Below are 72,089 nucleotides of genomic sequence, written 5' to 3' on the forward strand. Positions count from 1 at the left end.
ACTTGGGCAGAGAATGCTATGACGCAATTATGACAGTATTTGGACGCTTTCTACCCAAAGGCCATGTAATGCCTGCAAACCTGTACCAGTCGGACAAAATCCTCCGTGCACTGAAGATGCCCTATGAGAAGATACATGCCTGTGAGAAAGGATGTGCCTTATTTAGGCTTGACTATGCGGACTTGAACTATTGTCCCATTTGCAAGTGTTCCAGGTATATTGTGGTAGACAACGGTATGGGTGAGAAGACACAAACCAAAATCCCTGTTAGTGTTCTTCGGTATATGCCAATCGTACCAAGACTTCAACGTCTTTTCATGGTCGAAGAGACGGCCAGACAGATGACATGGCACAAAACAGGCAAAAGAACCGAACTAGATGCAGATGGTAATCTGATGATGGTACACACATCGGATGGTGTTGCGTGGAAAAAGTTTGATGAATTACATGCTGACAAAGCGGCAGATCCGAGGCATCCTCGAGTCGGCATCAGCACCGATGGGTTCAGTGTGTTTGGTATGACGGCAGCCCAATACAGTTGTTGGCCCGTATTTGTCTTTCCACTCAATCTCCCCCCCGGACAGATTATGCAAAGAAAGAACATTTTCCTGACGTTGATAATTCCAGGGCCCAACTATCCGGGGAAAAATATGAATGTGTACATGCAGCCGCTTAAGGACGAATTGCAAGAAGCCTGGGATAATGGGTTCAAGACATACGACGCCTATAGCAAACGAAACTTCATAATGCGTGTCTGGTACATGTACTCGACGCATGACTTGCCGGCGTATGCGCTATTCGTTGGCTGGTGTGTGCATGGAAGGTTCCCGTGCCCCACATGCAAGGGAGCTCTTGAGTTTCGTTGGCTTCAGGCCGGTCGCAAGTTTTCTTGCTTCGACATGCATAGACAGTTCCTGGATCCTCGCCATAAGTTCAGGAAAGACAAGAAGAACTTCATCAGAGGTAGAGTTGTAAAAAACTCTGCACCACCTGCGTTGACAGGCCAACAGACCCTGGATCAGTTAAACGCTCTCGAGCCAGATCCAGAGCGTCCAGGGTACTTCAAGGGGTATAATTCTGAGCACGCCTGGACTCACAAAACATGCTTATGGGATCTGCCTTACTTCAAAGACCTCCTTTGCCCACACAACATCGACGTGATGCACACTGAGAAGAATATCGCCGAGGCACTTTTTGGTACATTGTTCGGCATAGATGGGAAGTCAAAGGATAATACTAAGGCTAGAGTCGATCTGGAGGCGCTATGTGATAGGCCGTTACAAAACATGAAAGAACCGAAAGGAAAGCAGAACTGGACGAAGCCAAAGGCATGGTTCAATCTTGGAAGGCCAGCTATGAGGGAAATTATCTTGTGGGTGAAAATGCAGTTGATGTTCCCCGATGGGTATGCAGCGAATCTAAAGAGGGGAGCGAGTCTTGATAAATTGAAGATATTTGGTCTCAAGAGTCATGATTGGCACATATGGATTGAGCGGGTAATGCCGGTGATGTTGCGTGGCTTCATCCCTGAGGATGAATGGCTAATACTGGCAGAACTCAGCTATTTCTTCCGTGTTCTTTGTGCGAAAGAACTATCGCCTGGCGTGCTAGAAGAAATGGAAGAGTTGGCGCCAGAGTTGATCTGCAAGTTAGAGAAGATCTTTCCACGGGCTTCTTTAATCCAATGCAGCATTTGATTTTGCATCTCCCGACCGAGGCAAGATTGGGGGGGCCCGTGCAAAATCGTTGGTGCTACCCAACTGAGAGGATGCAGAAGACGCTTCGAGAAAAATGTAAAAATAAACGTAGAATTGAAGCGTCTATGGCTGAGGCATTCATCACTGAGGAGGCGGCAAACTTCGTGACAGCACACTACGAAACCAAAAATCGTCATTTGCATAATCCGAAGCCTCGGTACAATGCTGACGAGCCTAAAAAGGGTGGATCCAACCTCAGCCTATTCAAAGGCAATCTCGCACCAGCCAGTGTTTCAAATCCAGTATCTTTGGATAACGAAGAATGGCGGACCATTTCGTTGTATATCTTCAACAACCTGATAGAAGTGCGGCCGTACATCGAGTAAGTTCTCGGTACATTGTTTCGCAACTTCTATTTCCTTTGAACTGCTCTTATTCCTGGATATTTCATACAGTCGATACGTCGCCCTATTCTCGTATGGAGCGGTGATCCAAAAGGATTCCGTCGAAGAGTATGAGCTTCTCGCAAAGCAAGGAGGCGGCTATCCCGGTTTCATCTCTTGGTTCAAACAAACGGTAAATTCTATTAGACAATTTCATTTCATTCGCTAATTTGTGCGTAATGCAACAATCCTTTCATATTAAACTTGTAGGCTAATTCAGAGTCTATGGACGCCGAATTGAGACAAGTCGCTAATGGTTTTGACTATAAGGTCCGTTCATTTGACAAATACGACATCAACGGGTATCGTTTTCGTACCTATGGCAAAGAGCTATCTATGGCCGACCGAAAGTCTACAAATTGTTGTGTATCTGCTATCGGCGAAGGAGGTACCGAGTATTATGGGAGAGTTGAAGCAATTTATGAACTTCTATTCTATGGTGAAAACCCACCGAATGTCGTAGTCTTCAAATGTTATTGGTTTCAGCCGAAGGAGACTAGAAGGACTCATGAACATATAGGGCTAGTTGAAATCAACCAAAGCACCCATTTAGATGTTCCTGATGTCTATATTATGGCTCAACAGGCGACCCAAGTATTCTATCTACCCTGGGCCTGCCAAACTAATCCAAATCTGAAAGGTTGGGATGTCGTTTATGAAGTGCCGCCACGTGCTAGACTATCTCCCCCAAAGGAAGAGGATTATGAACCTCACATTAACCCAGACACATATGAAGGAGAATTCTTCCAAGAGACACGTCTTTCCAAAAAGCGTTTCAAGAACCGGTATACTTCACCCCAAAACATTGAAGTAGACAGCGACAGTGAATCCCACATCACCCCAGAGGAGGAACAAGAAGAGCCGGAACAAGAAGAGGTTACTGCTGCGGACGACCTCTCAATGCTTGACCGATTACGTAAAGGTGGCCTTCCACATGTTGATGCCACTGAACCCTATGAGCCCGTCATTGATTATAGTGATGATGATGATTATGCATTTATTGATGATACTGATCGAGATTATTAGTAGTGTCAGGTATTCAATTTTTTATGTTGTACTTGATGATGATACACTTAAGTGATATACATATTATTATTCATGTCGGTATTTTTTTATGTTGTACTAATTTCGTTTACTCTTTGTCATGGCAGGTGTTGAAAGATGGAAGGGGAGCCGACTGAGGCCAAGGACAAACGTGCCCAAATTGAAGGTGTGCCACACCATCAAGGTAGCTCCAGCTTATATCAGTTCGGGCGGAATTGGGTAATGTGGTTTGCTTCATTATTAATGCAATTCATTCATCATGCTAGCTTGAGCCCTTTAATTACTAATTTACTTTGTTTCTCTCTTTCAGGCATGCTACAATAAGACGGATAAGGTGCCAGAGGGGTACGACCTGTATGCCATGGCCCACACTGCCTCTTACAAGCAAGTCAAGGGGAAGGCGAGGAAAGGGGAGGAGTTTAACCCGAGCCAGATCCCCTACAATCCAGAGCAGGTGATGATATCTAGTGGCGGGAGGTCCCGTGGCTCCATAGCCATTGATCCAGAGATTGCTCCTGAGACCACGGTGAGTTTAATTTGAATGGACGTTACTTGCTAGTCTTAACATTTGAGTGTCATCATGCTAACGAAACATTGGAAATGATCTTTGGTGCAGCGTTACTCCACACAAGCATCACACGATCCTTCTCCAGCTACTGGCCTGAGCCAGCCCGCTCCCACACCTCCATGATCAAGGTAAGTTTCTCTAGTTTTTTGCTTAACAAATGCATAAAGACCTAGACTTAGCTTTATTTCATCCAATATGCTTACCTTAATGACCTAGACGTAGCTTCTTTTCCTGCAAAATGACTTAATAAGCTTACTGACCTCCAAAACCAGCCATTTTACCTAAGTTAGCTCTAAAACGATCTATACTTAGCTTTGTTTCCTCCAAAATGACCTAAGTTAGTTATAATATGCTTAGTTAACTAGGTTTGCTCAATAATGACATGTACTTACCTTACTTATGTAAAAAACGGCATAATTAGCTTAGTTAGCTCATAAACGATCCATTTTACCTTCATTAGCTCTAAAATGATGCATTTTACCTAAGTTAGCTCATAAACGATCCATTTCACCTAAGTTACCTCACAAATGATGGCGTGCTTCTTCTTCTAGTCTTCTTCTTCTAGTCACCTTTTCCTAACTTTCTTATTTGCCATTTTGCAGATTTCATTCACTTCTCGGAAGCTAGCTTGCTATGATGGAGTGCTTGTTTTTAATTTCATTCTCTTCTAGTATTCTTCTAGCTTGCTACGATGGAACTTGCTATCTTGATGAAACTTTGCATTGTAATGTGTATGTGCAACTTTGCTATCTTGATGGAACTTGCTATGTATGAGTGGATGGAACTATATATGTATGTAAGATGAAACTTATGTGCTGTTAAATAGCTCTGTGAAATATATCTATATATGTCATATATATTTGCTGTGAAAATTGTTGGATTTAAAAAAAACAGAAAAAAGAGCCAATATGCAGGCTCTTTGCCGTCAGCCACCGACGGCAAAGGTCTCTTTGCCATCAATAGCGGACGGCAAAGAGGCCACGTGGCAGGCAACTGTGCTTCCTGGGAGGCTAACCTATTAGGTCAGTTTGCCAATAGTGGTTGACGGCAAAGAAAAAAAAACTTTGCCTACAGCGGCGGACGGCAAAGGCCTTCCGATGTTTGCCGTCAGCGGCTGATGGCAAAGGCTTGCCGTTAACCACCTAAAGGAGTAACAACACAATTATTGCCATCAGTATTCTTTGCCGTCGGCAGCTGATGGCAAAGGACCCTTTGCCATCAGCCGCCCGAAGCGGACGGCAATGTAGCTCTTTGCCGTCCCGTACGTTGCCGTCCACTTTTGCCGTCCGCGGCGGACGGCAGAGACCTTTGTCGTCCGCCATCCGTGCCTTTGCCGTCCGCCGTGGCTGATGGCAAAATAGCTGATTCCTGTAGTGTGGCGGCGGCTCGGATTCGGGGAGTCCTGCTCGGGCACGCGCAAGGGAGACAACGGCGCTGTTGGGCCGGCTGGGCTTCGACCCAGTCGGTCTGAGGAGAAGTTTAAAAAAAACATTTTTCTAGACAAAGAAAAAACAATAAAAAAATAAACAAAAATATTATATAGGCATATAATATGTCAAATTTTTCAGAAAAGATTTCCTACAACCTGAACATTTTTTTGCATCTAATAAAATCCTCACAAACTTAAATAATTCAAACAGTGCTCCTACTCTACTAAAATCCAATAAAAACATTTTAAAAATACCAAAATTAATTCAAATCTATCTTTCTCCATTTTTTGATGTAGGGAATCATGTTACCCTATTTTCCATATATTTTATTTTTGGAGAAAAATAATTTATATAAAATCCAAATAACTCCAGATTTGAAAATAATTTCAAAGGGACTTTGAATTTGATCCCTTTAAACTTCCAACTCATATTTCATATGTTTTGAAGAAGTCATTTTATCTTCTCTCATGAAAATCATTGAGTTGCTTAAAGTTTTCTGAATTTGAAATATTTTCAAATGAAATTCAAATCTTTTCAAAACCCTTTTTCATTTAATTAAATGGAAGAAGTCATGTCATCTTCTCTCTAGAGTTTTGTGATGAAAAGAATTTGAATTCCCGAAGATCATAAAGCCAGATGAAAGTTTGGGAAAGTCCTTTTATTCCCTCTCATTTAACTTTCAAAAGTTTCAAATTTCACTCAGTTTCACACAATCAATCAAATAATCATTCATAACTATCTATTTAAATATAACATTCCAGAATTTAGAATTTTGGGACATTACATTAACGACCTTCTCACAGAGAAGGTCGTAGACGTTTACGACCAAAACAGAAGGTCGTTGAACCTATGACCTTTTGTTTTTGTCACTGGCTGTCTGCCCAGGCCACATCGGATCTGACGTGGCAAGCTGACGTGGCAAAATTGCGACCAATTCAAAAGGTCACTGACAAGATTCAGCCCGGTCCAGTTTGCTATTCTACATGGGCCTAGCCCAACAAATTCGATATTTTTTTCAAGTCAATTATCATGGGTTGCATGGGCCAAGCCCAATATTCCAGCTTTATTTTTGGGCCTTAGCCTTCTTAGAATTAATTGAGTTTCCATTTTTTGTGATTATATTTTCAAGTTGGCCCCACTAGTTAGATGGGTCCCACTAGTCATAATGCCATACATTGGTCCCACATATCTGAAATTTCAAAATTGCTCAAATTATATTCTGGCTTCACGACTTCAAACTCCAAACAAATTAGGCCTGGAGCTCCTATAAAAGAGTGAACATAAAGGCCTGGAGCTCCTGTAAGAGAGTATATCTAAAACACAGGTAGGTATCCAGCAGACAAAAATAACTATGTTAGTAAATAAGGGTTACATCACAAGACTTCTCTTGTCATACTTAAAACAATAGAGGAATGCATTTCAACTTGGGAAAAAACATTTATATCCCTTTGACGTTCTCTTTGATGTTCTCCACAACATTTCAACTTTATATTCAGCAAGCTTGCATCAGGCAGGCTACTGATTGCATGATAATTACCAAGCAGGCAGACAAAAGAACTACAAAAAACAAACAACAGCATCATCATGCAAGGATGGACTGTACCAGCCTAACGATGGCCATGAACACAGAGTGACCACCATAGTCGTGGCTCCGTGACCATGACAAGCTCAAACCAACCACTAGAGGCGGGGAGCCGAGGAAGGAAAGGAGCTTACCGTGGTTTTTTTTGTAGTCGATGCCGAACAACACAGCCGCCACCACTGTCGCATGGAAGCAGCAGAAATGAGGAGCCTGGTACGATGAACCCCTTGTACCGAATCAAATCCTGTTGCACAAGAAGGACAAGAGAAATAAGAAGATAATCTTGAGGTCAAATAAAAATCAGAACAATAAATCATGGACTCGAGCACATTCATACATATATTGAAGTTGTTAAACAGAATCATAGAATGCCATCACGTAATCCAGCATGCTTGTCAAAGTTTAAATCCAGAGAATTAAAGTGCTTCCGATAGTAACCAAATTGTTTTAATACCCAGCCATCCAGTACCACACAGGAAGCAAATCCTAAAATAAAAATGCACTTCTGAACAGAGCGACACACTACAAGAACTTACAAACAGGTTTGAACAATGGATGACATACAATACAAGAAAAAGAGTAGGAGAATGGATTCTGATAGAATGTTGCATTCAAAATGAAGATGATTTGCTTTTTGAGCTAGCTAGCACTTGGAAGAATCTGGAATCAACTGAGATTAAGAATCCATAATGCAAAAAACCATAACCATTGAATATTGAAAGAATCTGTGAAGTGAGTTCACTCTCTTTCTAGATATTTTGACAGTTTTGAGCCAACACACATATTAAAGTAAGCAACCATATCATTTATATATGCTGGCCCAAACACTACCCTTGAGTAACATCTCAATTTAGCACAAGTAACAAAGTAGAGGAGATGGATCAATCATAGCATGGTTTTAGGATAATGCCCTCAAACTTGTATGTGTCAAGTATTTAGAAACAAAACAGTGTCACATTTATGGAAATAGAGGGACTAGAAAGATATATGACTCAAAGGCACATGACATCACATAGAAGATAAAAGCACAAGATGACTGCAGTGACTAGGCTACAAGTTAATACAAGCCTGATGTACTACTCTGGGTAAGAAGAAGGAGGAACTTTAGTAGTTTTAGCTCACTAATACATGTGTTAAAATGGAAGTGTCGCTGCTGGGTTATATTAATAAACAATCCAAGTGTTGCAACTTGCAACACCCAACAAGATTTGAATGAACAGGTAAAACCTAGCAAGTACTTGTACTGGGATGCTGTCCATCCAACAGAGACAACATGACAACAGTACACAAAAACATAACCATGTATTCAGGCTAAGCAAATCTTGACAGCAAACAACGACAACTTCAACTCAATAACTTGGTGAGCATGGAGTAATATCAAAAATATGGCATCATAATAATTTCAGTTGTAGCTGTCCAAATCAAGCAAACAATAAGCCAATAACAAAAAGGAAGCATCGACAATTTACAACACTAACCAAATAAAATGAATTCCTACTTCTAGTTTAGTTCAAAAAAGAAAAAGAACAACAGACACTTCCAGTTTGTATAATCTGAAACTGAACACTAAAATTTAAGAATGAAAAGATGATTGAACACTAAAAAAGGTTAGCAAGTTGCTTGTTGGTTTCATCACAAGTACCAAGAGTAATTTTAAACCTACGCAAGTCATTTTTAAACCTATGCAAGTACCGGGAGTATTTCACTCCTTTCCAGTGCAAGTACTCAAAATTTGTTTGAGTAGCAAATCTAGGAGTACTGGAGAACTCCAAGTTAAATGTACTCAAAGCAACCACCAAAATCTCTCAATACCGGTCCCTACAAGTAATCAGAATACATCAGCAACAAGTACCAGGAATAAATCACATAAGTAACTAGAATGGAGAAAGAAAATGTAGAAGTGGTAGCGAGGCATGAATGGTGTCCTGAGTTACTGCTGCATCAGCCGTAACAGAGGCCGAGGAACTCGCTGTGATGGGTTGCAGCATCTGTGCGGATGTAGTCTCAGCCACAAGCTCCTCCCCACACCTGAAGTTAAACACGCAGGTTGGTCAGCAGAACTACAACAGTTTAGCTTTTGGAGATGACGAATAACTCAAATTACCCTTGATATCTGTTTCAAAAAAATTAAACTTCAAGCATGGCCATGTTAATAGCTAAAATTAACCTTTTCCCTTTTACTTTCTATGAAAAAGGTAAGTGGCTAGAATTCTACATGCAGCTTCTGTAGACATAAATCCAAGAGAAATACATCTTTGTACGAGAATCACCCCAAATATGAACAGAACAATTCGGTATCGCCTAGACGAGGAATTGAAAATGCATGAGCCGATGCTATTGTATGATACAAGTATATACTCCCATAAAAGAAGTGTTGTTTAAGTACACTCTCTTCTCTTTATTCTGTCTATTAAGTATACCTTCAAATGGAGGATCCTGTGTGGATCAAGCCAAAGTGTTAAGCCTACCTTTTACATCAGTGTCATGTGCTATATTCGAACTGTGCTGCAGTTTAGTTGAGTTGCAAGTAGGACTACAATGAAGATGCTATTCTAACTTCTGTGAATGAAGAAAAAGACACACCGTATGTACACCATCTGTGCTAAACATTAGCACACAGTGCTGATGCTACTATACAACCACAAATTAAATCACTGGACACCGAGGCCGGAATGGCGCTAGAGTGGACCAAGCAGCCAATCTGGGGGAGGTTGGATGATTTTACCCTTGAGTAATCTAAGCAGCTGGAACAAATGTACTCCCCCTCTGCACGCTACATATTGTCATAGTACTAGCTGTCGACATTTGTCGGGGACGTTGATGAAGTGGAGCAGCGCCGACCAGTGGTGGCGGCAGTGGTGGTGGAGTTCTTCTCTAGCGGAGGCGGGGATCGGACGAGCCCCGCCTCCGGGAGCCAGCTCATGTGAGCTTCTTATTGGCTGAGTAGCTTGGAGTCGCAGGCCACGATCTTCACCTTGCCGACCTACTCGGTAGTCTCCTCGTTCTTGAACTGCACGTCCGTCAGGATGAATGTCCACACGTTGTCGCAGAACCTGTAGGTGTGCAGATTACCCTGCATATACACACAGAAAAAGGGAACATGAATGAGTATTATTCTGACGATGATTATCACTCTAAGCTAGTAGATGAAGTGAGAATCATGGCAGTCAGAAGAAGAAAGCCTGAACTAGAGCTGAATTTGTAGCGAAAACATTAACCGGATGAATTGAATTAAATTATCAGCACACGGCCTGAACTACAGCTGAAACAAAGAATAGGATGTGCAGATGGATTGTACCCAGACACACACAGATATGAGGAATGCAGATGCAGTGAGACCATGTCAATGAGAAGCATCCACAAGTCTGAACCACAGCTGAATTTGTGGTGACAGTGTTAAAAAGATGGAAATATCTCCTCCTGAATCAGTCCAGGGGTTGACTAAAAGAGATCCATTAAACAAAAAAGAGCTTTCCTAGAACGGCAAAGAGCATTTGGGTTTTCTGAACCAATGCACATTTTTTTGCATTTTCAACAAAGAAGTTTTTGCAGGAGCAGTTTCAGCAAGTTAACAGGAGATTGATCGATGGCAGGTTCCATCCCTAAAGTTGCAACCAAGAATCCAGGTCCACGCCAGATTATATACGCATTGTCAACCCTCTAGAAGAACTCCACACAAATAGCAACAGGAAGCCAGGAACCAGTCCTGCTTGTGCCCTCTTTTCTCTATCAACTAGGCCCAGCAACGTAGAAAAAAATGGTAATTATATGCTTTACATGTTTCCGAGTACAAAAAGCAGGATATAGGCAGCATTTCTGAGCACACAAAGGCACAAGATTGAGTTAGTGATGACGGTGGATCGTTGTATAGCCTCCAGTAACAAAGATATAAATGCATTCACAATGTTTGTTGTAGCATTAGCATGCTGGTCCAAGTGGCGGTACTTAAAGATATCATTGATCTGGTTCACTACTAACATCGTCGCCACGACATTAGGATCGATCGCTAGTTCACTACTAAAATCCTCTGGGCTATGAACTTCATCTGGGACAGTTGATCTCTTGGCTAACAGCTAACAACAAAGAAGTGTCCATACAACCAATTTACTTCCCTATATCATCCAACCCTAAGCAGCCTGATTCCATAGAGAAAAGTTTTAGCGAGGCCGGTTGTTGCATGACTGCGAGCAAACAGGGCACAGAAGCGAAGTAAAAACGGGAGCCAACGAGGGAGCACACACGGAACACGCACGCATCAGTCAGATTGACGAGATCAACGAGACCAGAAGAGGAGGAAGAAGAAGGGGATCCACCCATCATCATCACCGGAAGAAAGAAAGGAAGCAAGGAGGAAGTATCCTATCTTTCTCGAGGTTGACGCTCTTGGAGGAGAGGGTGATGCGGATGCGGTGCTGCGCCTCCTGCGGGCCCTCGAAGCCGGCCTTGCCAGACTTCATCAGAGGCGGGCCCTTGGAGGGGAGGGGACCTCTAGCCAGGGAGGGGAGGGGAGGGGAGGTGGTGCCGGCGGCGGAGTGCATGCGGTCGCCAGCCGGAGGAGGTGGCCATGGGCACGGTGGCCATGGAGGAGGTGTTCGCCGCGGTGGAATGGATCTGGGATGGGAGAGGGGAGAAGGAGAGGGTAGGGGTGCCGGCTGTGGAGTAGAGGGCGACGGGGGTGGTGGGGATGGTGGGTCGTCGATGGTGGTGGTGGGGGCGGCAGCAGATCGAGATCGGTGAGGGTTAGGCGAGAGGAAGGAGAAGAGAGCGAGGCAAGAAAAAAAGGAGGCGAGGGTGGACGGAAATGTGCACGAGGACTCAGGAGAGCTAGGGTTTTGGCTTAGGTGGGCTTCGGGTGAGGACAACCGTTGGATCCGGGAGCATCCGACGGGGATCCATCCATGATCCGCGTGAAACGCCCACAGACCAATCAAAATGCAGCACACGTGTATGATGTCATGACCATCTAAATTGGCCGTAGTTAACTAAAAATTTGGTCATGGTTGATTAAAAATTCATTTTTCATTTTTCGAGTGCCCAAAATGAGTTTTTTGTAAAGGACCTACCATATATTTATTTCAAAATTGTACCAAATCAATTTTTTAAAATACTAGGACATATTTAATGCATAATTGACCAAATTGTTGGGTGTAAAAAGTTTGTATACACCTCTAGTGAAAAAGACAAATTTCGGTCGATTCAGTTGGAAGCGGGTCAAATTTGAACTGCAGTTGCCTCATAGTTCGCTCTTTATTTTTTTCCAAAAATCATTTCTAGGTACATAAGTATCTATTTAATCACACAAACAATAAAAGTTTTCCAAGATTCAACCACTAGCTAGGAACGATCATGCCCGCCGTTTTGACCGCATTTTGAAACGGGCCGAAAAAATTCAAAAAAATCAAAAAATTGGAAAACCTTTGCATTGTGTGATTATATGTGGCCAAGTTACCAGCAATAATTATAAACTTGTAATATGGCAATTATTTTTAAAAAGTGTTCTTAGAAACAAGCTATCAAGAGTGAAGATGCATGGCTTTCAAGCCAAATGATCAATCTTATGGCCACATTCATGACATAGTTTGTTCAAATCATCTCATATTGTGCACAAGGGTGCATCTTGGAATGGCGGACAATGTTGCCTAAGGAAGTTTTCATTTTCTTTGGACGAAAAATTCATTTTGCATTTTTCGAGTGCCCAAAATGAGTTTTTTTTTGTGAAGGACCTATAATATATTTGTTGTAAAATTGTACCAAATCAATTTTCTAAAATACTAGGACATATTTAATGAACAATTGACCAAATGATTAGGTGTAAAAAGTTTTTGATCCACCTCTGGTGAAAAAGACAAATTTCTACTAATTCAGCTGGAAACGGGTCAAATTTAAACTGCAGCTGCCTTATAGTTTGCTCTTTATTTTTTTTCCTAAAATCATTTCTAGGTACATAAGTATCTGTTTAATCAGAGAAACACCAAAAGAATTCCAAGATTCAACCACTAGCTAGGAACGATCAAGCCCGCTGTTTTGACCGCATTTTGAAACGGGCATTAAAAATTAAAAAAAATCAAAAAATTAGAAAACCTTCGCATTGTGTCATTATATGTGACCAAGTTTCCAGGAAAAATAATAAACTTGTAATACGGAAATTACTTTAAAAAAGTGTTCTCAGAAATGAGCTATCATACATGAAGATTCATGGCTTTCAAGCCAAATTATCAATCTTATGGCCACATTCATGGCATAGTTTGTTCAAATGATTTCATATTGTGCTCAAGGGTGCATCTTGGAATTCCAAACAATGTTGCCTAAGGGAGTTTTCATTTTCTTTGGACGAAAAAATCATTTTCCATTTTTCGAGTGCCCAAAATTAGTTTTTTTGTGAAGGACCTATAATATATTTGTTGCAAAATTGTACCAAAACAGTTTTATAAAATACTAGGACATATTTAATTCACAATTGACCAAATGGTTAGGTGTAAAAAGTTTTGGTCCACCTCTGGTGAAAAAGACAAATTTCCGCCGATTCTGTTGGAAACGGGTCAAATTTGAACTGCAGCTACCTTATAGTTTGCTCTTTATTTTTCCAAAAATCATTTCTAGGTACATAAGTATCTATTCAATTAGAGAAACACCAAAAAATTCCAAGATTCAACCACTAGCTAGGAATGGCCAAGCCCGCCGTTTTGACCACATTTTGAAACGGGCATAAACAGTTCAAAAAAAATCAAAAAATTGGAAAACCTTCGCATTGTGTCATTATACATGACCAAGTTTCCAGGAAAAATAATAAACTTGTAATACGGCAATTATTTTAAAAAAGTGTTCTTAGAAATGAGCTATCATGCATGAAGATTCATGGCTTTCAAGCCAAATGATCAATCTTATGGCCACATTCATGGCATAGTTTGTTCAAATGATTTCATATTGTGAACAAGGGTGCATCTTGGAATTCCAAACAATGTTGCCTAAGGGACTTTTCATTTTCTTTGCACGGAAAATTCATTTTCCATTTTCCGAGTGCCTGAAATGAGTTTTTTTGTGAAGGACCTACCATATATTTAATGCAAAATTGGACCAAATCAATTTTCTAAAATACTAGGCCATATTTAATGCACAATTGACAAAATGGTTGGGTGTCAAAAGTCTTGATCCACCTCTGGTGAAAAAGACAAATTCCCGCCGATTCAGCAGGAAGCGGGTCAAAGTTGAACTGCAGCTGCCTCATAGTTTGCTATTTATTTTTTCCAAAAATCATTTCTAGGTACATAAGTACCTATTTAATCATAAATACATGGTTTGGTGGCGATACGTCGAGGTTTGGATGGTGGTCGAGGGCCCCAACTTTAGAGCGTGTAAACTCGCATGCCTGCCGCGTGGTCACCGCGTGACCGTGGCGTTGCCATGTGTTCTGGGTGACCTAGGCATGTCTAGTGGGTTGGGCACTCCCCAGGTAGGTGCGAGGAAGAAAATCACAACATAAGATTCTCACGAGGAGACCGATCGATGCTCAAATATGAATAAGCAGCCAAGTGTTTGATTAGCGGTACGGGAAATGCACATGGCTAATGGGTGTGAGTTTTGGCTGAGGATGACAAGTTACTAAGAAGACCGTCTTCACAAATTTTCATCTCAAAAGGAGGAGCCTAGGTGGTACTTGCTTTGCAAAGTCCAACACTGGACATAAATACCAATGTTGAAGATGGGCTCAAAATAATGAATGGATTAAGCTGGCATTTGGTGGAGGATGGTTATTTGGGCATAGGAAAGCAACGTAGAAAATGGATACCATTTGGACATGCCAAAGTGGTACTTCCTTCACAAAGTGTTTTTTTGAACAGAATAGGAAAATGAATATTTTTGAATTATTTTTGAACTAGGCAAGGAAGGTTTTTTACATATTTGACGAAGATATGACCCAAAGAATTTATGAGATTTTTTTGGGAATTTTGGGAATGACAGAAATATAGGTTGCTTCAAAACCTAGGGCAAAAACTTCCACATGGACATGACACATAGGCAAAACTGATGAGGTGGCGCCGAGTCATAGCAACCCACAAAAATTTACAAGGTTATGACCATCTATATTGGTCATGATCAGCTAGAAATAAGGCAGCGGACCAGTGCTATCTGCTTTATGACCATTTCATGTAAGGAAATTACGACCTTTCTGACCAAAATGGTCGTTATAGTTTAGGGTTTGGAGCCCCCTGAACAGCTTTTGACCAATTAGTCTGAAATGGTCATAGTTCTATGACCAATTCTTCCAGGGTCACTAACAGAAGGTCACTAGTTGACATATTTCTTGTAGTGTGCCTGTGCGTAGAGAACGGGCCAAGGGCCCATGTATCCCCCTCTCACTTACCCCTTCGTGGGCTAGCATTATATATACTCTCCCACCTCCTCCTAGTTAGGGTTAGCATTGGTTTAGCTCATTTGAGATAGAGCTTTGCTCATCCATACGGATCTCCTCCTCGTGAGATACCGCGGTCTCTTAGAAGAAGGTCCATCTGGATTCAAGACCCCTTTACGAGAAGATCCCTCGTGGATTCAAGACCTCCTCTTGGAGATGAACTACCGTCGCTTGTATCGTCCTTTGTTGGATTTGGACCGTGTATCTCTTTGTGTTTATCGGATCTAGCACATGTGTGATCATATTCTCGTGGGTTGAGTGTTTTCTCTTGTGTTTCCCCATGATTTCCTTCATTCCCCTCCTCGTGTTCTTCATGTTCTTCGTAGGGATCCTCTCCAAACGTGAAAGATCGGCCCCTAGGGTTCCGCCCTACATCACTTTGCAATGATGCGTGAGTAGTTTACCATAGACCTACGGGCCCATAGGTAGTAGCTAGATGGCTTCTTCTCTCTATTTGATCTTAATACAATGTTCTCCTCAATGTTCTTGGAGTTCTATCCGATGTAATCAATTTTTGCGGTGTGTTTGTTGGGATCCGGTGACTTGTGAGCTTATGATCAGATTATCCATGAATACTATTTGAGTTTTCTTTGAACTCTTTTATGCATGATTGTTATAGCTTCGTATTTCTCTCTAATCTATTGATTTGGTTTGGCCAACTAGATTGATTTATCTTGCAATGTGAGAGGTGCTTTGTAATGGGTTTGATCTTGCGGTGCTCAGTCCCAGTGACAGAATGGGAAATGACACATACTGTAGCATTGCTATTAAGAATAAAAATATGGGCTTTATTCATACGTGAGTTTAGTTGTTCTACATCATGTAATCTTGCTTAAGGCGTTACTCCATTCTTTATGAACTTAATATTCTAGATGCATGTTGGATAGAGGTCAATGTGTGGAGTAATAGTAGTAGATGCAGAACCGTTTCGGTCTACTTGTCTCGCACGCGATGCCTATATACATGATCATTGCCTTGGATATTGTCATGATTATTTGCTTTTCTATCAATTGCCCAACAGTAATGTGTTTACACACCATATGCTATTTTCAAGAGAGAAGCCTCTAGTGAAAACTATGGCCCCTGGGTCTACCTTTATCAAATATTAAAAATCCTAAAAATACCTTGCTTCAATTCTCTATTATTTATTTTATTTTGTATTTTTCTTCGACTTATCTATCTATCACCATACAATTTAATCTTGTAATTAACCATCAAGGGAATGACAACCCCTTGTTCGCGTTGGGTGCAAGGATTTGTTATTTTGTGTGTAGGTGTTGTTAACGTGTTGCTGCGTGATTCTCCTACTAGATTGATAATCTTTGTTTCATAACTGAGGAAATACTTATTTCTATTGTACTGCATCATCCCCTCCTCTTCAGGGAAATCCAAACTAAGCTCACAAGTCACAGGAAGAATTTCTGGTGCCGTTGTCGTGGAGACATCATCAACATCTATCAACTACCTACACATAAAATTTCACCACCTTTCATTTATTTTATTTGCCTTTGCCTCTCATTTTTATCTCCCCCACTTCTAAAATGTTTTACAAGAATACAGAAATATTTTCCATTTGCTTTTTTTCTTGGTTGCATAGCCACGAAGTGTGACGCCCCCGATTCAATCGTACACTAATCATGCACGCAAACGTGTACGATCAAGATCAGGGACTCACGGGAAGATATCACAACACAACTCTAAAAACATAAATAAGTCATACAAGCATCATAATACAAGCCAGGGGCCTCGAGGGCTCGAATACAAGTGCTCGATCATAGACGAGTCAGCGGAAGCAACAATATCTGAGCACAGACATAAGTAAACAAGTTTGCCTTAAGAAGGCTAGCACAAACTGGGATACAGATCGAAACAGGCGCATGCCTCCTGCCTGGGATCCGCCTAAACTACTCCTGGTCGTCGTCAGCAGCCTGCACGTAGTAGTAAGCACCTCCAGTGTAGTAGTTGTCGTCGACGGTGGCGTCTGGCTCCTGGGCTCCAACGTCTGGTTGCGGCATCCGGGAAGAAGAGGGAAAAGGGGAAAAAGAGGGAGCAAAGCAACCGTGAGTACTCATCCAAAGTACTCGCAAGCAAGGAGCTACACTACATATGCATGGGTATATGTTTAAGGAGGCCATATCAGTGGACTGAACTGCAGAATGCCAGAATAAGAGGGGGATAGCTAGTCCTATCGAAGACTACGCTTCTGGTAGCCTCCGTCTTGCAGCATGTAGAAGAGAGTAGATTGAAGTCCTCCAAGTAGAAACGCATAGCATAATCCTACTCGGCGATCCTCTCCTCGTCGCCCTGTTAGAGAGCGATCACCGGGTTGTATCTGACACTTGGAAGGGTGTGTTTTATTAAGTATCCGGTTCTAGTTATCATAAGGTCAAGGTACAACTCTGGGTCGTCCTTTTACCGAGGGACACGGCTATTCGAATAGATCAACTTCCCTGCAGGGGTGCACCACATTTCCCAATACGCTCGATCCCGTTTGGCCGGACACACTTTCCTGAGTCATGCCCGGCCTCGGAAGATCAACACGTCGCAGCCCCACCTAGGCACAACAGAGAGGTCAGCACGCCGGTCTAAATCCTACGCGCGCAGGGGTCTGGGCCTATCGCCCATTGCACACCTGCACGTTGCGTACGCGGCCGGAAGCAGATCTAGCCCCCTTAATACAAGAGAAGGCTTACGGTCCAATCTGGCGCGCGCCGCTCAGTCGCTGACGTCACGAAGGCTTCGGCTGATACCACGACGTCGAGTGCCCATATCTTCCCCACGTAGTTGGTTAGTGCGTATAGGTCAGTGGCCAGACTCAGATCAGATACCAAGATCTCGTTAAGCGTGTTATTATGAAGCAACCGCGAACGCCGACCAGGGCAGGCCCACCTCTCGCCTAGGTGGTCTCAACCTGCCCTGTCGCTCCGCCACAAAGATCCACATAGAGGGCCGTCGGGACAAAGGTCCTTTCAGCCCCTAATCCATGAATCACTCGCGGGCACTCAACGAGCCGACCCGACTTTAGTCACCATCTGTATAGTATGTATATATGTATAGTATATACCCGTGATCACCTCCCAAGTGATCACGGCCCAATAGTATAGCAAGGCAGACTGACAAGAATGTAGGGCCAATGATGATAAACTAGCATCCTATACTAAGCATTTAGGATTGCGGGTAAGGTATCAATGACTATAGCAACAATGACAGGCTATGCAACAGAATAGGAGTAACCGAACAGTAACATGCTACACTACTCTAATGCAAGCAGTATAGAGAAGAATAGGCAATATCTGGTGATCAAGGGGGGGGGCTTGCCTGGTTGCTCTGGCAAGAAGGTGGGGCCGTCAACTCCGTAGTCGAACTGGGCAGCAGCAGCGTCGATCTCGTAGTCTACCGGAGATAAGAGGGGGAAGAAACAATGAATACCATGCAAACAGATGCATATCGATGCATGACATGAAAAGTAACCATGCTAGGTGTGCCCAATCGCGGTAGTAGGTGATACCGATAATGGGGGAAAACATCCGGGAAAGTATTCCTAGTGTTTCGCGTTTTCGGACAATTGAACCAGAGGGGGAAAGTTGCGTGTTTTCAATGCTAGGGATGTGTGGCGGACGAACGGCTGCGTATCCGGATTCGTCTCGTCGTTCTGAGCAACTTTCATGTAGAAAGTATTTTCATCCGAGCTATGGTTTAATTTATATGATTTTCTAAAGTTTTAATCATTTTCTAATTTTAATTATTTATTTAAATCCAACATTATCTAGAACAGTGTTTGATGACGCAAGCATGACATCAGAGTGATGTCAGCAGGTCAACTGGTCGGTTGACCAGTCAAACCAGACAGGTGGGTCCAGTGGGGACCCACATGTCATTGTCAGGGGCATTAACAGAGTTTTAAGACTAAATAAATGGGTTAGTTAGCAGGTGGGGCCCAGCAGTCAGTGAGAGATTAGGTTTTAATTAATTAATTTAATTAATTAGCAATTTATCTATTTGTTTTTATTTGTTTTATGGCATGGGCCCCGCATGTCAGTGGCAGTAGCTGCCACGTCAGCGTAGTTGACTTCGGTCAACATGGCCAGTTGGGGCCCCCAGGCCGATAGGCAGTGACCCAGGGGTGGACCCCCGGGGTGCCAGCTCAGCGGAGCCGCCGGAGTAGCGGCGAGCTTGCGCGCAGCGGCAGAACACCGACGAGCGTCGGGATTCGCCTACGGGGCACCAAATCGGGCGCGGCCAAGCTCTCTGGAACGGCCTCTTCGCGCCGCATTCGACAAAGGGGAGCACGACGGCAGGGGTGGCCGGAATGGTCGCCGACGAGGCAAAACGCGGCGGCGCACGGGAGGTCGCGGGATTGGTGTACACGGGGTCTGCTGCGCTGTGGCCGGGCGCGTTCGACGCGGCTCGGCGTCGCGCGTCGAGCGGTGGTGGCCAGAGGGATTGGAACGGACGGAGGCGAGCGCTTCGAGCTCGCCGGCGGCGAGGTGCTCCGGGCGAGCGACAACAACGATGATACGGGGCTGTTTCGGGCAAACCGGAGAGTGGGGCGAGGCCTACGTGGTGTGGGGAGTGCAATGGGGTTGAGCCCGTGACCAAAAGGTCACCTGAGACTCATCGGCGACGAGCTCCGCGGCGCGGCATTCGGGTGTTCGGCGACAACTAGGTAGGGCGCGAAAGAGAGAGAGGAGGGCTCACCGAGCGGCACACACGGTGGCCCTTGGTGGGTTTAGTAGCTGCAGGGGCGATCGGCGGAGTTCGTGAAGAGCGACGATGTAGCTTGTCGGAGCAGAGGAGGAAGACGGCGGCGTCGGGGGCGTTCCTGTGGCTCCGGTCTCCAACGTGTTGCACCAGTCAAAGCAGCGGATGACGGCGACCCTTGGAGACACCGTGGGGCGGCGAGGTGTGTACGGTGGTCGTGGCTAGGCCGGAGCCATGGCGGCGGTGGCGCTCGGATGCGGAGAGGAAGGAGAGGGCGAGGTGGATCTGGAGGGGAGCGGGAGAGGCGCAGGAACCGAGGCGAGAGTGGGGGCGAGTGGGAGGCGGGATCGAGGAGGCGGGGCGTGGCGACCTTATCCCCTCCTCGACACCGGCGAAGGGGTCCAGTGGCGACGCGCCCCTGTTCCGACTCTGGTCGGGGGAACACGGAAGGAGAGGGAGCGACCGAGGGAGGCGGGCCAGGCCAGCTGGGCTGGTCGGGCTGGCTGTTGGCTAGTTGGGCCCTTTGGCCCAGGGGGGAGGGGTTTTCTTCTTTTCCTTTTCTTTTCTCTTTTTGTTTTGTTTTGTTTTCTGTTCTATTTATTTAGGGCAATTAAGTATTTTATAAAATTGTTTCTTCTACACCATAATTACCAATGCCATATTTGGCACTGCCCGAACATTTTTGTTTTGATGTTTGAAAACTTTGGGTGTTTGTCACTAATTCATTTTTGAATTTGAAATGTTTTGAACTAACATTTGATTAGCAACAGTAGCAGAGATGACATGGCATCATTAGGAGAGTTTTACTGTAGCCTAATTATCCGGGCGTTACAAATCTCCTCCACTAAAAGAAATCTTGTCCCGAGATTTAGGAGGTAGATGGAAACAGTGCGGGTTATTCTTCGTGCAGACGATCCTCCATTCCCATGTGGCTTCATCTTCAGAATGGTGCGACCACTGGACCTTGAGGAACTTGATCGCCTTTTGACGTGTGTGGCATTCAGCTTGGTCGAGAATGCGGACCGGATGCTCTTTATAGGAGAGGTCCTGTTGTAATTCGAGCACTTCATGATCCACTCCTCGGATTTGGTCCTTGAAGCAACGACGGAGCTGTGACACGTGGAACACATCGTGAACCTGAGAAAGGTTCGGCAGAAGCTCCAGTTGGTATGCCACTTTTCCATGCCTTTCCAGAATAGTGAAAGGACCAATATAGCGAGGAGCTAGCTTGCCCTTGATCCCGAAGCGGTGAGCACCCTTCATTGGTGTGACTCGAAGATAAGCCTTTTCGCCAGGTTGATAGACCATGTCCTTATGATGACGGTCATACTGACTCTTCTGACGTGACTGAGTAGTCTTGAGATTCTCGCGAATAATGCGGACTTGTTCTTCGGCATGTTGGATAATATCCAGACCAAAGAGTGGACGTTCCCCAGTTTCTGACCAGTTCAGAGGGGTTCGGCACTTTCATCCATATAACACTTCGAAGGGGGCCATCTTCAGACTAGCTTGATAGCTATTATTATAAGAGAACTCGGCATACGGGAGAGATTCCTCCCATTTCTTGCCGAAGGAAATAACACAAGCTCAAAGCATCTCTTCGAGAACTTGGTTGACACGTTTAACTTGCCCTTGCGACTGAGGATGAAATGCAGTACTGAATGACAGATGAGTTCGCATAGCTTCTTGGAAACTTGCCCAGAATCTTGAGGTGAATAAACTGCCTCGGTTTGAACTGATTACCAATGGAATACCATGAAGTGAGACAATTATGGACATGTAGAGGTTTGCCAGCTGACTAGCAGTGATCGTTTCCTTGACAGCCAAAAAATGTGCAACTTTAGAAAGCCGGACAATGACGACAAGAATAGCATCATTACCTTTCTGCGATTTGGGGTATCCCATGACGAAGTCCATTTCAACATGGTCCCATTTCCATTCAGGAATAGAGATAGGTTGCAGAGTTCTAGTAGGCCTTTGATGCTCTGCTTTGATACGACGACAAATGTCACACTCAGCAACATAACGAGCAATATCTTGCTTCATATTAGACCACCAGAATCTCTGATGAATGTCTTGGTACATCTTGGTACTACCGAGATGAATATACAAAGGTGTATCATGAGCTTCTTTATAACCCTTGGAGTCAGATTCAAGTTTTCCCTCTTACTCGGTACCACTAGGCGACCTTTAAAGAATAAGGTGCCTGCGTCATCAACAGTGACGAATGAGGGCTTTCCTTCTACGAGATAACGTTTAATCCTCTCGACTTCGTCGTCACATTTCTTTATCCATTTGATGGTGTCCACAAGATCTGGTCTAGCAACTATGGTATTGAGAGAACCCCGGGAAACAACGTGGAGGTTCATCTTGCGAAACTCCGGAGGAGGGGGAGCGAGTGCACCAGGAGGAACAATATGGAGGTTCAGCTTTCTGAATTCTTCAACAAGCGAGGGCTAAACTTTGTGAACCTGGAGGTGGTTGCAGTAAGACTTGTGGCTCAAGGCATTAGCCATCACTTTAGCCTTCCCTGGGGTATACGAAATACCCAGGTTAAAATCTGCAACAATCTCCATCCATCTCTGCTGACAGAGGTTCAGATCTGGTTGAGTAAACAGATACTTCAGACTTTGGTGGTCGGTGAAGATCTCGCAATGATTACAGAGAAGGTAATGTCGCCACTGTTTCAGTGCATGGATAACAGCAGCAAGCTCGAGGTCATGAACTGGATAGTTCTCTTCGTGAGGGCGCAATTGACGAGAGGCATAAGCAATCACTTTGCACTCTTGCATTAGTACAGCGCCTAGGCCTTGACCTGAACCATCACAATAAATGACGAAGTCCTTCTTAGTATCTGGAGGAGCAAGCACCGGGGCAGAAGTCAACTTGTCTTTGAGCGCCTGGAAACTTTCCTGACACTTTTCTGTCCACTCAAACTTGATGCCCTTATGAAGCAGGTTAGTCAGAGGTCTAGCGATCTTGGAGAAGTTCTCGACGAATCGAGGGCAATAGCTGGCAAGTCCGAGAAAACTTCTGAACTGCTTCACATTCTTCGGAGGAGTCCAATCTAGAATAGCCTGAACTCGTTTAGGGTTGACGGCAATACCATCCTTAGAGATGACATACCCAAGATAGGTTACTTCGGGTAGCCAGAATTCACATTTGGAGAACTTGGCATATAGTTGATGCTCTCTAAGCTTTTCCAGAACAAGACGAAGATGTTCAGCATGTTCTTCTTCATTCTTGGAATTTACAAGGATATCATCTAGATAAACCACGACAAACTTGTCGAGGTATTCCATAAAGATATAGTTCATCAGACGAGAGAAGGTGGCTGGAGCATTGGTTAATCCAAAAGAGATGACGGTGTACCCGTATAAACCATAGCGAGTCACAAATGCGGTCCTCAGGATATCTTCTTCACGAACGCGGATCTGGTGGTAACCTAACCTCAAGTCGAGTTTAGAGAACACCGACGAACTAGCCAGTTGATCATATAGATCATTGATGCGAGGAAGAGGATATTTGTTTTGAATGGTAGCTTGGTTGATAGGACGGTAGTCTTGCACTAATCGGTTTGTCCCATCCTTCTTCTTGACATAGAGAGAAGGTGCTCCCCAAGGAGAGAAAATTGGGCGAATGAAACCACTTCGAAGAGATTTGTCGATTTCCTCCTTAAGCTCAATGAGTTCATGCGACAGCATCTTGTAAGGTCGTTTGGCTATAGGAGTGGTGCCTGGTTTTAAGTCAATGATGAATTCGACAGCTCTAGTAGGGGGAATCCTTGGAAGTTCTTTAGGAAAGACGTCTTGGAATTCGCGAATGACGGGAATGTTTTCAATGCCCTCAAGTGGTGTAGCATTTAATGCATTCAACGCATAAAGCCTTGCCTCGGCATTCTGAACCAGACGAGCATTGTAGCTAATTATTTCATCAGAAGGGTGCAACAGATGGACAGTCTTAGTGGCGCAAACTATAGAAGCAGTATGCGCTTTCAACCAATCCATACCCAGGATGAGGTCGATGTTAGATGACTTCAGGATAATGGGAGAGGCATAGAATTCCAACTCTTCGGTTTCAACGGGAATGTCGTGACTAACCATAAAGGTTTGACACTGGCCGGTAGGGGTTTTTACCACTAGTGGAGTGTTTATGACCTTACATTTAAGGTCGTGCTTGTATGCAAAATCTTCTGACATGAATGAATGCGATGCACCAGTATCAATAAAATGGATGCTGGTACTGAATTTATGAGGAGTGTACCCATCACAGTAGTAGGCTGGTCTTGAGCTTCATTGAGGTCAACGTGGTTGGCATGAACACGACCATAAGACTTGGCATTGTTGTTGCGAGGTTGATTGCTTCCACGGCCAGCTGCGGGAAGGGCCAGTTGGTTCTGATTCTGATTGCAGTCCCTGGCACGATGACCTGGTTGACCACACTTGTAGCACATACCACTATTGGGAGTGGGAACAGGAGCTTGGGGTGGTGGAGCGGGAAGCCTTGGCTGCCTAGATGGTGGAGGAGGCAGACAAGGTGGAGCATAGGTCTGCCTTGGGGCAGGTGCATTTGGACGGTACATGCTGTTCAGGATCCATATCTTACGCTTCTGCGAGGGCGGGCCCGAAGATGAGCCCGTGTCACTGTTGCGCCTGTGAGAGCTCTGGTGTTCCTGCAGACCAGTCTCGACATTGATGGCCTTGTTCACCAAGGTGGCAAGATCGGCAAAGTCATGCACTAGAAGTGCGAGCTTGATGTCAGCTTGAAGGCCGTCACGGAACCTCTCCTGTCTATGTGCATCAGTTGCAATGTCTTCTTCAGTATAGCGGGACAAGTCCAGAAACTCCCGCTTATAAGCTTCCACAGTTTTGTTGCCCTGGGTGAGGTTGCGGAACTCACACTTCTTCCTGTCCATGATCCCCTGAGGAATGAAGCGGGCATGGAAGGCAGCTTGAAAGTCTGGCCAGGTGATGATTGTCCCAACTGGCAGAGTACGCCTGTGGCTGTCCCACCATTGAGCTGCGGGCCCCTTTAGAAAGAAGGAAGCAAAGGTGACATAGCAGGAAGGGGCTACATCAGCAGACTCCATCTCATAGGTGATGTCACGGAGCCAGTCATCAGTATCCAGCGGCTGAGTTGAGTTGCGATACACGGTTGGGTTGAGGTGCATGAAATCCTGCAGAGTCACTTGGGCTGGCTACTCGTTCATATTGGGGCAAGGGAACTGAGCCATCATATTCTCCATGAACTGGCGATTCATCTCGAGCTATTGGACCATACCAGCCATGTACTCAGGCGGTGGTGGGGCGCTGTCGCCACGACCACGACCAGCTGGTCTAACCATCCTGCTAATATATAACAGGGGTAGTTCAGCATTGAGAAATTTGCATAGACAAGAATCATTCATGATGAAACATGCATAATGAAAGGAGCACGACAGATACTACATAGTAGTCGGCATAACTTACAAAAGGGGTCGAAAATAGAGTTCAGTACACAGAGTTCAGTACATAGACTAAGTCATCATAGGCGGCATGCAGGCTCACGGCGAGTGCATCTAATACTAATAAGCAAGACTACATCAGTCCCATGAGGTACTATGAAGGTAGTCGTAGCATGATAACTGGTAGTGAGGCAACGGATAGTCCACGTCAGCGGCCTGGGGGCTGCGGATACTCTGGTGTAGAACCCGACGCTCAGGTGGCAGAAGAGGACCAAGTGCGGGAGAGTAGCCTCCCACCTCTGGCCAACCGACACCGTGGGGCATCACGGTCCTAGCTGGGTAGATCACAGAATGCGGCAGATGTCTAGATAGAACAAAGGGGTGCAACAGCGTCAGAGCCCTATAAAGGTGCTGACGAGTGGTGTACAACTCGTGGCGAAGAGCTCGGTTAGCTCGGTCCAACCCATCAGCATGCAGAACCAGGCTCTGATGGTGGAAGGGCTCTCGAGTGATGGTGGAGTGGGCAGCAGTGTAGTATCCCTCCGCACCAACGTCGGATGCGATAGCAATGTGCCTGAAAGGGGAAGTGTCCAACGCCCGATACTCTCCACGAAGATGGGTCAAAGCAGCATAGGCAGCATCGTGAACTGCCATCTCGATGGTCACTCCAACACCATGAGCGGTGTGCAGCACGGTAGTGGAGTCATACGCCCGAGAGTAGAGGTGGACGATGGCACGGTACTGCTCCTGGTTAAAGTCCTGGTACTCCTCGTAAACGGTGTACTCAGGGTGCCAGCGATAACCCAGATAGGTCATCATCTCAGCTAGCACAGCAGGTGATCCTGAGGCACCAATGGCCGCCGTGTGGCACACGACCTGCCTCGTGGGCTCCATCTGAAAACAAAGATGTTTCAATGGAGTCAAATGACAATGTGGGTACTATTCAAAATACTATCCTACAGAATAACTATGGCTTATCCAACTTTGGGGTGAACGTGGTAACGGGATCCTAATGTTAGAGTTAGTAAATTCGTTTAACCCGAGTAGGAGAGAGTTCAGAGCCCCATAGTAAAGGTCGAGAAGTAAAAGATCCTAATACCACCCAATGGCGACGTGGGCCCGTAAGGCACACAACCAAGTTAGTAAAAGTTTTGTAGTGACTAGACTCGACTTCGGCCAAGGAGTGTGGAAGGGGGATTCCTATAGGCAGTCGGATTCCTATAGGCAGTCGGCTTTGTTTTTATTCATTTTATGGCATGGGGCCCGCATGTCAGTGGCAGTAGCTGCCACGTCAGTGTAGTTGACTTCGGTCATCGTGGCCAGTTGGGGCCCCCAGGCCCACAGGCAGTGACCCAGGGGTGGACCCCCGGGGTGCCAGCTTAGTGGAGCCGCTGGAGTAGCTCCGACGAGCTCGCGCGCAGCGGCCTAACGCCGGCGAGCGTCGGGATTCGCCTACGGGGAAACCAATCGGGAGCGACCAGGCTCTCTAGAACGGCCTCTTTGCGCCGCGTTTGACAGAGGGGAGCACGACCGAGGGGGTGGCCGGAATGGTCACCGGCGAGGCAAAACACGGCGGCGCACGGGAGGCTGCAGGATTTGGCGTACAGGGGGTCTGCTGGGCTGTGGCCGGGCGCGTTCAACGCGGCTTGGCGTCGCGCGTCGAGCGGTGGTGGCCAGAGGGATTGGAACGGACGGAGGCGAGCGCTTCGAGCTAGCCGGCGGCGAGGTGCTCTGGGCGAGCGACAATAACGATGATACGGGGCTGTTTCGGGCAAACCGGAGAGCGGGGCGAGGCCTACGTGGCGTGGGGAGTGCAACGGGGTTGAGCCCATGACCAAAAGGTCACCGGAGACTCGTCGGCGACGAGCTCCGCGGCGCAGCGTTCGGGTGTTTGGCGACAACTAGGTAGGGCGCGAAAGAGAGAGAGGAGGGCTCACTGAGCGGCACACACGGTTTAGTAGCTGCAGGGGCGTCGCCGGAGTTGGTGAAGAGCGGCGGCGTAGCTTGTCGGAGCAGAGGAGGAAGATGGCGGCGTCGGGGGTGTTGCGGTGGCTCCGGTCTCCAACGGGTTGCACCAGTCGAAGCAGCGGACGACGGCGACCCTTGGAGACACCGTGGGGCGGCGAGGTGTGTACGATGGCCGTGGCTAGGCCGGAGCCATGGCGGCGGTGGCGCTCGTATGCGGAGGGGAAGGAGAGGGCAAGGTGGATCTGGAGGGGAGCGGGAGAGGTGCAGGAACCGAGGCGAGAGTGGGGGCGAGTGGGAGGCGGGATCGAGGAGGCGGGACGTGGCGACCTTATCCCCTCCTCGACGCCGGCGAGGGGGTCCGGTGGCGATGCGCCCCTGTTCCGACTCTGGTCGGGGGAACAGGGAAGGGGAGGGAGCGACCGAGGAAGGCGGGCCAGGCCGGCTGGGCTGGTCGAGCTGTCTGTTGGCTAGTTGGGCCCTTTGGCCCAGGGGGAAGGGGGTTTCTTCTTTTCCTTTTCTTTTCTCTTTTTTGTTTGGTTTTGTTTTCTGTTCTATTTATTTAGGGCAATTAAGTATTTTATAAAATTGTTTCTTCTACACCATAATTACCTATGCCATATTTGGCACTACCCGAACATCTTTGTTTTGATGTTTGAAAACTTTGGGTGTTTGTCACTAATTCATTTTTGAATTTGAAATGTTTTGAACTAACATTTGATTAGCAACAGTAACAGAGATGACATGGCATCATTAGGAGAATTTTACTGTAGCCTAATTATCCGGGCGTTACAAATCTCCTCCACTACAAGAAATCTCATCCCGAGATTTAGGAGGTAGATGGAGACAGTGCGGGGTATTCTTCGCGCAGACGATCCTCCGTTCCCATGTGGCTTCATCTTCAGAATGGTGCGACCACTGGACCTTGAGGAACTTGATCGCCTTCTGACGTGTGCGGCGTTCAGCTTGGTCGAGAATGCGGACCAGATGCTCTTTATAGGAGAGGTCCTGTTGTAATTTGAGCACTTCATGATCCACTCCTCGGATTGGGTCCTTGAAGCAATGGCAGAGCTGTGACACGTGGAACACATCGTGAACCTTAGACAGGTTCGGCGGAAGCTCCAGTTGGTATGCCACTTTTCCACGCCTTTCCAGAATAGTGAAAGGACCAATATAGCGAGGAGCTAGCTTGCCCTTGATCCCGAAGCGGTGAGCACCCTTCATTGGTGTGACTCGAAGATAAGCCTTTTCGCCAGGTTGATAGACCATGTCCTTATGATGACGGTCATACTAACTCTTCTGACGTGACTGAGCAGTCTTGAGATTCTCGCGAATAATGCGGACTTGTTCTTCGGCATGTTGGATAATATCCAGACCAAAGAGTGGACGTTCCTCAGTTTCTGACCAGTTCAGAGGGGTTCGGCACTTTCGTCCATATAACACTTCGAAGGGGGCCATCTTCAGACTAGCTTGATAGCTATTATTATAAGAGAACTCAGCATACGGGAGAGATTCCTCCCATTTCTTTCCGAAGGAAATAACACAAGCTCAAAGCATGTCTTCGAGAACTTGGTTGACACGTTCAACTTGCCCTTGCGACTGAGGATGAAATGCAGTACTGAATGACAGATGAGTTCGCATAGCTTCTTGGAAACTTGCCCAGAATCTTGAGGTGAATAAACTGCCTTAGTCTAAACTGATTACCAATGGAATACCGTGAAGCGAGACAATTCTGGACATTTAGAGGTTTGCCAGCTGACTAGCAGTGATCGTTTCCTTGACAGCCAAAAAATGTGCAACTTTAGAAAGCCAGTCAATGACGACAAGAATAGCATCATTACCTTTGTGCAATTTGGGGTATCTCGTGACGAAGTCCATTTCAACATGGTCCCATTTCGATTCAGGAATAGAGATAGGTTGCAGAGTTCCAGCAGGCCTTTGATGCTCTGCTTTGATACGACGACAAACGTCACACTCAGCAACATAACGAGCAATATCTTGCTTCATATTAGACCACCAGAATCTCTGATGAATGTCTTGGTACATCTTGGTACTACCGGGATGAATAGACAAAGGTGTATCATGAGCTTCTTTCATAACCCTTGGAGTCAGATTCAAGTTTTCCCTCTTACTCGGTACCGCTAGGTGACCTTTGAAGAATAAGGTGCCTGCGTCATCAACAATGAAGAATGAGGGCTTTCCTTCTGCGAGATAACGTTTAATCCTCTCGACTTCATCGTCACATTTCAGTATCCATTTGATGGTGTCCACAAGATCTGTTCGAGCAACTATGGTATTGAGAGAACCCCAGGAAACAACATGGAGGTTCATCTTGCGAAACTCCGGAGGAGGGGGAGCAAGTGCACCAGGAGGAACAATATGGAGGTTCAGCTTTCTGAATTCTTCAACAAGCAAGCTGAACTTTGTGAACCTGGAGGTGGTTGCAGTAAGACTTGCGGCTCAAGGCATCAACCATCACATTAGCCTTGCCTGGGGCATACGAAATACCCAGGTTAAAATCTGCAACAATCTCCATCCATCTCTGCTGACGAAGGTTCAGATCTGGTTGAGTAAACAGATACTTCAGACTTTGGTGGTCGGTGAAGATCTCGCAACGATTACCGAGAAGGTAATGTCGCCACTGTTTCAGTGCATGGATAACAGCAGCAAGCTCGAGGTCATGAACTGGATAGTTCCCTTCGTGAGGGCGCAATTGACGAGAGGCATAAGCAATCACTTTGCGCTCTTGCATTAGTACAGCGCCTAGGCCTTGACGTGAAGCATCACAATAAATGATGAAGTCCTTCTTAGTATCTGGAGGAGCAAGCACCGGGGCAGAAGTCAACTTGTCTTTGAGCGCCTGGAAACTTTCGTGATACTTTTCTGTCCACTCAAACTTGATGCCCTTATGAAGCAGGTTAGTCAGAGGTCTAGCGATCTTGGAGAAGTTCTCGATGAATCGACGGCAATAGCTGGCAAGTCCGAGAAAACTTCTGACTTGCTTGACATTCTTCGGAGGAGTCCAATCTAGAATAGCCTGAACTCGTTCAGGGTTGACGGCAATACCATCCTTAGAGATGACATGCCCAAGATAGGTTACTTCGGGTAGCTAGAATTCACATTTGGAGAACTTGGCATATAGTTGATGCTCTCTAAGCTTTTCCAGAACAAGACGAAGATGTTCAGCATGTTCTTCTTCATTCTTGGAATTTACAAGGATATCATCTAGATAAACCACGACAAACTTGTCAAGGTATTCCATAAAGATATAGTTCATCAGACGAGAGAAGGTGGCTGGAGCATTGGTTAATACAAAAGAGATGACGGTGTACTCGTATAAACCACAGCGAGTAACAAATGCGGTCTTCAGGATATCTTCTTCACAAACGCGGATCTGGTGGTAACCTAACCTCAAGTCGAGTTTAGAGAACACCGACGAACCAGCCAGTTCATCATATAGATCATTGATCCTAGGAAGAGGATATTTGTTCTGAATGGTAGCTTGGTTGATAGGACGGTAGACTTGCACTAATCGGTTTGTCCCATCCTTCTTCTTGACAAAGAGAGAAGGTGCTCCCCAAGGAGAGAAACTTGGGCGAATGAAACCACTTCGAAGAGATTTGTCGATTTCCTCCTTAAGCTCAATCAGTTCATGCGGCGGCATCTTGTAAGGTCGTTTGGCTATAGGAGTGGTGCCTGGTTTTAAGTCAATGATGAATTCGACAGGTCTAGTAGGGGGAATCCCTGGAAGTTCTTCAGGAAAGACGTCTTGGAATTCGCGAACGACAGGAATGTTTTCAATGCCCTCGAGTGGTTTAGAATTTAATGCATTCAACGCATAAAGCCTTGCCACGGCATTCTGAACCAGACGAGCATTGTAGCTAATTATTTCATCAGAAGGGTGCAACAGATGGACGGCCTTAGTGGCGCAAACTATAGAAGCAGTATGCGCTTTCAACCAATCCATACCCAGAATGAGGTCGATGTTAGACGACTTCAGGATAATGGGAGAGGCATAGAATTCCATCCCTTCGATTTCAACGGGAACGTCGTGACTAACCATAGAGGTTTGACACTGGCCGGCGGGGGTTTTTACCACTAGTGGAGTGTTTATGACCTCATATTTAAGGTCGTGCTTGTATGCAAAATCTTCTAACATGAATGAATGCGATGCACCAGTATCAAATAAAACGGATGCTGGTACTGAATTTACGAGGAGTGTACCCATCACAGTAGCAGGCTGGTCTTGAGCTTCATTGAGGTCAACGTGGTTGGCATGAACACGGCCATAAGACTTGGCATTATTGTTACGGGGTTGATTGCTTCCACGGCCAGCTGCGGGAAGGGCCAGTTGGTTCTGATTCTGATTGCAGTCCCTGGCACGATGACCTGGTTGACCACACTTGTAGCACATACCATTATTGGGAGTGGGAACAGGAGCTTGGGGTGGCGGAGCGGGAAGCCTTGGCTGCCTAGATGGTGGAGGAGGCAGACGAGGTGCAGCATAGGTCTGCCTTGGGGCAGGTGCATTTGGACGGTATATGCTGTTCGGGATCCATATCTTACGCTTCGGCGAGGGCGGGCCCGAAGATGAGCCCGTGTCACGGTTGCGCCTGTGAGAGCTCTGGTGTTCCTGCAGACTAGTCTCGACATTGATGGCCTTGTTCACCAAGGTGGCAAAATCGGCAAAGTCATGCACTAGAAGTGCGAGCTTGATGTCAGCTTGAAGGCCGTCATGGAACTTCTCCTGTCTGCGTGCATCAGTTGCAATGTCTTCTTCAGCATAGCGGGACAAGTCCAGAAACTCCCGCTGATAAGCTTCCACAGTTTTGTTTCCCTAGGTGAGGTTGCGGAACTCACGCTTCTTCCTGTCCATGATCCCTTGAGGAATGAAGCGGGCACAGAAGGCAGCTTGAAAGTCTGGCCAGGTGATGATTGTCCCAACTGGCAGAGTAGTCCTGTGGCTGTCCCACCATTGAGTTGCAGGTCCCTTTAGAAAGAAGGAAGCAAAGGTGACATAGCAGGAAGGGGCTACATCAGCAGACTCCATCTCATAGGTGATGTCACGGAACCAGTCATCAGCATCCAGCGGCTGAGTTGAGCTGCGGTACACGGTTGGGTTGAGGCGCATGAAATCCTGCAGAGTCACTTGGGCTGGCTGCTCGTTCATATTGGGGCGAGGGAACTGAGCCATCATATTCTCCATGAACTGGCGATTCATCTCGAGCTATTGGACCATAGCAGCCATGTACTCAGGCGGTGGTGGGGCGCTGTCGTGACGACCACGACCAGCTGGTCTAACCATCCTGTAATATATAACAGGGGTAGTTCAACATTGAGAAATTTGCATAGACAAGAATCATTCATGATGAAACATGCATAATGAAAGGAGCACGACAGATACTACATAGTAGTCGGCATAACTTACAAAAGGGGTCGAACATAGAGTTCAATACATAGACTAAGTCATCATAGGCGGCACGTAGGCTCGCGGTGAATGCATCTAATACTTATAAGCAAGACTACATCAGTCCCAGGAGGTACTGTGAAGGTAGTCGTAGCCTGACAACTGGTAGTGAGGAAATGGATAGTCCACGTCAGCGGCATGGGGGCCACGGATACTCTGGTGTAGAACCCGACGCTCAGGTGGCAGAAGAGGACCAAGTGCGGGAGAGTAGCCTCCCACCTCTGGCCAACCGACACCGTGGGGCATCACGGTCCTAGCTGGGTAGATCGCAGAACACGACAGCTGTCTAGATAGAACAAAGGGGTGCAACAGCGTCAGAGCCCTGTAAATGTGCTGACGAGTGGTGTACAACTCGTGGCGAAGAGCTCGATTAGCTCGGTCCAACCGATCAGCATGCAGAACCAAGCTCTGATGGTGGAAGGGTTCTCGAGTGATGGTGGAGTGGGCAGCAGTGTAGTATCCCTCCGCACCAACGTCGGACGCGATAGCAATGTGCCTGAAAGGGGAAGTGTCCAACGCCCAATACTCTCCACGAAGACGGGTCAGAGCAGCATAGGCAGCATCGTGAACTGCCATCTCGATGGTCACTCCAACACCATGAGCGGTGTGCAGCATGGTAGTGGAGTCATACTCCCGAGAGTAGAGTTGGACGATGGCACGGTACTGCTCCTGGATAAAGTCCTTGTACTCCTCGTAAACGGTGTACTCAGGGTGCCAGCGATAACCCAAATAGGTCATCATCTCAGCTAGCACAGCAGGTGATCTTGAGGCACCAATGGCCACCGTGTGGCACACGACCTGCCTCATGGGCTCCATCTGAAAACAAAGATGTTTCAATGGAGTCAAATGACAATGTGGGTACTATTCAAAATACTATCCTACAGAATAACTATGGCTTATCCAACTTTGGGGTGAACGTGGTAACGGGATCCTAATGTTAGAGTTAGTAAATTCATTTAACCCGAGTAGGAGAGAGTTCAGAGCCCTAGAGTAAAGGTCGAGAAGTAAAAGATCCTAATACCACCCAATGGCGACGTGGGCCCGTAAGGCACACAACCAAGTTAGTAAAAGTTTTGTAGTGACTAGACTCGAATTCGGCCAAGGAGTGTGGAAGGGGGATTCCTACAGGCAGTCGGCTCTGATACCAACTTGTGACGCTCCCGATTCAATCATACACTAATCATGCACGCAAACATGTACGATCAAGATCAGGGACTCACGGGAAGATATCACAACACAACTCTAAAAACATAAATAAGTCATACAAGCATCATAATACAAGCCAGGGGCCTCGAGGGCTCGAATACAAGTGCTCGATCATAGACGAGTCATCGGAAGCAACAATATCCGAGCACAGACATAAGTAAACAAGTTTGCCTTAAGAAGGCTAGCACAAACTGGGATACAGATCGAAAGAGGCGCATGCCTCCTGCCTGGGATCCTCCTAAACTACTCCTGGTCGTCGTCAGCAGCCTGCACGTAGTAGTAGGCACCTCCAGTGTAGTAGTCATCATCGACGGTTGCGTTTGGCTCCTGGGCTCCAACGTCTGGTTGTGGCATCCGTGAAGAAGAGGGAAAAGGGGGAAAATAGGGAGCAATGCAACCGTGAGTACTCATCCAAAGTACTCACTAGCAAGGAGCTACACTACATATGCATGTGTATATGTGTAAGGAGGCCATATCAGTGGACTGAACTGCAGAATGCCAGAATAAGAGGGGGATAGCTAGTCCTATCGAAGACTATGCTTCTGGCAGCCTCCGTCTTGCAGCATGTGGAAGAGAGTAGATTGAAGTCCTCCAAGTAGCAAAGCATAGGATAATCCTACCCGGTGATCCTCTCCTCGTCGCCCTGTTAGAGAGCGATCACCGGTTTGTATCTGGCACTTGGAAGGGTGTGTTTTATTAAGTATCCGGTTCTAGTTATCATAAGGTCAAGGTACAACTCCGGGTCATCCTTTTACCGAGGGACACGGTTATTCGAATAGATCAACTTCCCTGCAGGGGTGCACCACATTTCCAAACACGCTCGATCCCATTTGGCCGGACACACTTTCCTGGGTCATGCCCGGCCTCGGAAGATCAACATGTCGTAGCCCCACCTAGGCACAACAGAGAGGTCAGCACGCCGGTCTAAATCCTACGTGCGCAGGGGTCTGGGCCCATCGCCCATTGCACACCTGCATGTTGCGTACGCGGCCGGAAGCAGACTTAGCCCCCTTAATACAAGAGCAGGCTTACGGTCCAATCCGGTGCGCGCCGCTCAGTCGCTGACGTCACGAAGGCTTCGGCGGATACCACGATGTCGAGTGCCCATATCTTCCCCGCGTAGTTGGTTAGTGCGTATAGGCCAGTGGCCAGACTCAGATCAAATACCAAGATCTCGTTAAGCGTGTTATTATGAAGCAACCGCGAATGCCGACCAGGGCCAGGCCCACCTCTCGCCTAGGTGGTCTCAACCTGCCGTGTCGCTCCACCACAAAGATCCACACAGAGGGCCGTCGGGACAAAGGTCCTTTCAGCCCCCAATCCGTGAATCACTCGCGGGCACTCAACGAGCCGCCCGACTTTAGTCACCATTTGTATAGTATGTATATATGTATAGTATATACCCATGATCACCTCCCGAGTGATCACGGCCCAATAGTATAGCAAGGCAAATTGACAAGAATGTAGGGCCAATGATAATAAACTAGCATCCTATACTAAGCATTTAGGATTGTGGGTAAGGTATCAATGACTGTAGTAACAATGACAGGCTATGCAACAGAATAGGGGTAACCGGACAGTAACATGCTACACTACTCTAATGCAAGCAGTATAGAGAAGAATAGGCGATATCTGGTGATCAAGGGGGGGCTTGCCTGGTTGCTCTGGCAAGAAGGAGGGGTTGTCAACTCCGTAGTTGAACTAGGCAGCAGCAGCGTCGGTCTCGTAGTCTACCGGAGAGAACAGGGGGAAGAAACAATGAATACCATGCAAACAGATGCATATCGATGCATGACATGACAAGTAACCATGCTAGGTGTGCCCAATCGCGGTAGTAGGTGATACCGACGAAGGAGGAAAACATCCGGGAAGGTATTCCCGGTGTTTTGCGTTTTCGGACAGATGAACTGGAGGGGGGAAGTTGTGTGTTTGCAATGCTAGGGATGTGTGGCAGACGAACGGGCTGCGTATCCGGATTCGTCTCGTCGTTCTGAGCAACTTTCATGTAGAAAGTATTTTCATCCGAGCTACGGTTTAATTTATATGATTTTCTAAAGTTTTAATCATTTTCTGATTTTAATTATTTATTTAAATCCAACATTATCCAGAACAGTGTTTGATGATGCAAGCATGACATCAGAGTGATGTCAGCAGGTCAACTGGTCGGTTGACCAGTCAAACCAGACAGGTGGGTCCAGTGGGACCCACATGTCATTGTCAGGGGCATTAACAGAGTTTGAAAACTAAATAAATGGGTTAGTTAGTAGGTGGGGCCCAACAGTCAGTGAGCGATTAGGTTTTAATTAATTAATTTAATTAATTAGCAATTTATCTATTTGTTTTTATTCGTTTTATGGCATGGGGCCCGCATGTCAGTGGTAGTAGTTGCCACGTCAGCATAGTTGACTTCGGTCAACGTGGCCAGTTGGGGCCCCCAGGTCCATAGGCACTGACCTAGGGTGGACCCCAGGGGTGCCAGCTCAGCGGAGCCTCCGGAGTAGCTCCGGCGAGCTCGCGTGCAGCGGCCGAACGCCGGTGAGCGTCGGGATTCGCCTACGGGGCACCAAATCGGGCGCGACCAGGCTCTCTAGAACGGCCTCTTCACGCCGCATTCGATGGAGGGGAGCACGACGGCGGGGGTGGCCGGAATGGTCGCCGGCGAGGCAAAACATGGCGGCGCACGGGAGGCAGCGGGATTTGGCGTACAGGGGGTCTGTTGGGGTGTGGCCGGGTGCGTTCGACATGGCTCGGCGTCGCGCGTCGAGCAGTGGTCGCCAGAGGGATTGGAACGGACGGAGGCGAGCGCTTTGAGCTCACCGGCGGCGAGGTGCTCCGGGCGAGCGACAACAACGATGATACGGGGCTGTTTCGGGCAAACCGGAGAGCGGGGCGTGGCCTACGTGGCGTGGGGAGTGCAACGGGGTTGAGCCCGTGACCAAAAGGTCACCGGAGACTCGTCAGCGACGAGCTCCGCGGCATGGCGTTCGGGTGTTCGGCGACAACTAGGTAGGGCGCGAAAGAGAGAGAGGAGGGCTCACCGAGCGGCACACACGGTGGCCCTTGGTGGGTTTAGTAGCTGCAGGGGTGTCGCCGGAGTTGGTGAAGAGCGGTGGCGTAGCTTGTCGGAGCAGAGGAGGAAGACGGCGGTGTCGGGGGCGTTGCGGTGGCTCCGGTCTCCAGCGGGTTGCACTAGTCAAAGCAGCGGACGACGACGACACTTGGAGACATCATGGGGCGGCGAGGTGCGTACGGTGGCTGTGGCTAGGCCGGAGCCATGGTGGCAGTGGCGCTCGGATGCGGAGGGGAAGGAGAGGGCGAGGTGGATCTGGAGGGGAGCGGGATAGGCGCGGGAACCGAGGCGAGAGTGGGGGCGAGTGGGAGGCGGGATCAAGGAGGCGGGGCGTGGCGACCTTATCCCCTCCTCGACACCGGCGAGGGGGTCCGGTGGCGACGCGGCCCTGTTCCGACTCTGGTCGGGGGAACAGGGAAGGGGAGGGGGCGACGAGGAAGGCGGGCCAGGCTGGCTGGGCTGGTCGGGCTGGCTGTTCGCTAGTTGGGCCCTTTGGCCCAGAGGGAAGGGGGTTTCTTCTTTTCCTTTTCTTTTCTCTTTTTTTGTTTTGTTTTCTATTCTACCTATTTAGGGTAATTAAGTATTTTATAAAATTGTTTCTTCTACACCATAATTACCTATGCCATATTTGGGACTGCCCGAACATTTTTGTTTTGATGTTTGAAAACTTTGGGTGTTTGTCACTAATTCATTTTTGAATTTGAAATGTTTTGAACTAACATTTGATTAGCAACAGTAGTAGAGATGACATGGCATCATTAGGAGAGTTTTAGCGTAGCCTAATTATCCGGGCATTACACGATGTCTCAAGAAAATACAAAATTATGTGATTTTTCCAATATTAATAATAATGATTTTATTAGCACTCCGATTGCTCCTCTCGCCGCTAGTGCGGAGACTTGTGATATTAATATCAATTTTTTAAACCTTGTTATGAAATAACAATGTCGGTACAACAAACCTTTGCGTGTGTTGCCCACACTGTACAAAGGCACGGCAGCAAGGAAGCCTACTTCATCAAGTATTCAAGACAAGAACCAAGCCAGAGGGAGCTCTTTGAGAAATCGAAGGGCGGATCAAGAAGACCAAGAAAAGCAAAGAGAACAAGATATCACTATGGAAAAACCTCCGTTGTCGGGCAGGCAAGCCTGGTGAGGTCGAGGCCACCCCGAAGACAAGTCCTAATACTTCCCTAGTAAGGATTGTCGGGGACGCTGGCAGCCTGCGTCCCCGCCAAGGCTCCACCGCTCCACCGCATCGCATTGCAAGTCATCCATCGGTGCGGTGTTGAGCCCCCAGGTAGCTAAGTACCTGTCATTTGGCACATGGCAGCCATTTAGGAGGAAGATCACCTCTATCTGACACCCATCCAGAGGCGTGACAAGCAGACAGGTGGAAGGTGACCAAGCGGCGCGTAAGGCCTGCCGGGCCGCATCCACAATGTGACACCTAGTAGTGCATTTAATGCACTTTGTCCTAACTGACAGAGTTAGGTATGATAGCACTATTAGCTATCTAATCACTAGATAATGACCATTTTGCCATTGTGGTAACCCCTTAGCCTATAAAGGGAGGACCGTGGCAACATTAGAAAGGATTTAGACCCTCGTGTACTCATACGGGCATAGCTGCTCTCCCCGAGGTGACGTTGTAAGGCTTGAGCATCGCGCGTTCTTCACGGTCCCTCCATCAATCCACCAAAGCAGAAGTAGGGTTTTACGCTTCACAGCATCCCGAACCTGGGAAAAAACCACCAGCGTCATCACTGCCGTGATCTCCCATGACCCCTGCTCTTTGTGCAATGCGACCTCCCCCCTGCCGAACCATAAAGGGTGTTGTAGGGTAGAACCCTAGAGGCCGATCTTCCACGTTTGGAGGGGAATCCTACCAAGAACATGAAGAACACAAAGAGGGGAACAAGGGGAAAACACGAGAGAACACTCAACCAACAAGAATAAAGTCACACATGCGCTAGATCATCGAGACACAAAGTGATACAAGATCTAAATCCAACAAAGGACGATACATAGGGTAACCGGTTATTCTCCGTGAGGAGGTCTTGAAGAGGGTCTTCTCCGAAAGGAAGTCTTGAATCCAACGAGGATCTTCTCCGAAGAGGTGACGGTCCCTCGCGGTGGAGTAGATCCGGATGGATGAGCAAGGCCCTCTCTCAAAATATGAGCTATCACAATGCTAACCCTAACTAGGAGGAGGAGAGGGTCTATATATAGTGCTAAGCCACGTAGGGGTAAGTGAGGGGCGAAGGGGTACACGGGCCTCAGCCCAAGTCACGAACGCAGGCATGGTCCGGATGATCCAGGCATCGGGGGTCCGGATGATCCGGCTTCGTCGAGCAGGCTTCGGGTGTCTTCGGGCACATTACCCGGATCATCCGGGTGGGGGTCCGGATCATCCGGGCTTGGTCCGGATCGTCCGACTAGGGATCCGGATGATCCCGGCAAGTCCTGTCTTGCTCCGTTCTTCTTCTTCCTTCTCCTCTTCCATGCTTGGCCTTGGTCCTTGGATTCTCCATGGTCATCTCGGTTGTACCTGAATATATGCAAGGTCCATGCATGAGGTAGTAGCCATTTCTCACATGCGGAAAGTGACGGTATGAAGAGGAGTGAATTCACCTTGTGTCCAATGGCATATGTTTGTGGTCTCGTCATATGTCCTCGTGCGGCTTGGAGAGTAGTCAGAGTGTACATGGGGATGAACGTGGGATGCTCCGCGTCATCTCCCCCCCCCCCGGGGAAAGATCCGACCTCAGATCGAAAACCTCATCACCATGGAAACGGGTGTTGTGGGCGGACTTGTAGTTGGACGTAGATTAAGGGATTGCGCAATCTAAGTACTCCAAGATGTCTCCGGTATGTGGTACATGAAAAATGAGCAAACACAAAGTACACTTGGGAATACAATGGTTAGCGCAGACAAACTGTCCATGAAGTATGAGTCCGTGCGGCACGATTGTGCATGGCAAGACACATGATGCTTATCCAAAAGATGTAAAATGATACGTAAAGCATTCATGGGGTAAATAGCATGGTGCACAAAGCGACAAATTCTACCATTGTGCAAAATGATGTCACAGAGAGACGGTTCATCAATAGCATGAATGTGGAAACGGATGCTCAATATGTGTATGCTATCATGCAGTTGATGGTGGAAAATATGATCATGATGTATGAATATGCCATCAAGGAAGATCATAACAAATTTGCTAAGGAAGTTGTAACATCCCAAATTTTCAATTTGGAATGTTATACATTAGATCATCATTGCATATCATATTTTATTGCATTTTGGTTTGATCCAACAAAATTCTACAAAACTCAAGGACCTCTGCAGAGAGTTGGGGATTTCGTTATTTTCATATTTGAGTTTTCTCAAATTTCTGAAAATAAAAGGGGATCATTTGGTTTTAAATAACTTTTTTGGTATATTTTATTTACAAAATAAAAGAGAGGGAATAAAATGACTTTCCCAAAATAAATGAAATATTAGAGGAAAAATATTAGAATCAAATAAGTATTTTATTTGGGAGTTTTATTGCAATTTTATTTGAATTAGAAAAATTGCATGTTTTCAAAATTGCATTTTAGGGCCAAGAAAATGTTCATCTTGTTCTAAATATTTTATTTAAACAGTGGAAATTTGTTTTTGCATTTTTAGATTTTTATTTTACTTTCTAGGATTTATTTATTTTTAAATCCTAGTTAGGTGCACGAAGATTTTTTTTTTCTATGGTCTCTCACGTACGTTATTTTAAAAAAAAATCCCCGCGCGCCCGACTGGGACGAAGACCCAGCCGAGCCGGCCCAGCGCCGCCGCCGTCTCCCGCACCGGCTCGGGGCCGGAGTCCCGAGCAAAGCCGCCGCTGCCGCCCGAGTCCGGGAGGAGCATGCCTCCCGAGACGACCCCTCCCCCAAGCCAGCCGCCCCCCTCCTCTTAAATACCGCCGCCACCGACTCCCCCCCACCACCACCACCCGAGCCGCCAGAGCCGCCCCTTTCGCCGCCGCTGCATGCTGCCGCCGCCGCCTGCCATTGCCGCCCCGCCGTCGCCCGAGCACCCGCCGCCCCACCGGACCCCGCCGGAGCCGCCGGATCTCACCGGAGCCCCGCCGAGGTAGACGCCGCCGCCGCCTGTTTTCGAGAGAAAACCGATTCGGTTTTTTAAAACTCTAGGTTTTTTAGAACGGTTTAGTTTTTTTTCCGGCTTAGTTTATTTAGCGAGCGTTTGCTCGTTCGTTTGTTTTAACGAACGATTTTCACCATTTAGCCGCAGACAGCGAACATTCGTTCGTTAGCCTGCTCGCCAGTTTTTCTTTTTCCAGGGTTTTTCCGCGATTATTTTCGATCGTGATTTCTGCCCTGATTTTCGTTTTAGTTTATCTTTTCGCTCGTTTATCAGAATCAGGCTATTCAAGTGCCTAGAGTTTTGTCTCGAAACCCTCTTTCTATTTAACCAACTTAAACAAGTTTTTGCTACTGTAAAATTTGACTTAAGTTCAGATTAGTAAACGAAACTTGTTTCTTTTGCAGTTTGAGTTTCGTTGCCTCGTTTAATTTGATTCTTTTTGCAAACCGAGTTCTTATGTTGAACTTTCTGGTTAGATCTCTTATTTGAGTTTTACCCGTGCTTAGAGTTGAGTGCTTATTGTATGCTTGTTTGTTTGTGATAGAGTACCTGAAGTGCGAAGCATGCTACTACGAGTCTCTAGGTTTCACGGATCATCAGCAAGGCAAGTAACACTTTGATCATACCTATTTACTACCCAGTTTTATTGCATTAGATCAATCCTCCAATGATTGCACGATTAGGATCTTTTTATATGTGGTTTTGGGAAGTAGATGAGGTAGTACCTGTTGTCCTGTTTATTATCAAACTTTGGGAGTTACTTCTACGTTGCTTATATTTCTATGCTATGCTTGCAGACGTGGATTGGGTGAGTGTATCCATGACAGATGTGAGTATTGTTAATTAATGGTTAACTTAAGGTGGCTACTTTAATACACATCTGGGTGGATTGAGGCACCTGGGGAACCCAGTGTTGCCTGTATTTTTGGAAATCCCGGGGTTCCGTGTGATTCTCCTATGGACTGCCACCCAGGCTCAAAGGGATCATAAGATTATTCATGCTAGAAACTTCCGTGTGCAGCCACAAGCTATTATGGGCTCTAGCATAGTTGAGTAGGTTGCATGACCTCTTTCAGTAGGGGAAAGTAGGTGTAACTGTCCATCCAGAGTAAAGAGTTATTGTTTCTGAAAGACTGTGTCTCGGTCATCCGTTTCTCAAACATCATGTAGTGCGAGAAATCCAACGGAGGAGATCGAGTCTTGTGGGGAAAAGTGCGCAAACCTCTGTAGAGTGTATAAACTAATCATGGTTAGCCGTATCCCTGATTATGGACATTTTGAATATCTAGTTCTTGGATTATCATGTTGATCTCATCATGTTACTTAATTTAATTTGATTGGGTTTAATGATGATGCTTAATTGGGGTTGAGTTGGAGGAACCTTCTCAATGTTTAACAACCACCATGATAGTTAAATAAATTTATTCCTTTGTTGTAGGAAAAAATTGGCTTTATGCAAAACTGTAACCATAGAGGTTTCCACCAGCCATATATGCATGTAGTGATAGCATTATTCTGTTCATTACTCTCTATGTGTTACATTGCCAGCATATTCCATGTGCTGACCCATTTTCGGGCTGCAACGTTCATGTTGCAGACTTTTCAGATGATGAGTAAGGTGCCTTAGGTCGTGATGTTTCACTCAGTGATGCCGTTGGAGTTGATGGACTCACTTTATCTTCCAAGCCTTCCGTTGTTATCGTATTTAGATGGCTTTAAGCCATTTTTATTGTAATAAATTCTCTTTTGAGACATTCGATGTAATAAGTGTGTGATTGCTACTTTGTTATAAATCCTTCAAGTACTGTGCGTGTCAGCATTACCGATCGAGGGATGACACTAAAGCACAGATATCAGACTGTTTGAGGTCTGGTCGCTACAGAAGTGCACAAGATCATATATCATGGACGACATAGAAATACAAGATACAACAAGGCAATCATAATGTGAGTCAATCCATGCATAGGGTGTGAACTTGTGGTGAGTATGATATGTCCATCGAGCATGACATGTGCGAGCACAGTCAAGAAATATGGAGGTGTTGGTGTACCAATGCTCGATGTCGTGGCATGAGTGGAATCCCAAAGGTGCATCCAATAAGTGCGAGCGCTCCTCAATGTGAAGGTCCATAGAGCCAATCTCCAATGTCGCTCCTCCGGTCGCGAGATGTATCATGTAGACAACAAGAAGGAAACAACAATGAAGGAGTGACCCATCCAATATGCGTACTTGAGGATGGCTCAAAGGGAAGGAGTTCACCTTTATGAGGATGTCGAAAATGTTGGTGTTGCACATCGTGTATGCCTTCACATAGCCAAGATGTCTCATGACGGTAATGCCTTGTGAATCCTTCAAAACGAAAGAACATGTTAAACACTCAGAAAAAAATACAGGCATTAAAAATATAGGCTGGGTGGCAGTCCAAGAAATACCCTCAGAAGCAAGATCTCATTTGCCTCTATTGCTCATCCAAGGAATAACGTGCAAGTTGAGAGGGCGAGCGCTGAAGTGTTGCAAGGGCTCTAGACAAGGACATTTGATAAGCTGCAGAAGTGTGGTAGGCGCTGGATCAACGAGCAGGCGATGGTTCTTTGGTCCCTCAGAACGATACCAAATCGAGCTACCGGGCAGACTCCCTTCTCCCTAGTCTATGGGGCAAAAGCAGTTATACCCACGAAACTCATTGTCACCCCGAGTGCTTGCCTACGATGAAGTAGCGCAAGAACAGCACTGGCGTGACAATGTTGTGCTACTTAAGGAGAACCATCTCCGGGCTGCTACGTGTGCTGCATGCTACCAGCAAGCTCTACGTCGCTATCACAGCTGCAGGGTTCATGCCCAGAGTTTTGAGGAAGGCGACCTTGTCCTTAGGCGCGTTCAGTCTGCCATGGGTACAGACAAGTTGAAACCCAAGTGGGAGGGTCCTTACCGGGTAGTACGAGTCACCAGACCTGGCGCAGTCCGTCTAGAGATCAGAGATGGCATTCAGTTGCAAAACTCATGGAACATTGAGCATCTCCATAAGTTCTACCCGTAAGGCGCGATTTTCTGGCCCTGCCCGGCAGCCACCCTTTTGTACAGGCCTTGCTGATGTTGCATGTAATCTCTTGTACAAAGCCAGGTGATAGAGGCGAAGGTGTCTCGATGTTTCGATGAGATGGTGGCTCTCGTTTTCTGTGGGAGTCGACCTTGACAATCCGACTACGAACGTGCGAGACGTCGCGCCTTAGCAATCGCTAAACCAACTTCTGAGGGGTTATTGACCATGCTGGAGCATGATCAACCTGGCCACGAGGGTCTCTTTTCCTGCGAGAAAACAAAGAACAAGCAAGAAACTGAGATTGCAAGCTGGATGATATTGCGGATATAAGTGGAAAGCTTTATTAATGAAGGTGGGGTTCTGTGATGCCTTTGTCTGGTCGTTGAACACAGACGAAGTAAGCGAAGTTGCAGCTATGGCGAACTATCAATCTAAAGAAAACCCAAAGTCTACATGATGCCCTAAGGGCTGTATATATGGAGGAAGAGGGGGGGAATTCGTGGCCCTTGAAGGAGGGGTCCGAAACCAACCCTATCTCTTGTTTCCCCACACATACGGACTCTATAAACAGCCTATACTCAAGTATTTCAAAATTACATGGGCATGGCCCAAAAATAAGGCGATACAGCACCTATAATAGCCTCTGGACGAAATTTGTGAAGTGGTATCTTGTATATTGCGTCCAAGCCTTCATGCACTCATTACGGTGGCTTCAAAGTCCTGAGATCATTACTTGAAACTCCGTTCTTGTTTCCCTTGCGCATGCCATCATCTCCATGCTTGTTCTGGCTCCAATGTTCATCCTTCTCCAAGCTAGGCCCTTTATTTATAAGCAAAACAAATGTATCCAATTTAGGCAACATCATATTCTGATGAACATTAAAATCATTACCAAGAAACAAAAGTACCTGGTAATTTAATTGGTGTGCACGAGCTCTAGTAATTAGTCCGGTATGTATAGTAGCAGGGGCTGTGGGTGTAACAATGGTATTGATGTCCTCATCATCCTCCCCTTGTTGAAATGATGTTGTCCTCGACAGGACCTCATCTTCCTCACCCAAATAAGGCTTCAAATCTGCATTGTTAAAAGTGGGACTAACCCCAAGCTCAAATGGAGGAGATCAAAGCCCTCATCAAGTCCTACAAGCGATCTTCATCATCTTCGAGAAGACTCTCAAGAGCACATGCTTCCGAGCTACCATCTCCGGCAAGATCACATCGGCATCGACACCATCACCAACAAGAACATGAAGGTCAAGAGCTGAACACCAACTACCGCTCAACGACTTCACCATCCCCCTTGGCACCTTCGCCAAGCAACTTCAAGGCATCCTCGCCTACGGACATACGGCATCTTCGCAAACAAGAACCTCAAGGCTACGCTCAAGAGAAGCTCCCCAAGCTCAAGTCCGCGACTTCACCGAGCTACTATGACCTTGACATCGACCATGCGATTCCTTTCTATGGGACTCAAGAACCCAAGGAGTACCTCGAGTGGGAGCGTTTGATGGACGACTACCTCAAGCTACATCAAGTCCCTTCCAAAGATCAAGTGAAGTGCGCAACAAGAAACTTCCACGACTACGCCTCGACATGGTGGCTTCACACACCTTCAGAGAGCTATGAGATGAGTTGGCCCATGACGAAGAGAGCTTTGCGGCGAGAGTTCGTTCCTCCAACCTACACGGAACAACTTCGACGCCAATTGGAGAACACCATCCAAGGATCCAAGTACATCGAAAAGTACTTCAAGGAGATAAAGATTGCCTTGTGACGAGCCGGCATGGACGACCCCATTTCAATGAAGTTCCTCTTAATGATGGGATTGAACAACGACATCTCCAAGACTATCTTCCTCGAGAACTACAAGTCCATCGACGACTACTACATTGGTGCTCTCAAGGCGGAACAAGAACTCATGAAGCCCAAAGCTTCTCCACCCCAAGCACACTTCGCGGCGACCAAGCTCTACTACAAGCATGAGGCTAGTACCACCATGATGTCCAAGACCGATGAGCTCCAAGACGATGCTCCCAAGTTCGACTTCACCGCCATCCCTCTTTGTGGCATTGATGGTGCCGAGTCTACTTCGACTCTTTTTAAAGACGGTGCAGCGACGAGTACGACTACGGAGGCCCTCAAGGACCAAGCTTTGGAGGCGAGCGACAAGGTGGCGAGCGAGGATGGTGCTTCCATCTTTGGAGGCGAGAGTGATGATGTGCCATCTTCGGCCTTCATCCACGGCGACGATGACGAGATGATCGATCATGGGATTTTCCCTTCGGTCATGGAGGAGAGTGATGATGTGCCATCTTCGGCCTTCATCCACGGTGACGATGACGAGATGATCGAGCATGGGATTTTCCCTTCGGTCATGGAGGAGAGTGATGATGTGTCATCTTCGGCCTTCATCCACGGCGACGACAACGAGATGGCTGAGCATGGGATTTTCCCTTCGACCACGGCGACGTATGATGACTTGAGTGACTTTTTCCACCATATTGAGAGTGAGAGTGACTTCACCACTCGCCCCATATATGACGAGTTGCCCCACTTTCCATGTGAGGAGAGCCACAACCCCCACCACTTGTGTGAGATGAGTGACTCCACCATATGTGACTTTGAGTGCACCTACTTTGAAGGAGTGAGTGAACCACCACATAGAAAGAGTGAGATAGTTGATAGGTCTCGTGAGGCCATTTGCATTTCTAACAACTTGACCTCTACCTCTATTGTGTCTTCTCATTTGGTGCTAGGTCCCGTTTATGATGACGCGCCGATCCTCGACGACTCCTTCCTCCCTTTGGACAAGACGATGGCCATGGTGGAATATCATGCACCCCCCACATGGTTCCATCAAGATGAAGATGACCACCATTTGGTCTTTCCCACCTCACGTACACCACTTGAGTGGAATGAACAAGGTAACATAGGTGAAGGTGATGATCTAGTCCCACTAGTGGACATTCTTGACATTGATTGCTTGCATGATGTTGATCCACCTAGTACCATGCTTCATGCTAGTATGATTTCCCCAAATGATGATTTTCCCATTTATGATGAGTATGATGATTCTCATGTGGAGTCTATTAGTAGTGATGCCATGTTACATAGGATTTCTTGTGACAATTCTTTAGGTCACAATCCACGACGACGATGACGAGATGGTTGAGCATGGGATTTTCCCTTCGACCACGGCGACGTATGATGACTTGAGTGACTTCTGCCACCATATTGAAAGTCAGAGTGACTTCACCACTCGCCCCATATATGACGAGTTGCCCTATTTCCATGTGAGGAGAGCCACAACCCCCACCACTTGTGTGAGATGAGTGACTCCACCATATGTGACTTTGAGTGCACCTACTTTGAGGGAGTGAGTGAACCACCACATAGAGAGAGTGAGATAGTTGATAGGTCTCGTGAGGCCATTTGAATTTCTAACAACTTGACCTCTACCTCTATTGTGTCTTCTCATTTGGTGCTATGTCCCATTTATGATGATGCGCCGATCCTCGATGACTTCGTCCTCCCTTTGGACAAGACGATGGCCATGGTGGAATATGATGCACCCCCCACATGGTTCCATCAAGATGGAGATGGCCACCATTTGGTCTTTCCCACCTCAACTACACCACGTGAGTGGAATGACAAATGTAACAAAGGTGGCGGTGATGCGCTAGTCCCACTAGTGGACATTCTTGACATTGATTACTTGCATGATGTTGATCCACCTAGTACCTTGCTTCATGCTAGTATGATTTCCCCATGTGATGATTTGCCCATTTATGATGAATATGATGATTCTCATGTAGAGTCTATTAGTAGTGATGCCATGTTACATAGGATTTCTTGTGACAATTCTTTAGGTCACATCATGTTTGATAATCCGCTTGACTTGTCATATGCTATGCATGAGATCCACCATATGTCTTATTTGCAATCTCTTCATTGTGACTATGCATATGCCATTAAAATGAACCCAATTTGCGCATATGGCATAGATGACAAGCCATTGGTTATTGGCATTTGTTTTTCTTGTGATGATATGGATATGCTCCCTTTGCATCATTTATCTCATATGCTATTCCACGACCACCTAGCTTCGGATATGCATTGTTTTGGATGTTGTCCATTTTCTCCATATGATGTTTCCGATATTGCTCATGAGGAGACCCCGTAATTTCCTCATACATGTTAGGAGATTTTGATCCATCCCAGCCATTGCATGATCCCAATAATTATGTGCACCATATGTTTCCCTTGAAACAAAATTCTATTGATGTGCCATATACTTGCATTCTCAATTTGTGTACCCATCGTGTCATACATAATAACTATTCTTTATGGATGACATTTTCTTATACCATGCATCAAATTTCTTTGAGCGATGCTTATCTTGTGCTAACTCAAACATGCACATACACATCATGATGGATGATATGTACATTTACCACGCGCACAATTTCTTTTGTTTGTGTCTCTTTTGTGTAGGTACCCATGAATACTTGTCAACCTCGCAATCCCACGAGTTGACAAAACGAGCTCTAGAGAGCAATGATGATTTGGGATCCCATGGATTGTCTTTCCCACCGCTCTCTTCGTGCAAAGACTTCACGCATTCCTTCTACATGGCCCTCACTTGGCTATGGGTTGTTGTCCATTACATATTATATGCCCATATTGCCATGTTCACTTTGCATGATATGCCCAATCCTATGCCTTTGCCATTCATTTGTGACCCATGATTTGCATTACATATGATGATTGATTCTAGTATCTGCAAGCTTGGTGGAGATATCTCTTGTTGTTTCCATGTTCCATTTGTGACCCACCCCTATGATGATACTATGATCTTGCTTTGTGTTCGTGCTTGTGATATGTCATGTGCATTGTCTATGCCTATTATTTGCTCACATGACATGATTGCCATGATTTACTCTAGTGTGTTGCATCTTCTCTCCACTAGTTTGCACAACTTGATTACTATGCTTGCTTATGTTGCATCACCAATGATTCATACTTGCTCATTTCATGCAGTTGATGACAACCATCTACATGCTTTGCACATGATTGTTATTGCTTCTTGTCACATATCTCCATATGTTGCCTCTCTCATGCTAGATGACTTGCCATGTATTGAGTGCAACAATGCTTATAGTCTTGCTCATGAGACTGCCCCATAGCATTCTCACATATGTTTGGATATTTTGACATATTCCTTGTGAAGCATGCTTGTCTTACTTCTTTGCACCATATACCTAGTGCCATGAATATCACCATTGTTGCATCATATTATTCATGCACTTTTGCTTATAATGGTTGTGTGCAAGAGAAGAAATCCATCATGATGGATGATGTGTTTATCTACCATGCGCATACGTTCTTTGTTTGTTGTGTGCATGTGTAGGATACTTGGACTTTGTGTCGACCTCCACTTCACGTGAGTTGACCATTCGAGCTCTTGAGAGCGAGCCTCATATATTCTACCACGACTCGCCTCTACATCACATTTCCTACAACTTCGGCATTGTGAAGAATGCACAAGGACACGCTTTCAAGGTGACATCCTTCTTGAGCTTGGATATTGTGGATCATACTTCATGTGTTGCTTGCACCATTTGCACGCATGTTTGAGATATTGCTTTCACCCATGATTGCCACATTTCCATGCTTCATCACATATATACCTTGTGTGTTGCATCCAATTCTTGGACTACTTGCTACTATGATATGGTTGGTTGCACCAATATCATTTCTTCACATATGCCATGTCCCTTTGCTTGTCACATGATTCACTTGATTGCCTCACACATGATGAACAATTGCTCTTTCTATTGTGTTGAGTGCCACACTATATTCACTACACCCTATGCACATTATGCTTGGATTGTCTTGCACTTGACCCATGTGTTTAGACACTTCATTTTATTTGGTGTTGTGAATGATTCTTATGCCTACCATAGACCTTTGATTGAGCAATTTGTGAATGCTTGCGATGACCTCGAGGTAGATGATTTTTATCTTGTCATACATATTTGCATCTCTACCTCACATTTGCTTACTTGTCCCCATGATATCTTTGCTTGTGCTTGATTGATATGCTTACATGTCGGGTCACAATCCTTTGTCAAACCATATGGTTTGCATGATGACAACACTTGTTTGGTGAATCGCCTCTTGAATGCTTGGTTTTGCACTAACTATAACCACATTTGTTTTTCCAAGTGTTTGTTGTATTTGCCCTTTTTGAAGGAATCACTAGACGGTGTGACATTGGAGAGTGCCTATTTCGAGCTTCAAGATGATGAGTGCTTGGTGATCGACCGCGTCGACATGGCAATGCCATCTCTTTCCCATGGTGATTTGGCTTTCGATACGAGGTCGGATCTTTTCCAAGGGGGAGGGGATGATGCAGAGCATCCTACGGACATCACGATGTCAAGAGTTCGTCTGGGAAGTGACACGTGCGACCCCTACTTCTCATACATAAAGGTGAATCTTCTCCTTTACACGTGTTCACTTGACCCCTTTGAGGATGGTGTACTACTTGACACTTCTCTCGTGTGCATGCATAGGTATTGTCGGAACACTACGGTCGACGAGGAGTGCAAGTGCCAATGAACAACTACACCATCCGCGAGGGAAGCCTGGAAGCGACGACGGAAGAAGACGGAGACAGCTCCCAGGACCCGGACATCCGGCCCTGTCCCAAACATCCGGCCCCTGGAGATGTCAGCGACAACAGCAGCCCAACAACCCAAGTGCTACAGGCCCCGGACATCCGGAATCAGCCCCGGACATTCGGCGCCTCCCGACGGCCCGGACATCCGGCCTTCCACCGGAAATCCGGCATTGACAACAGGAGCCAACAGAAGGCCACCCCGCTCAGGCCGGACATCGGGTCAACTGCCCCGGACATCCGGCGTCTCACGAGAGCCCGGACATTCGGCGCCTGCCAGCGCACAGAGTCGGGCCAAAGGCCCATGTATCCCTTCCCCACTTACCCCTTCGTGGCTAAGAGTATATATACTCCTCCCCCTCCTCCTAGTTAGGGTTAGAAAAGTGATAGCACATTTGAATGTGAGCTTTGCTCCTACCACTCCTCCTCTTGAGAGAGAGAGAGAGTAACCACTACTCCATTGGAGGCCAAGACCTCCATCTAGGAGAAGATCCCGCGGGATATCATCAAGACCCCCTCATAGGCGGACCCCCTTCAAGACCTCCTCATGGAGATGAACTTTACCTTGTATCATTCCTTTTGTTGTTCATGTACCTTTGTGGATCTTGTGTGTTTGATTGTCTAGTGGATGTGTGATTGGACTTGTTCTTGAGTGTTTCTCCTTGTGATTTCTCCCCGTTCTTCCCTGTGTTCTTCGTGTTCTTCGAGGGATCCCACTCCAATCGTGAAAGATCGGCCTACACCGGGTTATCCCCTTATCATATGGTATCAGGGCCACATTTATCATGTGTTTGGAGTCCCTCCCATCGTTTTCTAGCCTTCTTTTGCTTGATTTCGTCCTAAATTTCGAAAATCCCTACCAAAAATAGCCCCAATTTTTTTTGTGATTTGTTGGTTTGATAATGTTTTGTTGATTTTGATCCATGGATTTGCTTGGTTTCGAGTGGATCTAGCATCTCCCCAAGTTTCCCCACCTTTCATCCACGAAATCCATCAAATTTTGCCCCTGAAATCATCAATTTCCTCCCCAAAATCGAGTTCCTCGAGTTCATCCTCGGATTTGGAGCCCGGACATCCGGCCCGACCCCCGGACATCCGGCCACACCGGACATCCGGCCATTAGCCCGGACATCCGGCTCCTGGAGCGCATTTTCGCGCAAGGTTCTGGACATTAGGTCCCGGAAATCTGGCCCGAGCCCCGAATGTCCGGCCCTTGTCATTTCAGCTTTTCCCGTTTCACCGTTTTGACCATAACTAATTCATCCGAACTCCGATTTTGATGTTCTTTAGCTCATTTTGAAGCTATTGACATCCCCCTTCCCACAAAAATACCACCAATATCATTTGACTCCATCAAAGTTTGTGAATTTTGGCATCTTTGCCTAGGGCTTCCACCACATCACCCGCTACACCACCACCGACTTCTGCAACCTAACCCTTTTTGTTCACCATTCCATTGTGGTTGTTTGAGTTGTGATTCGAGTCTCCTAAGGTGTTTCGGCTACTTAGGGACGGTTACTTCTTCATCAACCACCACCACTTCTGCATAACCTTGCCCATCATACATTCTGACACCCCAAACTTAACCCAATTTTTGTTTGAGCTTGTTTGAGTTGTGGCTTGTGTCTCCTAAGGTGTTTAGGCTACTTAGGGATGGCAACTTCAACTCCGACACGTGTATAGCCCATCATTCCACTTCCGCATTGCCAAATGCAAAACCACCACCGCTTTCCGCTACCACCGTTTGACTTTTGTCCTTGAGATTTTGAGTTGTGGTTTTTCCGTTTCCTAGGGTGTTTCGGCTAACTAGGAACGGGTGGACATCGCCAACACCGCCTCTAATCATCGCCAAGGACCATAACCTCGATGACACCATTGTATATTCCACTTGCCATTGCATTGTTAACCCTAGCCCATTTTGCGTTACTTGCTTATCGAGACTAGCCATTTGAGTATTGCCGGCAACGTGACTTGTGCACATTAGTGATCATACTTCCCATAGCATGCATACCATATCATCGTGGTGCATATATTGGTATCATAGCTTGTGTCACAAGTTTGTTCCCGCATATACACAATTGCTATCTTGGTTTGTGCATTGTGCAAAAGTGGCCATACAAAAAAAGAGAATACGCTTTTAAGCAAAAGAGAAAGAGCAAAGAAGCTTGTAAGCAAGTGCCATAGCATCATACCACATTGCATATAAGGTTGTCATATCCGATCATCTTGGATCATCTTGAGAGAAACACCGGGAGCCATACATACATATCATACTTGGGATACAAAGTTTATCCATTTTGTATCTTATAGGTTGTGCACAAGTGTCATATCCGCCTATTGAGCAATCATGCTAGCGTCTCTCTTGAGTTGTGCAACACGAGCGTTTTCTGTGGATTCCACATTTTGTGCTCATTCCTTGGTTGCATGACCCCATCTATCTATCCGTGTGTGTGTTTCCGTGTGCCACATATTGCTATTGGTCTACTTATTTCGCTTGCGAATTTGTGAATCTCTTTCAACATTATTGACTCTTGCTAACATTTTGCATCAAATTTTTGTGCCACTATCCTCACCGAGCTCTACCATAAGCTTTACTTGATAGGTGTGAGTGAACAAGTCCGGTACCAATCTTTCATTCACATTGAGTGAAACGGGATACATCATCAACTTTGGGAAAAGGTAACTTGGTATTGATTATCTCATTTCCTACTCACCTCTACTCGAGTCTTGTGATGGATAGGCAAGCATTTCGCCTTCGGTCTACAACAACAACGACGAGTTTGATGCCACGAACAATAACTCCGACACCAAGATGCAAGCTCAAATGGAGGAGATCAAAGCCCTCATCAAGTCCTACAAGCGATCTTCCTCAGCTTCGAGAAGACGCTCAAGAGCACATGCTTCCTAGCTACCATCTCCGGCAAGAACACATCGGCATCGACACCATCACCAACAAGAACGTGAAGGTCAAGAGCTCAACACCAACTACCACTCAATGACTTCACCATCCCCCTTGGCATCTTCGCCAAGCGACTTCAAGGCATCTTCGCCTACGGACATACGGCATCGTCGCAAACAAGAACCTCAAGGCTACGCTCAAGAGAAGCTACCCAAGCTCAAGTCCGCGACTTCACCGAGCTAGTACGACCTCGACATCGACCATGCGATTCCTTTCTATGGGACTCAAGAACCCGAGGAGTACCTCGAGTGGGAGCATTTGATGGATGACTACCTCAAGGTACATCAAGTTCCTTCCGAAGGTCATGTGAAGTGCGCCACAAGAAACTTCCACGTCTACGCCTCGACATGGTGGCTTCACACACCTTCAGAGAGCTACGAGATGAGTTGGCCCAAGACAAAGAGAGCTTTGCGCCGAGAGTTCATACCTCCAACCTACACGGAACAACTTCGGCGACAATTGGAGAACACCATCCAAGGATCCAAGTCCATTGACAAGTACTTCAAGGAGATGAAGATTGCCTTGTGACGAGCCGGCGTGGACGACCCCATTTTTCTGAAGTTCCACTTCATGATGGGATTGAACAACGACATCTCTAAGACTATCTTCCTCGAGAACTACAAGTCCATCGACGACTACTACATTAGTGCTCTCAAGGCGGAACAAGAACTGATGAAGGCCAAGGCTTCTCCACCCCAAGCACACTTCGCGGCGACCAAGCTCTACGACAAGCATGAGGATAGTAACACCATGATGTCCAAGCCCGATGAGCAACAAGAAGATTCTCCCAAGTTCGACTACACTGCCATCCCTCTTTGTGGCATTGATGGTGCCGAGTCTACTTCGACTCTTTTTCAAGACGGTGCGGTGACGAGTATGACTACGGAGACCCTCAAGGACCAAGCTTTGGAGGCGAGCGACAAGGTGGCGAGCGAGGATGATGCTTCCATCTTTGGAGGCGAGAGTGATGATGTTCCATCTTCGGCCTTCATCCACGGCGACAATGACGAGATGATCGAGCATGGGATTTTCCCTTCGGTCATGGAGGAGAGTGATGATGTGCCATCTTCGGACTTCATCCACGGCCACGATGACGAGATGATCGAGCATGGGATTTTCCCTTCGGTCATGGAGGAGAGTGATGATGTGCCATCTTCGCCCTTCATCCATGTCACGACCGGTTTTTCAATGAAATGCTTATTGAGAAAATCGATCTTTAGTTCCCAGTATAGGAAAGTTATCCTCACTGGTAGACAAACACTTGATAAACAGAGGACCAAAAGCATAAATATATTACAGGGTTGAGCTGAGGCTGCTCAACAATTTATTACAAACTCGCCAATATCTTACATAAGGGCGGTTATGGCACAAGGGTGTGGTGACATGCTACTAGCTCGAGATAAAAAAAGTGGTGGTGGCTAACTTGACTCCTAACTGGCAGCTCATCGAGCGTCGAGGTGAGGCTTGATGAATTTATTTCTGGGGTGGCGGAAACGGATATGATACAGTGACCAAATGCAGGATCGCACTGGACTGACTGGGACTCCTGTAGGCGTCGCACTCGCTATCGAACTCTTCATCCATGAGATTGCCTTCATCAACATCTGGCCAAATCAACAAGCCAGGTGAGTACTTTGAAAGTACTCGCAAGACAGTTCAGACAAAAGATATAACAAATGCATGCATGAATGCATCATGAGCAAAAATAATGATGCTCATCCCAATAATAATATTTTTGCACAACTTGATAAGTAAAACAAATAACTGAAAACCGATCGGGTGTCTGGAGCGACGCCTCGAAAGGTAAACAAATAAAGTTCATGCCACAGTCGGGCGTCTAAGCGACACCACATAAAGGGCTTATAAAGAAATGCCATAGTCGGACATCTGAGCGACATCGCAGAAAGGGCTTGAAAAGAAATGCCACAGTCAGACGTCTGAGCGACATCACAGAAAGGGCTTGAAAAGTAATGCCACAGTCGGACGTCTGAGCGACATCACAGAAAGGGCTTGAAAAGAAATGCCACAGTCGGACATCTGAGCGCCGTCACAGAAAGGGCTTGTAAAAGAAATGCCACAGTCGGGCGTCTGAGCGACGTCACAGAAAGGGCTTATATCAAATGTAAATAACAAGTATGCCACAGTCGGACGTCTGAGCGACGTCACAGAAAGGGCTTATATCAAATGTAAATAATAAGTATGCCACAGTCGGACGTCTGAGCGACGTCACAGAAAGGGCTTATATCAAATGTAAATAACAAGTTAGTCCATCCACAAGAATAAACTTTTAACCGGATTTACACACATGTAGTCCACCGGAGTTTTGTCACTGAGGCTGATATCTGACAAGATAAGATGAATACAGTACTTGGACAAGTATAAGATGATGTAAAGAATTTGTGACTCTGCAGAGTTTGTACTAACTGACCACAGCCAACGGATTTCCATAGTCATAAAGGACTAGTTCCGTTTATGGTATTTCGGTAGAAACTCATTTAAGCAGTACACACCCATTTCACCTCACGATGCTAGGAATCACCCTAGACAACGTCCAAGAAAAACTTTGAGACGGGGAGGTCACAACCTCGAATAGCATGGGATCTAATTTCTATACGCGTGCTCTAAGGGGTGCCCCCCTCTCGGTCCCAACCAGAAACACCCATGCCCCTTGACTAGATGCCGGGCTTTAATCCAGGGCCATGGAACCCTCATCCCGGCCTCTCTACTTGGTGTGTACCAGGAAAACGGTTTGCAACATACTAAGCCATATTCCTTGCGGAAAACAAGTGGGAGTACAGGAAGGAAATGAATGGGAATGTGATTTGATTCACGATGACACTGAAGTCAAATAGACTGGCATAAGACTGGCATGCCACAACACTGCCATCTTACCCATCCTCATGCCATCACATGGCTATGCCAATATGTATCCAACAACATCTGGCTTTCCGAAACTTACTTTCCACTTTTGTGCATGAAGTATAACATTCAAAGAGATGTTCATACACATGCCATGAAACTCCTAAATGCAAACATGCAACAAACACTCATCATATCAAGAGTTCAAACATGCTTGCCTGGTTCGGAGTAGTCGAAGTCTAACTGGGTGAAGTTCGCGGCTCCGTCACCTCCTCCGGTATCTACGGTATAAGAAAATACGCACGTAAAGTAAATACCGCGAGGTGCACAAAAAGTAATCCAAATAATTTTCAAATAAATATGATAAAAAACTAGACGTAATTTTAAAGAGAACAGAAAAAGAATCAAACAAAAATACTATTCTGTTTAAAAGATATAAGGGTTTTGATCCAAGGACACATCTGTAATGAAACAGAAAACTCTCAGGGGCCTAAGCAGAAAAGTCCCGGAAACGATTCAGTTTGGAAAGCGTACTTTCCCAGGATACGCTTTCATAAAACGGTTTAAAAAAACAATAGAGAGGCTGACGGGCGGGTCCCACCGTCAGGTTTGAATATTCAAAAGAGGCGGCAGCGCTCGACGGTGCCCGAGAGCCGCGGTGGTCGCCGGCGGCGATCCACGGCGATGCAGGGGGATCGGGGGTTACCTCCGTGTTCAGTGCACCTTTCTGCATCGGTGGGTGGTGGTAGAGGTCGCCGGCGAGCACCACATCGACGGCGGCCCTTGCTCCGGCGGACGGTGGTTCGGGGGGTCGTGGGCCTCGTCGGAGAGTGCTGCGGAGGACAAATTGAGGAGGGGCTTAGACATATGGTAGCTTGAGGGGATTGCAGACGAGGTTTGGGTGCCGGGGATGGCCTCATCGGAGTTAATCCAGGTGGAGGCCGAGGCGGAACAGGGCGGCCGGAGTCGGGGGAGGAGACCTCCTCGAGGTCCTCCTAGAGGCTTGGCGTGGTGTTGGTGAGGTGCAGTGGTGGTGCGAGCACGAGAGCGAGCTCGGGGCTCCTTTTTATAGGCGATCCGAGGCGGTGGCCGTGAACGGAGTTCTCCGGCGATGGTTACGGCGGCGCAGCGATTTGTCGGGGAGGTTTAGGCGGTTGATCATCGACGTGGAGGTCCACGGGCTCCGTTTAGCATCTAACCTAGGTTGGATCGGGCGTGCTGGCTGGTTTCGGCATAACGGGGCGGCGCGGGCCCGTCGGTGGCAGAGGGCGCGCCCTGTGCTTGCCGGGCCACGATGATGGTGCTGCGGGGGTGCGCTGGCATGCATGAGCCACGCGGAGGGCTAGGGAGCAAAGGGCGGCGCAGAACAGCATAACGGGCCGAAGCAGGCTCCGTTCGGCCGCCACGGGTGGCTCTGCCGCCGCGGAAGACGCCGGCGCAGGTGGGCCAGGGTGCTGCCGACGCCAGGAACCGGCCAAGTGCGCATGTGGTGCTCTGGACAGGGAGGAGGGGCTGTGCGCAACGCGCCAGGCGCACTATCGACGCGTGACTGAACTCTGATGAAGAAAACAACACTGAATCTCTCTGATCTTCTGAATCTCTCTGAAAGTGCAAAGAAACAGTGCAGTCCAGGTGTTCGACAGAATGATTTTGGCATGTGGGGATTTTTCCTTGAGCTGGTTTTTGGTGGAGGGGTCTCTCATTGCAACTGGGGGTTGCCTGAATTTTGGTGGAATTTTTGGAGGAGTGGAGATATGAATTTCACCAAATTTGGCAAATCTGGTCCAAACTTGCAGAGGGTGAAATTTGAAAATTTTGAAAAGAAGAAGAGTAGATCTTGATGGTTCTAGGTTGTGGGTGCTAAGGACTATCCAGGGGAGTTGAGTTGAGGTCAAAATTCAAATGCATTAAGGTACTTGCCTTGCAAATTACCTAGGCTCAAAATAATAGACAGAATTGTTTTGGGAAAATAAATAAATGAGATAAAATCCAAAAATGGATTTTATTAGTTGGGACAGAGTGTTTGGGTTGATCCAAGGTGGAAGGAGGGTTTTTGGGAAAAAATTTACCATAGGAGGCATGGTAAAATCAAGAATGGATCCAAACCAAAGAATAGCCCAAAACCAAAAAGGTTTTCTTTTTAGGAGAAACTAAATCCAAGAAAAGAGTTTTGAGAGGGAAAACTCAGATGAGAGGTTTTTAAGAAGGGTTTAGATGACCTTCTTTAAACCAAGCAAGGCTCTTGTTGAAAACAAAAACCACAAAAAAAATTGGAGTGTCACAGCACCTACCCCCTTAGGAAAAATCTCGTCCCCGAGATTTCAGCTGGTCCTTAAACAGGTGTGGGTGCTCTGTCCGAAGAAAATCCCCCCTCTCCCAAGTTGCTTCATTCTCGGTGTGATTGCTCCACTGAACCCTAAAAAACTTGATGGTTTTCTGTCGGGTCCTCCTCTCAGACTCTTCTAATATTTTTATTGGGTGCTGCCGGTAGGTGAGGTCTGGTTGTACGTCAATATTTTCATGCGATACTTGCTTCTCTGGGTTGCTCACGTACTTTCTCAACTGCGAGATGTGGAACACGTTGTGGATATCGGATAAATCTCCGGGTAGGTCTAGCTGGTAGGCTACCGTGCCTCTTCGGGCCACTATACGGAATGGTCCGATGAATCTTGGTGCTAGCTTTCCCTTAATCCTGAATCGGGCCTCTTCGGGCTGGTAGGCTACCGTGCCTCTTCGGGCCACTATACGGAATGGTCCGATGAATCTTGGTGCTAGCTTTCCCTTAATCCTGAATCGCTGCAGACCCCTCATAGGAGAAACTCTTAGGTATACAAACTCTCCTGGTTCAAAACTGATTTCCCGATGCTTTCTATCGTAATAACTCTTTTGCCGACTTTGAGCTGTCTTGAGTCGATCTCTAATCGTCTTAACTTTCTCCTCAGACTCCTTGAGCATATCTGGGCCGAAGATGTGGCTATCCCCGGTTTCTGACCAGTTTAGTGGGGTACGACATCTTCTCCCGTATAGAGCTTCAAAGGGTGCCATTTGCAAGCTGGCTTGATAATTGTTGTTGTATGCGAACTCTACATATGGCAAACTTTCTTCCCAACTGGTTCCGTAGGTGAGGACACGGGCTCTCAGCATGTCTTCTAGAATTTAGTTTACGCGTTCAGTTTGCCCATCAGTCTGGGGGTGGTATGTGGTACTGAATGATAGTTGGGTTCCCAGTGCCTGTTGCAGGTGATCCCAAAATCTAGAGACGAACTGTGTGCCTCTGTCAGATATGATAGTCTTTGGGACTCCATGCAGGCGGACGATACGGGCAAGATAAAGTCTGGCCAGTCTCTGAGTGGTGTGAGTTGTCTTCACCGGAATAAAATGTGCCACTTTGGTTAATCTGTCGATTATGACCCATATGGCATTATTTCCGTGTCGCGACCGTGGTAGTCCAACAATGAAATCCATTCCAATCTCGTCCCACTTCCACTCGGGTATCTTGTTTGGCCATAACAGCCCGGCTGGTTTCTGGTGCTCGGCCTTGATGCGTTGACAAGAGTCACAGCATGCAATGAACGTGGCTATGTCTCTCTTCATACCGTGCCACCAAAAAATTTCCTGAAGGTCTTTGTACATCTTTGTTCCTCCAGGATGGATTGAATATGGAGCGGTGTGGCTTTCAGCCAGAATCTGCTGCTTGAGGTCCTTGATATTTGGTACGCAAAGTCTCTCTCCGCACCACAATACTCCTTGCTCATCTACGTTGAATTCTGAGGCCTTGCCCAAACTCACTTTCCTTTTTATCCCATCAATGCTGGGATGTCCATGCTGAGCCTCCTTGATCTTTTCCATCAGGGTAGGCTGTATTTCCAAGTTCGACACACTGCCTTCGGTGACCATTATTAAATTGAGTTTGGCAAATTCCTGTTGAAATTCTGGCCTCAAATTTGGTATACTGTCGTTGTCTAGGCTCAGATTCCGACTAAGGGCATCTGCCACAACATTTGCTTTTCCGGGATGGTAGTGAATCCCAACATCATAATCCTTCACCAACTCCAACCAGCGTCGTTGCCGTAAATTAAGTTCCGGCTGTGTCAAAATATACTTAAGACTCTTATGGTCTGTGTATATTTCACAACGATTTCCAAGTAGGAAGTGTCTCCATTCGTTGAGTGCATGGATGACCGCTGCCAATTCTAAGTCATGAGTGGGATAATTCTCCTCATGCTTGCAAAGTTGTCTGGAGACATACGCAACTACCTTGCCTTCTTCCATCAATATGCATCCGAGGCCTTTCCGGGATGCGTCACAATACACCTCAAAATTCTTGTGTATGTCTGGCACAATTAATACTGGTGTCGTTGTTAATTCTCTTTTTAGCTCTTGGAAGCTTTTCTCACATGCTTCCGTCCATTCAAACTTCTTGCCTTTCTTGAGCAACTGCGTCATTGGCTTTGCTATGGTGGAGAATCCTTCAATAAATCTCCGATAATAGCCTGCCATTCCCAAGAAACTCCGTACGTCCGTTACGCTAGCTGGTGGTTTCCAGCCAAGTACGGCCTTGACCTTTTCCGGGTCTACTGCAATACCTTCTTGGGTGAGTACGTGGCCCAGAAAACCGACCTGTCTTAGCCAAAATTCACATTTGCTGAATTTGGCGTATAGTTGATGTTTCCTGAGTTCTCCTAGTACAATCCTGAGATGCTCGGCGTGCTCTTCTGGTGTTTTGGAGTATATCAGAATATCATCGATGAATACCACAACAAACTTGTCCATGTACTTCATAAATACTTTGTTCATGAGGTGAACAAAATATGCGGGGGCGTTGGTTAGCCCAAATGGCATTACTGTGAACTCATACAGTCCATATCTGGAAGTGAAGGCTGTCTTGGGAATATCTTCTATTCGCACTTTTAATTGGTGGTATCCTGATCTCAAGTCAATTTTTGAGAAGACTTTGGCCTGTGCGAGCTGATCAAATAAATCATTTATTTGGGGCATTGGGTTTTGTTCTTGATTGTGACCATGTTAAGAGCTCGATAATCAATACACAATCTCAGTGTTCCGTCCTTTTTCTTGGCAAATAAAATTGGAGAACCCCAAGGTGAGGAACTGGCTCATATATATCCTTTCTCCAATAGTTCTTTTATTTGCTTCTTCAATTCTACCAATTCGGATGGTGCCATTCTGTATGGTTTCTTGTAAATAGGAGCGGTTCCGGGTGCTAGCTCAATGCTGAATTCTATCTCTTGGTCCGGTGGCATGCCTGGTAATTCTTCTGGGAATACGTCTGGAAATTCACACACTACTGGAACCTTGTTTAGCTCAGAAAAACGTCCACCTTGTTTAATCTTGGTTGCCGGGGGTATTTGTCTCTCTTTGGCTGAAACTTTTATTGTCTTTCCGTGATGGTGTGTGAGAATCACGGTCCGGTTGAAGCAGTCAATAAAATCTTTGTTGGTGGTTAACCAATCCATCCCTAGGATGACATCCAATCCTTTGCTTTCCAATACAATAAGGTTGGCGTAAAACTTCAATCCTTCAAATTCAATAGCCACACCTTGACAGTAACTCTGCGTCACTAGCTTAATTCCAGGGGACTTGATGATCATTGATTTTTCCAAGGGAAGCATCGAAAAATTATTTTGCAAAGCAAAACTCTTCGAAATGAATGAGTGAGAAGCTCCAGAATTAAACAAAACCATGGCAGGTATTGTGTTAACAGGGTACGTACCGAGTACGATATCCGGGGCGTTCTGTGCTTCCTCTTTTGTCACGTGGTTCAGGTGACCCTTCCGGTGGTTGTTATTGGGGTTGAAATTGTTTCGCTTTGGCGCTGAATTATTTCCACCATTGTTAGGCTTCGGGGTTGAGTTCCTTGGCTTGGGGCACTGTTTGGCATAGTGCCCTTCTTCTCCACAAGCATAACAAGTAATGCCTGGGCGGTATATGAACTCCTTGTCTCTTGCATGGAAATTCTTGATTGGGCGTGAATTATTCGTCGAGGTTTTGTGTGTACCACCCTTCTGAATTTCCGTCTTGATTCTGTGGTTGCGAGCAAAAGTAGACTGGTCCCTTTTGCGTTTGCGGAAATCTTCTAAGCTGCGTCGCTCATTTTCCAGAGTAATGGCCTTATCCACCAGTGTTTTAAAATCTGGGAATGTACAACCAGCTGGCATTTAAGTGCAGGTGCCAAGCCTTCCAAGAATTTTTCCATCTTCTTGCTCTCGGTCATGCGCTCTTCATTGGCGTAGCGAGACAGCAGAGTGAATTGGCTGTTGTATTCTGACACTGTCATGGTCCTTTGATTGAGGTCATCAAATTCTCTCTTCTTGATTTTCATAACACTCTTAGGAATGTGTGCCCCATGAAAACCTTCCTTGAAATCCTCCCAGGTTATTTCGTTTTCGTTGGGGTGCATGTGCAGGAAGTTTTCCCACCATGATGCAGCTGCTCCGGTGAGATAATGTGGTGCATACAATACTTTTTCACGGTCTGAACACTATGCAATAGTTAATTTTCTCTCCATGTCTCGAAGCCATTCTTCAGCCTCAAGAGGCTTGTCAGTGTGAGAAAACGTTTGGGGACGCGTTTTCTATAACTCAGATAACTTGGATTGCTGCTGATACTGACCACGGTTATTTCCCATATTGATGAATTGGTTCATCATTTCCTGGTGTTGTTGCTGACTCTGTTCATACAAACGACACACTTGGGTAAATGATGTTTCACTGTCCTGTTGACTTGTCTGTCCTTGAGTGAAATTGTGGTTTGGTGGTGTGCCATAATTTTCTTCGGGCTGATTTGGCATAGAGCGCGTCCACGGACGAGACATCTTTCACTCTGGGGATATATTTTGTGAATCTCGTAAGACAAGAAAGAGAGTTTGCAAAGGTCAATAAAACATACATAAAACTCCAGGAATTTTTTTTGTTGAAAATACACGATTGCGCGCGGAGAAGGACTATTACATATCTTACACGCAGACATAATTATACATTACATCACTCAGGATATGCGTACATAATCCTGACATGTTATTGAGACTAGTGCACTTCTCCAGATCCTACATGATGCGCAAACAGGCTACTTCTCACAACCTATGTACATATAAACACATCACACAAGTCGGCACATCGCATGGCGTCTACACGTACTCAGTCGAAGATGGTGAGGATCTCCCTTGGCCTGCCGAGGGTGAGACGCAGTGACGCTGGGGAATCAACCTCCTCCTCGCTAATAGGTTCCAGACGAGGAACGCTGCGCTGAGCTGATAGAGCAGGTACCATAGGCGGAGTAACCTGAATATGAATGGGCGAAATAGGTGGGGTAGCACGTATGGGAGTGGGTGCAATGAGTGGTGCAGCGCAAACGGGAGTGGGTGCAATGAGTGGTGCAGCGTGAACGGGAGTGGGTGCAATGAGTGGTGCAGCGCGAACGGGAGTGGGTGCAATAGCCTGGTTGAATTCCTCAGTGGTAGGCAGACGACGAGCAGTGGTGAGAATGGTAGGTGAATGAGAAGCTGAGGACGAGATAAAAGTCAGCGGTGGAGCGGTGTGCAGGAGTTCCGTCCTGTTGGCAGCACAGCCATGGACTGAGTCCATGCGGGCAGCTACGAGGTCGTCCACCATGCTGTCGAAGGCTGCCTCCAGGGCTCGGAGATACTCGACAAGCATCTCAAAGGCCTCATCTCGCTCTCCTCTGGGGCAAGAGAAGGAGTAGTGACAGGTGTAAGGCACGTGGCATGGAAGGTAGCGGTAGCGACGGGTCTTCATTGCAGGAAGGACATCCCGAAGATGATCTATCGCCTCGCGGGCAGCCATCTGCATAGCATGCCTCTCTGTAGACATGGCTCTCCCCAAGAATCGGAAGCGGCGTATCTCAGCACGCCCTCCCCTGAATTGCACCGCGGCCTGGTGCACTGTCAGACTGTCGTAGATCTTGTGTGGATAAAGTGTGAAGACTAGGCGCACGGATGGCCCCATCGCGACCTGAACGATGAAGGAGAGGAGCTTGACGAACCCCTTAGGCACGTTGGCGAACATCTGCGACTCACATTCGTCGCCAGCCATCTACAAAAGTAGGCAAAAATTCTGAACGATCAGATCATAAATCTTATGCTGACTGTCAGAAAAATGACTACATTTGTAAAGACATGAATAAATTCTATCATGCTAATAACCAATTAGCGATCGCACCTAGTGGCTTCCTACAGTCAGCCTGGCTCTGGTACCAAGTCTGTCACGACCGGGTTTTCAATAAAATGCTTATTGAGAAAATCGATCTTTAGTTCCCAGTATAGGAAAAGTTATCCTCACTGGTAGACAAACACTTGATAAACAGAGGACCAGTAGCATAAATATATTACAGGGTTGAGCTGAGTCTGCTCAACAATTTATTACAAACTCGCCAATATCTTAGATAAGGGCGGTTATGGCACAAGGGTTTGGTGACATGCTACTAGCTCGAGATAAAAAAAGTGGTGGTGGATAACTTGACTCCTAACTGGCAGCTCATCGAGCGTCGAGGTGAGGCTCGATGAATTTATTTCTGGGGTGGCGGAAGCGGATATGATACAGTGACCAAATGCAGGATCGCACTGGACTGACTAGGACTCCTCTAGGCGTCGGACTCGCTATCGAACTCTTCATCCATGAGATCGCCTTCATCAACATCTGGCCAAATCAACAAGCCAGGTGAGTACTTTGAAAGTACTCGCAAGACAGTTCGGACAAAAGATATAACAAATGCATGCATGAATGCGTCATGAGCAAAAATAATGATGCTCATCCCAATAATAATATTTTTGCATGACTTGATAAGTAAAACAAATAACTGAAAACCGATCGGGTGTCTGGAGCGACGCCTCGAAAGGTGAACAAATAAAGTTCATGCCGCAGTCGGGCGTCTAAGCGACACCACATAAAGGGCTTATAAAGAAATGCCACAGTCGGACGTCTGAGCGACATCGCAGAAAGGGCTTGAAAAGAAATGCCACAGTCGGACGTCTGAGTGACATCACAGAAAGGGCTTGAAAAGTAATGCCACAGTCGGACGTCTGAGCGACATCACAGAAAGGGCTTGAAAAGAAATGCCACAGTCGGACATCTGAGCGACGTCACAGAAAGGGCTTGTAAAAGAAATGCCACAGTCGGGCGTTTGAGCGACGTCACAGAAAGGGCTTATATCAAATGTAAATAACAAGTATGCCACAGTCGGACGTCTAAGCGATGTCACAGAAAGGGCTTATATCAAATGTAAATAACAACTATGCCACAGTCGGACGTCTGAGCGACGTCACAGAAAGGGCTTATATCAAATATAAATAACAAGTTAGTCCATCCACAAGAATAAACTTTTAACCAGATTTACACACATTTAGTCCACCGGAGTTTTTTCACTGAGGCTGATATCTGACAAGATAAGATGAATACAGTACTTGGACAAGTATAAGATGATGTAAAGAATTTGTGACTCTGCAGAGTTTGTACTAACTGACCACAGCCAACGGATTTCCGTAGTCACAAAGGACTAGTTCCGTTTATGGTATTTCGGTAGAAACTCATTTAAGCAGTACACACCCATTTCACCTCACGATGCCAGGAATCACCCTAGACAACATCCAAGAAAAACTTTGAGACGGGGAGGTCACAACCTCGAATAGCATGGGATCAAATTTCTATACGCGCGCTCTAAGGGGTGCCCCCCTCTCGGTCCCAACCGGAAACACCCATGCCCCCTGACTGGATGACAGGCTTTAATCCAGGTCCATGGAACCCTCATCCCGGCCTCTCTACTTGGTGTGTACCAGGAAAACGGTTTGCAACTTACTAAGCCATATTCCTTGCGGAAAACAAGTGGCAGTACAGGAAGGAAATGAATGGGAATGTGATTTGATTCACGATGACACTGAAGTCAAATAGACTGGCATAAGACTGGCATGCCACAACACTTCCATCTTACCCATCCTCATGCCATCACATGGCTATGCCAATATGTATCCAACAACATCTGGCTTTCCGAAACTTACTTTCCACTTTTGTGCATGAAGTATAACATTCAAAGAGATGTTCATACACATGCCATGAAACTCCTAAATGCAAACATGCAACAAACACTCATCATATCAAGAGTTCAAACATGCTTGCCTGGTTCGGAGTAGTCGGAGTCTAACTGGGTGAAGTTCGCGGCTCCGTCACCTCCTCCGGTATCTATGGTATAAGAAAATACGCATGTAACATAAATACCACGAGGTGCACAAAAAGTAATCCAAATAATTTTCAAATAAATCTGATAAAAAACTAGACAAAATTTTAAAGAGAATAGAAAAAGAATCAAACAAAAATACTATTCTGTTTAAAAGATAAAAGGGTTTTGATCCAAGGACCCATCTGTAATGAAACAGAAAACTCTCAGGGGCCTAAGCAGAAAAGTCCCGGAAACGATTCAGTTTGGAAAGTGTATTTTGCCAGGATACGCTTTCAGAAAACGGTTTTAAAAAAACAACAGAGAGGCTAATGGGCGGGTCACACCCGTCAGGTTTGAATACTCAAAAGAGGCGGCAGCGCTCGACGGTGCCCGAGAGCCGCGGTGGTCGCCGGCGGCGATCCACGGCGAGGCAGGGGGATCGGGGGTTACCTCCGTGTTCAGTGCACCTTTCCGCGTTGGTGGATGGTGGTAGAGGTCGCCGGCGAGCACCACGTCGACGGTGGCCCTTGCTTCAGCGGACGGTGGTTTGGGTGGTCGTGGGCCTCGTTGGAGAGTGCTGCGGAGGACAAATTGAGGAGGGGGTTAGACCTCTGGTAGCTTGAGGGGATTGCAGACGAGGTTTGGGTGCCGGGGACGGCCTCACCGGAGTTAATCGAGGTGGAGGCCGAGGCGGAACGGGGCAGCCGGAATCGGGGGAGGAGACCTCCTCGAGGTCCTCCTAGAGGCTTGGCGTGGTGTTGGTGAGGTGCAGTGGTGGTGCGAGCACGAGAGCAAGCTCGGGGCTTCTTTTTATAGGCGATCCGAGGCGGTGGCCGTGAACGGAGTTCTCCGGCGATGGTTACGGCGGCGCAGCGATTTGTCGGGGAGGTTTAGGCGGTTGATCATCGACGTGGAGGTCCACGGGCTCCGTTTAGCATCTAACCTAGGTTGGATCGGGCGTGCTGGCTGGTTTCGGCATAACGGGGCGGCGCGGGCCCGTCAGTGGCAGAGGGCGCGCCCTGTGCTTGCCGGGCCACGACGATGGTGCTGCGGGGGTGCGCTGGCATGCATGAGCCACGCGGAGGGCTAGGGAGCAAAGGGCGGCGCAGAACGGCGTAACGGGCCGAAGCAGGCTCCGTTCGGCCGCCACGGGTGGCTCTACCGCTGCGGAAGACGCCGGCACAGGTGGGCCAGGGTGCTGCCAACGCCAGGAACCAGCCAAGTGCGCGTGTGGCGCTCTGGACAGGGAGGAGGGGCTGTGCGCAACGCGCCAGGCGCACTGTCGACGTGTGACTGAACTCTAACGAAGAAAACAACACCGAATCTCTCTGATCTTCTGAATCTCTCTGAAAGTGCAAAGAAACAGTGAAGGCCAGGTGTTCGACAGAATGATTTTGGCATGTGGGGATTTTTCCTTGAGCTGGTTTTTGGTGGAGGGGTCTCTCATTGCAACTGGGGGTTGCCTGAATTTTGGTGGAATTTTTGGAGGAGTGGAGATATGAATTTCACCAAATTTGGCAAATCTGGTCCAAACTTGCAGAGGGTGAAATTTGAAAATTTTGAAAAGAAGAAGAGTAGATCTTGATGGTTCTAGGTTGTGGGTTCTAAGGACTATCCAGGGGAGTTGAGTTGAGGTCAAAATTCAAATGCATTAAGGTACTTGCCTTGCAAATTACCTAGGCTCAAAATAAAAGACAGAATTGTTTTGGGAAAAGAAATAAATGAGATAAAATCCAAAAATGGATTTTATTAGTTGGTACAGAGTGTTTGGGTTGATCCAAGGTGGAAGGAGGGTTTTTGGGAAAATTTTTACCATAGGAGGCATGGTAAAATCAAGAATGGATCCAAACCAAAGAAAAGCCCAAAACCAAAAAGGTTTTCTTTTTAGGAGAAACTAAATCCAAGAAAAGATTTTTGAGAGGGAAAACTCAGATGAGAGGTTTTTAAGAAGGGTTTAGATGACCTTCTTTAAACCAAGCAAGGCTCTTGTTGAAAACAAAAACCACAAAAAAATTTGGAGTGTCACAATCCACGGCGACGACGACGAGATGGTTGAGCATGGGATTTTCCCTTCGACCACGGCGACGTATGATCACTTGAGTGACTTCTGCCACCATATTGAAAGTTAGAGTGACTTCACCACTCGCCCCATATATGACAAGTTGCCCTATTTCCATGTGAGGAGAGCCACAACCCCCACCACTTGTGTGAGATGAGTGACTCCACCATATGTGACTTTGAGTGCACCTACTTTGAGGGAGTGAGTGAACCACCACATAGAGAGAGTGAGATAGTTGATAGGTCTCGTGAGGCCATTTGCATTTCTAACAACTTGACCTCTACCTCTATTGTGTCTTCTCATTTCTTGCTAGGTCCTGTTTATGATGACGCGCCGATCCTCGTCTTCTTCGTCCTCCCTTTGGACAAGACGATGGCCATGGTGGAATATGATGCACCCCCCACATGGTTCCATCAAGATGAAGATGGCCACCATTTGGTCTTTCCCACCTCACCTGCACCACGTGAGTGGAATGACAAAGGTAACAAAGGTGATGGTGATGCGCTAGTCCCACTAGTGGACATTCTTTACATTGATTACTTGCATGATGTTGATCCACCTAGTACCTTGCTTCATGCTAGTATGATTTCCCCATGTGATGATTTGCTCATTTATGATGAATATGATGATTCTCATGTGGAGTCTAATAGTAGTGATGCCATGTTACATAGGATTTCTTGTGACAATTCTTTAGGTCACATCATGTTTGATAATCCGCTTGACTTGTCATATGCTATGCAAGAGATCCACCATATGTCTTATTTGCAATATCTTCATAGTGACTATGCATATGCCATTAAAATGAACCCAATTTGCGCATATGGCATAGATGACAAGCCATTGGTTATTGACATTTGTTTTTTTGTGATGATATGGATATGCTCCCTTTGCACCATTTATCTCATATGCCATGCCAGGACCACCTAGCTTCGGATATGCATTGTTTTGGATGTTGTCCATTTTCTCCATATGATGTTTCCGATATTGCTCATGAGGAGACCCCATAGTTTCCTCATACATGTTAGGAGATTTTGATCCATCCCATCCATTGCATGATCCCAATAATTATGTGCACCATATGTTTCCCTGAATGAAAATGCTATTGATGTGCCATATACTTGCATTCTCAATTTGTGTCCCCATCGTGTCATACATAATAACTATTCTTTCATGATGGATAACATGTTCTTATACCATGCATCAAATTTCTTTGAGTGATGCTTATCTTGTGCTAACTCACATGTGCACATACACATCATGATGGATGATGTGTACATTTACCATGTGCACAATTTCTTTGGTTTGTGTCTCTTTTGTGTAGGTAGTCAACCTCGCAATCCCACGAGTTGACAAAACAAGCTCTAGAGAGAATTGATGATTTGGGATCCCATGGATTGTCTTTCCCACCGCTCTCTTCGCGCAAAGACTTCGCGCATTCCTTCTACATGGCCCTCACTTGGCTATGGGTTGTTGTCCATTACATATTATATGCCCATCTTGCCGTGTTCACTTTGCATGATATGCCCATTCCTATGCCTTGGCCATTCATTTGTGACCCATGCTTTGCATTACATATGATGATTGATTCTAGTACTTGTATGTGTATTTGCAAGCTTGGTGGAGATATCTCTTGTTGTTGCCATGTTCCATTTGTGACCGACCCCTATGATGATACTACGATCTTGCTTTGTGCTCGTGCTTGTGATATGTCATGTGCATTGTCTATGCCTATTATTTTCTCACATGACATGATTGCCATGATTTACTCTAGTGTGTTGCATCTTCGCTCCACTAGGTTGCACGACTTGATTACTATGCTTGCTTATGTTGCATCACCAATGATTCATACTTGCTCATTTCATGCGGTTGATGACAACCATCTACATGCTTTGCACATGATTGTTATTGCTTCTTGTCACATATCTCCATATGTTGCCTCTCTCATGCTAGATGACTTGCCATGTATTGAGTGCAACAATGCTTATAGTCTTGCTCATGAGACTGCCCTCATAGCATTCTCACATATGTTTGGAGATTTTGACATATTCCTTGTGAAGCATGCTTGTCTTACTTCTTTTCACCATATACCTAGTGCCATGAATATCGCCATTGTTGCATCATATTATTCATGCACTTTTGCTTCTAATGGTTATGTGCAAGAGAAGAAAACAATCATGATGGATGATGTGTTTATCTACCATGCGCATACATTCTTTGTTTGTTGTGTGCATGTGTAGGATACTTGGACTTTGTGTCGACCTCCACTTCACGTGAGTTGACCATTCGAGCTCTTGAGAGCGAGCCTCATATATTCTACCACGACTCGCTTCTACATCACATTTCCTACAACTTCGACATTGTGAAGAATGCACAAGGACACGCTTTCAAGGTGACATCCTTCTTGAGCTTGGATATTGTGGATCATACTTCATGTGTTGCTTGCACCATTTGCACGCATGTTTGAGATATTGCTTTCACCCATGATTGCCACATTTCCATGCTTCATCACATATATACCTTGTGTGTTGCATCCAATTCTTGGACTACTTGCTACTATGATATGGTTGGTTGCACCAATATCATTTCTTCACATATGCCATGTCCCTTTGCTTGTCACATGATTCACTTGATTGCCTCACACATGATGAACAATTGCTCTTTCTATTGTTTTGAGTGCCACACTATATTCACTACACCCTATGCACATTATGCTTGGATTGTCTTGCACTTGACCCATGTGTTTAGACACTTCATTTTATTTGGTGTTGTGAATGATTCTTATGCCTACCATAGACCTTTCATTGAGCAATTTGTGAATGCTTGCTATGACCTCGAGGTAGATGCTTATTATCTTGTCACGCATATTTGCATCTCTACCTCACATTTGCTTACTTGTCCCCATGATATCTTTGCTTGTGCTCGATTGATATGCTTACATGCCGGGTCACAATCCTTTGTCAAACCCTATGCTTTGCATGATGACAACACTTGTTTGGTGAATCACCTCTTGAATGCTTGGTTTTGCACTAACGCTAACCACATTTGTTTTTCCAAGTGTTTGTTGTCTTTGCCCCTTTTGAAGGAATCACTAGACGGTGCGACATTGGAGAGTGCCTATTTCGAGCTTCAAGATGAT

This window comes from Triticum aestivum, chromosome 3B (assembly GCF_018294505.1).
Source record: "Triticum aestivum cultivar Chinese Spring chromosome 3B, IWGSC CS RefSeq v2.1, whole genome shotgun sequence".
Taxonomy (NCBI): Eukaryota; Viridiplantae; Streptophyta; class Magnoliopsida; order Poales; family Poaceae; genus Triticum; species Triticum aestivum.